The sequence below is a fragment of the Erigeron canadensis genome, chromosome 8, assembly GCF_010389155.1.
Source record: "Erigeron canadensis isolate Cc75 chromosome 8, C_canadensis_v1, whole genome shotgun sequence".
Classification (NCBI taxonomy): domain Eukaryota; kingdom Viridiplantae; phylum Streptophyta; class Magnoliopsida; order Asterales; family Asteraceae; genus Erigeron; species Erigeron canadensis.
Window position 1 is genome coordinate 19,112,663 of NC_057768.1, and position 71,855 is coordinate 19,184,517.

Sequence of the window (71,855 nt, forward strand, 5' to 3'; positions counted from 1 at the left end):
CCATCTCTAATAAGGTTTGTTTTAGCAGCCCAAATTTTTTGAACTTCAGTTTTTTTTCATATTATTACCGATCGGATTACACGATTAGTCCAAACATACATTTTTTGTGAACAGACATTTTTTAGTGAAATTTTATGAGTTTAAAAATTTATACAGTACTAATTTCCCTTCCCCTTTCCCCTAAATTACGGCTTAATTTTTCTTCAATTACGGCTACATTTCTTCTTCAAATAACAAAACAATGGATCACCCTGTAAATGAAGATGTTAATCCAGCTCACTGAATGGGAACGACGATCATCGGCGTGACTTACAACAATGGCAGTACAAGTAAAAAAAAACCCAAATCATTTTCTATACGGAGTCTTAAATTATATCATGCGTAATACGTGGATAAAAATAAAATAAAAAAATATTAATGTTTCATTATATAGCAAATGTAATAAAATGTGTTGAAAAACAATAATGATAAATTTGTTTACATATAGTTGAAATAAACGTATGCCCAAGCGATGTAACGACGATGATGGTAGCGGTGGCTGTGTGGCGACGGCGGCGGTGCTGTGATGATGAATGCAAAATTAATTGATGTAAAATGAGTTATATGGTTATTTAGGGGTTGGAGGATCGATGTATATTATTTTATCAAGAGTATTATAGGTATATTAGATTGATACGTAAATTAGTGAATAAAGAAAAAAGAGTAATATGGTCATTTCAAAATTTGAATTGCTAAAAGAGGATGGGGTAGTTAAATATATAAGAGTAAAAATGAGTTTAAATATATGTAGAAAAAAAATGATATGATGTAGATATAAAACAAATAAGAAAATAAAAAGAGATTTAAGTGAATTCTCCACATACCTAATCTTCATATGTAATAAACATAGGGATTTCAAGTTTAATACATCATTATGAATATATGAAAGAATTAAGAGATCGTAAAATTTTAAAGCTTGTAATTATATTTACTAATCTATTAATAGCTTTATTTGCATTTAAGAGTTTCCATAAAGCAAAAAAAATTAATAATAATTAATAATTTATTTAAATTCATATCTATACAACTATATAAAGCAAATTGTCTTCCCTTTTCTGAAATGATCATATTACCCTTCTTATTTATTCACTAATTTAAACATATTTACCTATATACCTATAATACCCTTAATAAAATAAACTACAACATACATTCTCCAATCTTTAAATAACCATATTAACCCTTACCGCCGCACATTATCGCCACAATTGTCGCAGCCATATCTTTGTATTTACCACCATCACCGTTGCATCACACGGACACCCCGTCTCATAAAACAACATAATGGTTAGCACATACATAATTTAACCTTTACTTGATTATATGACACTTCTTATACGGATGTAAACCGGAGCCATATATCATCTAACTCGTCTAATCTCCAATAATACTCACCTCGGGTTCAACAACGATTCTCATAAGTCCTTAGTACCTAGAAATCATTATATACATATTACGACAAACTATAGGCAACATATATAACATCACATACAAGATTAACAAGCTCTTATTAATTACCCCTCTTATCTCACTTAACCTTGCTATATCGATACTACTTTGTTAATAATGCATCTCCAAGATTAACAAGCCTTTTTACCAATATCAATATTAATACTAGTTGATAACTATTTAAGCTGATAAAATCATAAGTTAACTTTCTTTTATCTACCAATGGGTTAAAACCCCAGTGGCATTCTGAAATCCTGTAATAATGATTGGATCCTGGGAAATCAGGGTTCAAGTCTGAGCATACGAGGTTTTACCTCCAATTTAACGTTGTGTCTTCTGTAGCGGTTAAATTGGTGGGTTTTCCCTCCCCTGTGGTCCCTGACTACGTGGATCAGTCGCTAGTGACTACCTGCCCATATGGATGTAACGGCTAGCCGTCCCGTGACACAAACGTTAAAAAAAAAAACTTTCTTTTATCTAGAAATCCATCTTTTACATAATCAAATTCATAATTTCATATACCTCAAAATCACCCCTCTACAAAAAAAAAAAAAAACAAAAAAAACAAAAACAAAAAAATCTTTCTTTTCCCATTTTATTTCTATACTAAAGATAATGATAATTTAATAATAATAATAATATCACTAAGAGTTCATACATATGTACATTCTATATAATCACTTAAAAATATGATTTATATATATAAGTAAAATACCTTAAATTTTGAGATGTTACATTATTATTAATATAATTAAAAACATTGAATCCAAATGATTGATTTGTTTTTAAAAATAATATTAAAGTATCAACATGTGATCTATTTAAGCTTAGATGGGGACTATCCATGTAAATCTACTTTTGCCCCAATTGATATTAATATATAGTTAAAATAAAAACTTATTATATCGCTCGTCCACCTTTTATGATCATATCAACTATGTTTTATATCCGTTACAATTCGTAGTTATATAAGTTCTTTGTATAAATCAAGTTATATAAACATGATCGAGTTAGTTCGACAATGAAAATATTATTAGTTTGCATGTGTATATCGGTTACGTGGCCACCTATTCAAGAAGCAGCTATTTTAGTATTCGTCATATGCGTAGTAGTTATATAATTCCAAGTGGGGTGAATTGAATATGCATCTTTGAGAAGCATTTGTCTTTACGTATTGATTCCTGGATTATATTATATTATTTTTTTAGTATAATGACGAAAGCTGTGGAATCTCAATGGACACTAGCGTCTCTTTCACTGGATCGCCACTACTAGAATCTCGCCTACGTAATCGTTTTTAGATGAAAATGATATCCTTTTTCTAAATTTATTTTGAAAAATCTTTTCAAAATGATATTTGACATGATTCTAAATATGACGTAGGATGATCGACTCTTTTTATTAGTAAAAATGTATTTATTATTTATAGGATTAGTTGAACAAAATTGTGAATAAAATTTAGCAAATCAATCAAAGATAGTATAAATGTAAATTCAAATAAAAATTTAACAGTTCATCATTGGAATATTATATCTTGCACAATTATCACAGACTACTATATAACATACATTTGCGGTGGAACCTTTAGTTGCATAGTTTCACCGAATATAACTCGTAACACATGTTTAGTTGACGTACGCTGCGACGATAACTCATTTAATTGGTGTTATTAGTTTTGAACCTTTAGGTACTTTATTTGATACTCAAATCATATATAATGTAAAATCAATTAGTTACAATAAACTAAAACCAATTAAAGAAAACTAAAGACCTAAAGTAATACTATAAGTTTAAAGTCAACATAACAATATATGTAAACTAAATTTCAAATAAAATTTAACGTTATAGCATATTGTAATATAACTGTGTCTTTTACACAACTATCATAGACATCATCACCTTCAACACTTAAAACCATTTGTCCGTCAAAAGTTCTGAAAATAAAAGAGGAGGATGCAAAATTTGCTTTGTCCAATATTTAGTTTGTAATTTTGTATTATTCAATTTACAGTTAATGAATGAATATTCCTGTGGTTTATAAATGCTGACCCACCTGCATCTAGTGTAGGTTCCACCCAATATTTGGTCCGTGTAGAACACTAAGTCATACATTTTCATTTTCGTCCCACAAGGTTTGAACTTTTAACTTAATCGCTTTTTATTTTTCATCCAAAAAATCAACCTACACAATACACTAAAAAACTGAAAATGCCAAATAAATATTTAGAAGTTCAAAATTATGTTTTAAAGTGTTTCATTTAATAAACTAAGTTATGTATAATAACGAGTCGTTATAAGAAAAAGATGATAACTCATTACATTGGTATCCAATTCATCCACGTGTTGATCTTCTATTGGCTTATCAGATAAAATACTTAATCGTGTCATTCTAGTACAAGTGGTCTCTCATTGACTTGTCAGATCTTCTTTTAGCGAATTAGAATATGAACACGCACATGTAAAATAAACCACCAACCTGGAATGCTATGATCGTGCATAGTCGCATCATTTATCCTTGTCTTCATTCCAGGTTGATTTTCATTTTGGTTGTAATAGACACAGTTTGAGTCAATTGTCAAAACTCAGTCTTTTTAAGTGTTCCAAGCTGACTAGTAATCCCAAGCTAACTTCCGCTCCTAGCTTGATCTTATATCTTCATTCCTTAGTTTTGATTTGGATTGAATGCTATTAACATTGTTGATAAAGTTTGAAGAACACTAGCTTGATTCAATAAAATATATACATTAAGCATATGAAGAGTGATCTTCGTCAGATTATGATGCATAAGCTGACTCAGCTTAGAACTCAAGACATGTATTAATTAAAGTTTTGAATTAAAATCAAGAAACAAAAAATCGTTGGCAAGTCCTTTAAATTAAACCTAACATATAATCAGGGTGTAAAAAAAAGAACCTGAAAACAAAAAAATTTAAAAAACTAGACCGAACAACTTGATCTGAGACTGAAAAAACAGAGAACCGAGGAAACCGAAAACCAAAAAGCGGGTGTAAAACAATTTGGTTACAGTTTTAATTTTCATTACTCGCGTTTAACCGAAACAAATTGGATTTTGTTGTATGCCTACACATATGTATACACACATACATATGTATTACAAGAATACGTCATTTACATATATATTTAGCTAATTTATATACTTATTGCCTAAAATTATAACAACTTTACTTACTTTCATTCTAAGTTTATGATTAGCTTCAAACATTTTAATACGTAGTGTATGTTATTGATATAATTTAGTTTTGATGAAATGTTGAAACTTAAAATGTTAAATAAAGGCTATTTGCTTTATAATATAAATATAAGTATAGATTAGTAGGATCATATAATTGACAATTTAATTTAGAAAAAAAAAACCCCTTCTACACCGGGTGATCTGATAGGTATTCAATTGTGTATAGAAACTTATTGATGTAGTTAACAATGACTACTATACATAATAAACATTAATTAATAATGTAAATTGAATATTATAGTAAAAAATTTGAGCCATATATGTTAGTATAATTTTAATAAATAATTAAACCATGAATTTAACTGCAATTAAACGATTTTTTCGAGTAATCTATTTACGGGTAACCAAAATTAATGGTTCAATTTCGGGTAGAAAAAGAGATAACCAAACCCAAAAAAAGTTCGAAATTTCTAGTAACCGAATCGTTTGTGGTCCAAACACCACTAAATCTAAAAGTGGAAAAATAAGGTTTTGGTGATCAAATTGTAAATAAGTTAAAATTTAGGGGTGTGATGAAAAATTGAAGATTGTCATTAAAGCGGCGGAGGTGGTAACTAATGTTGATTGAATAAAATTTACGTGGCTTGCTTTGCTTCTCTGCTTGCAGCCATGTATTTGCTCTCTCTCTTGATTGTCGTTTTGGTATCTCCTTTGTTATCTGCTGCCACTTTTACCCATGGTAAACATTTCCATTTCCATTATTTCCATTATTAACAATCCCTTTTTTTATTGCCAATTTAAATGATTACAAATGATGTTTTTATTTCGATTTCGTAACTATATCTTAGAAAGTAATAAAGTTCATTTTTAGTTGAATTTGTTTTTAATCATCATTGTGTTTAATGTAACCATAGAATGATTTTTGCTATTGTGTGTATCATATATAGATGACTTGTACATAAATCGTAAAAAAATGAAAATTAAGTACATAGGAAAATGAGGTAGTTATCACACTTTCATGCACCAATTCCTTATTTTATTATTATGTTATGTTATAGGTGATTGCAAAAAGTGTTTTTGATAATTTAAAATGGTAGAATAAAAACTTACATTGGGTTGAATCTGATGAAGGTGTAAAGAATGATTTGTTTCCTGAAATCTTGAGAGAAGAAGCAGTTGCAAGACTATATGAGCTCGGAAAGGTATATCACTGCAAACCCGATTTTCTACTTATAATTTCAATCCTCGACTGTTATAGAAAACCAAAGTTGATATATGCGAGTAATTAAATATGATTTACGGTATCGTTGTAAGTAGCTTGGACTAGTGGCGGAAATGAGATAACATATGATTTGAGTTGGTAATTGTTGACGAAATCTTTTTTATTTTGAATAACAGGTGAGTGATGCCGATGGCTATCTTGAGAGGACTTTTTTGAGCCCAGCATCTATTCGGGCAGGGAATCTTATCCGTATATGGATGGAGGATGCTGGTTTGACAACGTGAGATGGGAACTTTTTTATCGGTCTTGACTTGATGTTTTGAGTATCTTTAACTGAAACAGCCACTTTGACTTCCAGGTGGGTTGATGGATTAGGGAATGTGCATGGTCGGATACAACCACCAAATGCTAGCAACACGGCTCTTTTAATCGGTTCTCATTTGGTAAATCACTCACTCTATGATTGTCGTTAACAAGCTTCTAATGTTCTTTCAATAAATTAAATAAAACTACAATTTTTAATCTTTCGTGATGTTTCTTGCACTAAGTAGTTTTTTTCCCCCTATTAATAGGATACTGTTGTTGATGCTGGTATGTTTGATGGTGCGCTTGGTATAGTATCTGCTATATCGGCTTTAAAGGTGTTAAACGTCACAGGAAAGTCAAAGCAATTAAAACATCCAGTTGAAGTAAGCTCAATATTTGCAATATAAACTATAAAGTTCTTGAAAGTGATCAAGTCTATAATGTTTGTCATTCTTACACTAAACATAATACAGGTAATTGCATTTAGTGATGAAGAAGGAGTTAGATTTCAATCCACATTTCTAGGAAGTGCAGCTATTGCTGGTGTGCTACCAGTATCATCATTGCAAATACCTGACAAAAGGTATATGGCTTCCTCATTGTCTTGTATCCGATTAATTAAAATTTGAGTTTCAGTGAAACTTACAGAAATAGTATTCAGTGGTTTGACAGTGCAAAATGTTTTGAAGGACAACTTGATACACACAACTGGAGAAACCCTCAGCCAGCTCAAATATGAACCTGAGTCTGTTTTGGGTTATGTAGAGGTAAAGGAATTCAGTATTACTATTAATAACATGCATGTTGAAACTTTTATTAATCTTCTGATTCTTTATTAATGTTCCACTGGGAACATTTTATATATTCCTTTGTATGTAGCGAGAGGAGGATGTAGATGTAATTATGGATCTGTTTTCAACCATGGCTACTCTAGTAGTGTTTTAAGCTGATAACATAATTAATTTTTGTTTAAATGTGCAGGTTCATATCGAACAGGGACCTGTACTGGAATCTGTAGGCCTTCCTCTTGCTGTGGTAAAAGGCATTGCTGGACAGTCACGGTTAAAGGTATATCTGTCATTAGCATCTTCATCGTTCATACTTGATCGTGCAACTTATCATTGAGCAGCTCAACTCAACTAATATGATTTGACCTAGTTTCATAAAAAATAAGAAATTAATTAATAAATCAGTGTTCCAATATAGCTTTCATAATCATACTTCGTAGTATATAATTATTCAATAATCAACACATTTCAAGAAGCAAAGGACAAAAATGCGGGTTCAAACAACCATCTGACCCGTCCTTTTTTGACCAAAACTTCCCATTATGAAGCCAACTACCACTTTTGGCACCTCTTATATATGTGCATGCCCTTCATATTGCAGGTAGTTGTGAAAGGATCACAAGGACATGCAGGAACAGTTCCCATGTCTATGCGCCAAGACCCAATGGTTGCTGCCGCCGAGTTAATTGTATCTTTAGAAAGCCTATGTAAACGTCCACAGGATTTTATATCAAGTGATGATCCCGATGGTCACTGCAATGCCTTTTCTATTACTTCTCTTGCAGGATCTCTTGTTTGTACTGTTGGTGAGATATCAACTTGGCCCAGTGCAAGTAATGTCATTCCAGGCCAGGTACACAATGCTCCTTGTGTATAAAGTAGAGTATCTGTTATTTCATTATTTACATATTTTAAATGTAAATAATGTTTGCAGGTAACATTTACTGTAGATATTCGTACCACAGATGATGTGGGAAGGGAGGCTATAATTTATGAACTGTCAAAACAGATGTATGCTATATGTGATCGTCGTTCTGTTTCTTGTTTAATGGAGCGCAAGGTGCATATTTCCACTTAGTCTTTCCTGTTATATTAAAGGTTGCAATATGGGTGGGTAAAGTAACGAATCAAAACAGATATGTGTTTGCTATGGTCCAGGTTTGGTTGTTCTAAGATTTTTTTGGGTAAAGGGGGAATTAAAAACATGATTATCCGACCCACTACCATCAAGGTAAGGAAACTTTGTTAAAATATTTGAGGGCAACAAAATTCAAACTTGGGAACTTCGAATCAAGTGCCAAGGGTGTTATAATATTTTAATCATTTAACAATGTGTCAGTTAACTAAGATTACAAAATTACATATTAAAACTCTGAATTTGAATAAACTCCGCACAAATTTGACCTTGTTCATGTGATCTATTAAATTGGAGTATATTTCAGTTAATTTTTATTGTAACTGTTTTGATCTATTAATGATCAAAGATAATCTGAATGACTGAATCTACACATTCTTTGCCTCATTGGTATACAAGTCATAACTGTCACCTCGATATTTTTTCTTAAAAGCACATACAAGTATTAATTTCTTATTATCACATGAATTTTGCTGCAGCATGATGCAAATGCTGTAGAATGTGATGCTGGATTAAATTCACAGCTAAAATCTGCGGCCTATGCTGCTTTAAGGCGCATGACTGGTGAGAATATTGGTGAGGTGCCAGTACTCATGAGTGGTGCAGGACATGATGCTATGGCCATGTCTCATTTGACGAAGGTTCGTTCTTCTATCTTATGTCTCTTGTTTGAATCACCATGCTCATGACTCCACTTACTGTCGGCTGTCCGGCTAATAGAGTCGTTAAATTGTATGCGTAGAAAGGATACTTTTGGCAATTTCAAATGATTCATGAAAGAATGTGTCGAAATATAATACTGTATATTATATCTCATAAGAGTTGAATCGAAATTTATTTAAAAGTGAAAGGGGAAGTGGGTGGAAAGTCTCTGATATGCTTTCCACAATTTCTGATTATCATTTTAACTTATATAATTTATACTAATATATTTACCACATCTGTTTTTCAGAGATATATTTTTTAAATAAAAATGGCAATGAAGGGCATGCGGGTCAACCCAATGTGACCCAGCCCGGTATAGGCTGTACTATACAATTCTCTGTTTTGACACATTACCTGAACGCCAAAAATGTCCACGTTGACACTTCTTAGAAAGGGATACATTGCAACCAATTTCTAGTTTTTGATTCATGCTTTCAAAGGGAACATTTTAGATAACATTTTGCAACATTTTAGGGTCAACACTGTCATTTAATTACATTTTCAAGGATAAAATTCCCTTTATTACTGTTTCTTTCACATTATCACTAAGGCTAATTTGAACTTTACCTACTTGTCGTGAAACTCTGAAAGTGTGACCCTAAGGTGTTAATTTTCAAGGTATGAAACTCCAATCTGGAAAATTTAATGAGTAGTAATATTTGTTTGGGTAACGAAAAACATCTGAACTCACTGGCCTCGTTTTGTTGGACAGGTTGGTATGCTATTTGTTCGTTGTCGTGGAGGAATTAGTCATTCCCCTGAAGAGCATGTATTAGAAGATGATATTTGGGCAGCTGGTTTGGCGATGCATACATTCATTGAGACTAACTTGTAGGTACTGAATCATTCCCCCTGTATGTAATTTCTCCCCATGTCAAAGTTAGGCATCAGTAAGCTAATGTCTTCAGTGTATATATGGAATATTTCATAAGGAAATACAGCAACGATTAGTTTTGTTGCTCTATTTATACATTCTTATTCCTATCGCAGCACTGTTTCTTTCATATGAGCTTTGTATAGTTTTGTCCAAAGTTTGCTGCCAGTGACCAAGTTTAACTGTAACTAGGGGCAGTAAATTAGTAAAGCCACTTTTCCCGACTCGTGAAAATCCCGTCTCAAGTCGAACCTTAATGACTTCGAGCTGAGTTTAAGCACAATTTTGTATAGCTCGTTTATTATATGAAGTTTTTTTGAAGTATTTAAATTTCAGTGATGTGGTAACTACAACATCATATACAAATACAAGGATATGTATTTCGATGTGTTCTTGGATCTCATTTTAGTGCAACCTAAGGATAATTTGGTTGTGTTGTAGATGTGATTTTGAAGCGCCTTAGTCTACTGGTTAAAAATTGTTTGGTAAGTACATGACAGTAATTTTAAGAAGCCCAAGATATATTTTTGTATGAAATCCAACTGATTTTTAGTTTTCTATGATTTTACTACAACATATTTGAGCTTTTAGAGATGATTATTCTACTCCAGAATGACTTGTCTAATTTTCTTGGATCGACTAGAAAAAGAAAATATATGAAAAAGGGAAACATTTGTAAGGATCGATGGCAACAAGCCAAAAAACACACAGTGCAGCGTTAATGTGTATAAAGTAAGAAAATGGTTGCATAAGTTAAAGGTATAGTTACTTTAGAAAAGTTTGTCTTGGTAAAATCAATATTGATATGTTTCTAATAATGGCAACTGTCAAATATAATTTGCGTCCCACCAATCAAAAGAGAAGTTTTTGCCATGACCATAATTAAAGGCTCCTACCATGAGCAACAAGGATTGACCTCATAGGTAAAACCTGGGTACCTCATCACTTATAAATCTTTATGACAATATATGATATGTTACAATGAATAATCGATCTTCTTGGGTTGCTGTAATATTCTTTATGCAGTATCTGACTGTTTTCAGCAATATGCATAGAAGTGAAAGTATTAATACTAGACTTCAAACATGAAAATAAAACTTGGGGAAGTTTTTACTCAATTGACCCAATATCCGTGTCAACATTTGAAAAGAACACCACATAGAAGGCATCACAAATGTAGCTTATTATGACAGGTTAAGCCGTTTTTATGTAAGCATAACTCTAATTAGGCGTAGGTCAACAATACTACCAAATTCTCAAAGCATGGTGAGAATGAGGGAGCGAGAATTTGGCTGTAGCAACGATGCCGTGAGAACGGCCCATTGACAAGGGCCTTTAGAAGCTTACATGTGAATCTGAATTAAGGAATTACGAAATATGAAGTTTCAACATTTTGGTCTTATAGCAGCGCCTTTAATGAGTAAACCTTTCTTCCAACCGCCGTCTTCGTATTCATACAAGAAAAACTCGACACATCCTTCCTTTTTTGCATCTACGGTAAACTCCCCTACTGGTATCTCAAACCACTTGCATCTCGGTTTTTCCATCAAGTTTTCTTTGTGTTCTTGTTTATTTCCGTCCGGTAGGGTGAGTTTGATATTGACTGGAACGTGCCACCCGTAAGCAGGGTCTTTCAGCATCGCCACAAATACAACCTCATACTTGATTCCTGGTGTTAGTTTGGCCGTCTCAATTTTCCCACAAACTTCTAACCAGCAAACATTTAACAATTCCGCAACATCTACCACTTCACTGTATATATAACAGAGTAAAAGTTTGTGTTGATCAAATAAGAAAAAGGAACGCGCCATAAAAAAGAGAAACAGGATGAAAGTCGCCCAAAGTGTATAAGGTTGGAGAAAAAGTTGTTTTGGCCAGCGGTTCAACCCAACCCAGCCATATTCAGCTCATGTAAAAGATAATGCAACTCGGTCTGTACAAATAGTCAAATATGATCTATTTTCAGCCTCAAATGGTTTTGTTTTTGTTACAACAGCCAGTTTTTGTGCTAAAGTAGATATCATAGTTGTTTTGATCAATATTGTTTATTGATTCTTGCCACCTTGTTTCTTTAATGCACTGCCAGTGCCAATAACGAGGGTCTTCTCCCCAGGTGATAAAGAGGTCCCTCGCAAACACCATGAAACAGTTTGCGTGCGACGCCTTGTCAACCCAGTACTTCTGCTTCAACAAAAAAATAAGATTAATGTATGTTAGGATTGACAAGAACAGACAAAAAAAATAACCGTGTAAAAGTAAATTACAACAGCACAATACTCATCAAGCTCATAATCTCTCCTAAAATGTATTTAACACATTGACTATTCATAGAACCCAAGAAAAGAAAGCGAAGTATTACTGGGTCAATATGTTATGATCCCACATAGGCCAAGTATGAGCCTGGTTGGTGGTTTATAAACGTAGGTGTCTCATGCTTCTTGAAGATAGCTTTTGAAAGTGAGTTCACACCTATGCGGTCAGCCAATTATCGGGTGGGTTTGTATCACAATACAGACTGATCTCATTTTTACCTGTTACCCAACCTATCTTTTTGTTCCACATTCTCTATTCGCTTGATCTAGCAATTTAGCTACACCAATGTTAATTAACATTATGAATTCTTTAGTACATCCTTGGAAGAAGTCTATCACCAACAAAAACGAATAATTTCAAACAGAAAATGGACAACACATGAAAACGGCAGAAACTAAGATAGAGATCAGAGCTACCTTTTTCTTTTTGTTCAAGAAGACACCAGCATAGAGCTGGTCAATTGAGGACTTATACACCGAAGAATCTGCATCCTTTAGAATGGCTTCATAGTCATGAGGTAAGTTGTTCAACCGCGAACTTGTAGTTATAGCCGTTGTGTTTGCACTCTGTTGTTGTGTATCTGCTTCTTGTGATAATCCGGATCCCATGTTTTATTGAATTACGAGTACCACTAAATGCTAAATTACTCTATAGAAACCCATATTTATAGAGCATAAAGTTTCTTTTTGTCACAATCATGTTGGCAAAAATTTGTATTCTAATCCTCAAGGAATTGGATACCATGGGTCACTGTCCCCTAAGGAATTGGAATCTCATGCTTGGCAACCATACTTTACAGCTAAACTTACAATATACAATCTTATAGGCATAACCTATATATCGATGGAGTAAGGTTGGCCGTTCTTGGTTGAAGAGGAATGTACCCCATAAGAGAAGCATATTTTGTGCATTGTTCTCTTTGTAATAAAGATGTTCAAAATGACATCGTGCTTGGATTGGGAGTGGTCATAGCGTAACCCTTCTTATTCTATAAGAGCGGTTGGTTAGATCCTGTCGGTTTTTAATGACCAGCCAGTTTGTTTCTTTCATAAATTGGTGAATGATTTTGTGTTCAACTAACTGAAATTGGAAAGATGAGAAATGGAACCGAAACAACCAATTAAGTCATTAGCTACATTGTGTGGTAGCAACGCTTGTGTTAGCAGCTTCCATCTACTTAATATGGAAGGAAAGGAACGCGAGGCTTTTTAAGCAACAGTAAAGATCGAGAGATAACATTTTGGTCACAAGAAAAGATTATCCATTCGCTTTTTGGTCACGTTGACCCATGTTTCCGCGTCACAATATGACTTGTAAAATTGGTCAACGACTCAACATGACCAACAAGTGAACACTTTGACTTTTCAAAGGAGGTTTCAAGTTCATATTTCGGAAAACCTCAATTCTTAAATGGTCAAGTATTTATACCAGACATAAACATAAACATAAACATGGGAAAACATTTGGACTACGCATAACCTTTATCTTCTCATGGCACCTAGCTGGAATCATAGCATTCAAAAATGATTTGCTTCTTTAAAAACAAAAATGATTGTCTTTAATGGAGTTCCTAGCTCAAAAGACTTCCATAAATGCTAAGATTAGTCTTATGTGACAAGATTAGAAACAATGCCTTCAAGATAAAGTTAGTAAAGTAAAAGTCCAAGATGTTGGTACTTGTTTAATTCCACTCCATGGAAATGACATCTTTTTGGCAACAAAACAGGCTTGAACCACTAGCCCAAAGTTCGAATTTGGCTCATAGTTGGCTTATAGGGAACAAACCAGCACTATTTAATCCTATTCTAGGTTCCAATAACCAAACAGGTTACGCATAACAGATATCCAGGTGACCCACAAACCAAGACTTTGTGGGCTCGGTCTCCTAATGCAACAAATCTGTAATAAAAGTGTGAATATTTGCCTTGCCCTTTTTAAGTTTTTTATTCGACGTTCCAATATTTTCAAATGTGTGGTTCCTTTTCGGTACTTGTTGGATCAGTTCTGTACAGGTGTATGTAACGCATACTTGTGTGTGCATAGGATAATGGGAAGTGGCGTGTGCAAATAACTTGGCACAATGTTTTAACTAAATAGAAAATTCAACTTAGAATAGTACATATTTTCTGGGCAAAAGAAAGAAATCTATCAGCTGATCAGCCTGTTGTAGTGGCTCCAGGGTTGACTGCAGACTCTATATCTTCAGCAGTCACTGGTTTATGCAACTGTATATAAAGATCTTGTGTAAGTATGACATACCATACAGATTAACCAGAGTTGATACAATGGCATATTCAAATATGTAAAGCTAGAAGAACCTGAAACAAGATCCTAAATTAAAAACTTAGAAGTCGAGTTTTTGTAAAAGGTCTTCGTTTGTCTGATTTGAATTTTAATATTCAGCTTTTGTAAATTGATAAGATGAATGGAACTCCAAAGGTATATTTGAGAGATTCTTCATGAAAAGGATGAGTGAGTAATGATGATGTCAATTTGTAAAAAAGATATAATGATTTAGATGAATGTTTAAAGATAAAGCGACCATATGACCAATAACTATGGGAAGGATGCAAACAATGAAAAAATCCTTTTATATAATCAGAAATCAAATAAGAACTTACTGCTTTGGCAACATCAAACCAATGAAACGCACGCAAGAAAGGATCTTCTTTTGATGGAAGATCATCATGATTCCATAATGTAATATTTTGAAACTTTGCTTTCATCTTCCAAGCATTAGTATCACAAGTTTTTCTCTTTGCAGACGTGTTCTTTCCTATGACAAATCCTGCGTTATTTTAGACGACTTTGGGTCAAAACTCAAAACAAACTTGCTAGTTCGGCTGTCTTCTACATAATGATGATAAACAATATAAAATCAGTGTTTGGCAATGACAGCTACTTGAGCATGCTTCATCTACAACATTGTATCTAAACACATGTGTTGCATGGGAAGCTTAACAGAAGCAAACTGCATAGATTCTAAGCACAACTTACTTTGGTTTAATCATCTTTCGTATCTCGTTTGAAGATTATTACACCTCTTTATTGGCAAAGGCGGAAAATGATTTTGATTGTTACTTTATGTTATCATCCATGAACAGTCATTCCAATTCAAATTTGTCTTCAACAATGTTAGAAATATCACCAGTGACAACTTATATAATACCCCTCCTTCCAAAAGACATATTTAACCCTATGTCTAAGGAAATCTATAATCACGTAATTCACTTACTTGAGAATAGTCCTAACTCCTAAATTTCCAAAAATTAGCTACCTTTAGCTAACCTAAATAATACCAAAGGGGCTACCACTGAAACATCAAAAACTATGTTTCCTTAAAAGTTTAAGGAGCTCCATACCATGGGCATGTTTTAGGCAAAAGCAGTTGGAGGTGGTGCTTAGTTTTAAGTAGCTTAGGGTACGTTTAGTTTAAAAAAACTCCCTTGTTTTCCATTTTCATTTTCCAAGAAAACATGGAAAACAGGAAACGCGTTCAAATTGTAATTTTTTAGAAAAGTTTTCCTAGAAAATGAAAATTCCCTTTTCCAACTTTTGCACTAAAATTAGAAAACTCTGTTTTTCAGTTTTTGTTTTCACTTTTCTATTTTCTAAACCTTTTATAAACCTAAAATTAGAAAACAAGTGAATTTGAACATGTTTTCTAGTTTTCTAAAATGGAAAAATGAAAACCCCATCTTTTATTTTGAACGCGTTTTCAAAATTTTCAAGGGTTTTTTAGAAATGAAAACCTTTTCATTTTCTAGAAAACTAAAAATGGAAAACTTAAAAACATTTTCTCCAACTAAACGCGCCCTTACAATTTGGGGTCTCTTTCTTTTTCTGAAGAGATTTTATGTAGAGCCTAAAAGAGAAAGAGAGAGAGAAAGAGAAAGCTCGGAAAATGTTTTCAAAACACACCCATATGGCGGGGAGCCATATAAATTGTGTATTTACTTATGATAAGCATATTGGTCATATTAATAGTAAGTAAGTAACACGAAATACCGTCTTTCACGGGTTAAGGGTCCTAATACCGTCTATGATGGTGTATAGGGAGGTTAACATATACACAGTTTTGCTCGTAGACAGTGACTCCTGCCTAAGGTGAAAAGGTTCTATCTAAGGTAGAAGAATATTACAGTATAATGGGTAAGTAAGTACCGGAATAACCGTTATGTAGGGACATGGTAGTGCCTTGTAATTTCCTTCCTCTGAAATAAGCCTCCATTACATCTAACCCATCCACCTCGATACCTTTTTTTTTTCCACCCAAATATAAATATAAATATTATTAGTAAAGTATAAAACTGTAATTTACCACCAATCAATTATTTTCCAATTAAAAAAAATGGGGAACGAAAAAGGGAAAGGAAATACCAATGGATTTAGGTTTAAAGTAATGAGAAACAGGGGAAGGTCCATTATACTTGATGCAGCAAGGCACCTGATGTATCTCCTCCTCTTTTCTCTCATCCCCGGTTGTCCCCAGTAGTAGGTGGATCAGTTGATCATCGCTTTCCTTTCCTCCACCACCCTCCATTTCCTTTTTCTCTCTCTCTCTTTTTTTTTTTTAATAATAGAATAGAATACAATTTGGCGGCCTTTCCACTAAAATCACCTCCGTCGCGCCTTTCTTTCTTTTCTAATTACCTTTTTCCCGCCCTAAAAATCCTATCACTTAAACATCCCCTCTTCCTCACCACACCACGTCACCTATTCATTACACATCTCTTTTCCTTTTCTTCTTTTCCTTCTTTAAATTTTTTCTTTTTTAAAGTGAATTTCGCTGGGAATTTCGTGGCAGTGGGATGTTTAACATGTGTTGTTCTAACCAGATTCGCACTAGAGATTTCCCTCGAATTAGAAATGTCTTTCTCAAATACCCGATGAGGGAAAACCCCTACTAATCCGCTCGCTAATCAACCCGGATTCAACACAAGTCGCTTAATTAAAAACTTAAACCCAAAACTTATATAGAAATATATATGTAATTTGTTGTCGATGCATTATAACTTGACATGGAGATAACAAGATACTTGTATGATGAACATTAATATATAAAACCGATTAAGATAATAAAAAAGTAAAAAAATAATTACCATAAATCAATACTAGATATACAATTAAAAATATAAAATAGGATACAATCGATCATTTTTCACATTAATTAAAAAATATAAAGTTAGAAAAGTAATATGAATAAAAAGAGATGATATATGGCCTAATATAAGATACAGTTTTTAAAAGAAAAGAAAATTATTATGACATCATATTTATGTAGAAAATAATTTTATAAAAATATTATCATGTCACATAAGAAAAAAACTTATAAGAACAATTTTGTTTTATATATACAAAAGAAAAGATATTTTAATGTTTCCAATTAAATAAAACATAGAAACAAAACAATACACATTTTTATTAAAAAATTTATTAATAAAATAAAACATTACATTAATAAAAAAAACATTCATTAAAAAAATTACATTAATTAAAAACATTACGTTAATTTTTAAAAAACATTACATTGGAAAAAAAATACATTAATAAAAAAAATACTAGAAAAACTTTACATCATATAATTAAAGGAAACATTACATACAATTAAAAGACATTAGGTTAATAAATAAAATTTATACTAACGTTGACAGTAGTTTGCCTCTTTGTTGACTTAATTTTGACGATTTGTTTACTTTTTTTTTTGAGTAATTGGTTGTCTCTTCATCGTCATTATTATCTATAAATCTTTATAAAACATATTTAATTTTTATTTTTGGTAATTAACCATTTTTTTCAGTATTCTCATAATACCCCTTAAATATATATTTTTTTCATATTAAAATCCCCATATTTAAACATAAAACCCTTATATACCCTCATTTCTCTCATTCCCTCTAATCATAACAGATTTTCATTGACCTTCTATGTTTAATCATCCTCCTCTGTCGCCCTCTTTCTCCACCGCCTCCCTCGATCTCCACCACCGCCCTTCATCTCCACCGCCGTCACAACGCGCGGTCACTATTCTCGTGTGTGTCGCCCTCTAGCTAGAAGTATTTTTAATTGAACTTAAGGTATCTGAATTGGAGATTTATGTATACAATGTAGATTTAAACGTGTGTGTTTTTGCCAACTCCACAATAGGTATTTTGAATTACTCAAACAATATCATGGCATCAAAGTAATACTCCGTATTATTATATAGAAAAACATGGAAAAGCATATATACAAAATGAGATGGGTATATGCGCAATGCAGCGGCGGTGGCGGCAACGGATGGTGCTAGTGGCGGTGGTGGTAACGATGTGGTTATTAATCTAAAAGTAATTTATGTAAATGGCAATGTAGTTATTTTATGGTTAAGGGATGTATCTTTTGTAAATAATTTTATTAAGAATATTATAGAGATATTAGGTGGAAATATTTAAAGTAATTAATAAAGAAGATAGATAGTTTTAATAAATATGAGTGTAAAATATTTTAGGGATATATTTGGTAGGTTTAGTGTGTGAGTTAAGAATGTGTTGAAAATTAAGGGTATTTTAGGTATTGTAAAGTTAGGGAGTTGAAAAGGGAGAGGGTAGTTTGTTTATTAATAGAGTAAATTACACTTTTCGTTCCTGAAGTTGACACATTTTTCACTTTTCGTCCCTGAAGTAAAAAAATTACAATTTTGACCTTAAAGTTGGCAGATTTTTTCAATCATCGTCCCTCGCCAAACGTCGTCAAGTTTTAGCCGTTAAGTCGGACACGTGCAAAACACGTGAGGGACTGAAACTGCAAAAAATGACAAGTTCAAGGACGAAAACTTAAATTTTCTTTTCTGTTGTCATCATCTTTATCTTCTCCGGCTGACTTTCGTCGCAAAATTCGCCGAAAAACTTAAAATGCCGATATCTCACTCGTTTCTTCGAATTAGACCACGAAACCACCACCAAACTTCTCAAAATTAATTTCGCACGAATCCTAACCAAAAAAAAAAAATCTTAAAATGCCGATATTTCATGAAATGTAAATGAAAAACATCGTAAATGAAATTGTAACCAAAATCCAGTTGACCAAAAAAATCAACAAACTAGCATGGAACTTGTACGAACAGACAACTTTGAGTGCGAATAACTTATAACCGAAACGAGATCCAATGAATCGGTTGTCACACCCGAATTCTTTGTACCTCAATCTACTAATCTAACTATTGTAACAATTTAATGACCTTAACAATTGACCAGTAAACTATATCAAAAACCTTACGATGAAATTAACATCTAACTAAATTGCCAAAGATGAAAGGTAACGAATCGCTATGAAACTTAACACAATACTAGATGAATCAATAGTAAACTTGTAACAACTTTCAGATGGAGATTTCTACGTCAGGATTTCACAAACAACAGATTTAAAGTTTCTATACAAAATATAGAACAAGAGCTATAATCAACCAAATGACGAACTGTAAATTGCTTTGAACTTCTATTACATAAACTAAGAATCATGTGATAATGATCGGAATTTTTGATCTGAAATATTTGAGTTGCAGGGGCTTGTCAGGCCTCCTGGTCCTTTCGTCCCTCTTTTCTCCCTCTTTATATATATTTTTAATTTTTCGATCTTATGTCTTTGTCTCATTGACAAAAACCGAACCCACATGAAGGTCTCTCCCCATTTTGTACTTTTATTTTTGGTGCAGAGCTTATAGAATAATAAATCAGGCACACCATTGGTGTCTTAGTGAGGAGCACGTACACCTAATCCAACATGGACTTATTTGCGAAAACAGAAATATTGCATTCTTGGAACAAGCTAAATCGTACAGAAATATTGCTCAAAATCCATGTTATGGGTATTTTGAGTTTTCCGGCAAGTGTTGAATCTGAAATATTTTGGTTAGAATTCGTGCGAAAATTAATTTTGAGAAGTTTGGTGGTGGTTTCGTGGTCTAATTCGAAGAAACGAGTGAGATATCGGCATTTTAATATAGTATAGATATAGATATAGATAAAATGTTAGAAAGAATACTTGTGAACTCGTCTTCAGTGTTTCTCCAAGAAGAAATCTTACTTTTTGTGACACGCTAAATTCACGTCGTGTCACGGATATGTTACGGTCATGACACACAATTGCGAACGGTCTTAGTTACCAGTCTAGTAATTTCACCATTTCCTTTGTTTTCTAAAGTGATATTTATATAATATCCAAATAGTATAATTTTTAGAGCACCTTAAAAATGGAAAAGGGATTATCTAGTACTGTTTTTTACGAGTTTTAGGTCTCAAAACTTTGACGGTGTATAAAATGTAGATAATTTTTATTAATAGCACCTTATACATGCCAATAAATTTGTGTTAAATAAATCAAGAGTTATGGTAAATATAACACTTCTCCTTTTTAAATTTTTCTTTTTTTTTTTCTTTTTTGATTTTCTAAAACTTTGGAAAAACCTTTTGCTTAAAATCTAAGGATTCTTGATCTATATATCAAATAAATTACTTAGACTCAATGTTATCAACTCTTTTCAAAAACTTTTTTTTGTCTTTATAAATAGTTTATGATATTAAATTTAAAAAGTAAATTCTTGATAAAAGTTAATGTGAGAGTTTAGAAAAAAAATGTTTGACCAATTTTGAAAAAAGAAAGACTTAAATGCAAAAATCGTATTTGTGGTTTATCAGTTTTGTAGTTCTCATTTTGGCTAAAATATCTCTATGGTTTGCACTTCGTCCATACTTCTGTTAAATTTCCCCATGTGCAAGTCACGTGAGGGACATTTTTTTCATTTCACTCCATTTTTCCCCATTTCTTTAAAATCGTCCATGTGGTTTATTGTTTTCGTAAATTTCATCCATGTAGTTAATTTTTTTTTAAATTCAGACATTTTATCAAACACATTGTCTGCATATAACCCAAAAAACACTAGACCCGACCCAGGCCCTCCCGAACCCCCCAATTCGGGTCAAGGCTTCCATTTTATTGCATTGTCGGGTTTCGGCTTGAGCCAGGTCGGGTCGGATTTTGACACATGATGAACAAATATCTCTTAAATCCGAGAATCGAACCTAACCCACCCAAACCCGAACCAAACCCTCTCGCCCGATAATGTAACTGGCCACTTCACGAGTTTGATTTTGTTTACACTGCCGGGTTTCAGGTTTGCATGGGTCGGGACAAGTTTTAATACATATAAAGTTGTATATGTTGTTATCACAACATATACAACTTTATATGTATATAAATAAAAGATTATGCAGACAATGTGTTTGATTAAATGTCTGAATTTTTTATAAAAAAAAAAGAAAAATAAATTAACAAGGATGAAAATTGCGAAAACAACAAACCACAAGAATGATTTTAAAGAAGTGGAGAAAGAAGTGGAGAAAAATAACGAAAATTCCCCTCACATGACTTGCACATGAGGGGACTTAACAGAACTAGGGACTAAATGCAAACTACATGGATGATTTTAGCCAAAAAATTAACAGAGGGATGAAAATTACAAATCTGACAAACCACATGGCCGATTTTTCCACCTAACCAAAAAAGAACTGATGAGGTAATTTGTGGTATACCGATTCTAAGCTTTCTACAGATATTCTCACACTAACCAATCCTTATCATTTCTTCACCTTTTATTTGCCATCTTTATTTTACTATACATGTCAATGTATTTTTTCTTTAAATCATCCATATACAATTAGACATTTTTGTTTTATTTTTTTCCTAACAGTTTTTTTTTTTTTTTTTTTTTTTTTGCAACTTTCATCAATTTTGGAAGTTTGAAAATATTGAAAACAAGGTTGTATCATACAACCTATAAAATAGGGATGTGCACGGTTTGGTCTAAACCGGCTAAACCGTTTAAACCGAAGTAATTGGACGGATTGGTCGGTTTAAAATAACAAACTTAAACCGTTGGTTTGCCTTTTTAATAAACCGCTCTTATGGTTTGTTTCGTGGTTTTAGACTTTTATCAAACCGGTTTAACCAAACCGGACCATTTAATTATATCAATGTTATGTTTATATTATATATATATTCAATAATATTATAAATTATAAATAACAAATTATTAGTTGGTATAAAGTTGAACATATTCAAATTGTAGATTTAAAATTTTTAAAGATACAGTCCCTAAATCATCAAGCTAATTAATATTACATGATTTATATTTTTCAAATACTTTGTGTTTTTGTAGGTATAAGTGAAACTTTTGCAATTTAGTATTAATAAAAGCTTTTATATATGAACGTCAAAAGTATGATAACCGTTTAACCGGACCAAACCAAACCAAACCGGTTAATTGGTTTTGGCTGGTTTGGTTTGGCATAACAATTTGGACGGATTGGTTTGAAAAGATTTTAAACCGTTTACATTGGTTTGGTTGAGATTTTTAGCAAAAACCGACCAAACCGGACCAGGCACATCTCTACTATAAAATACGAGTATTATATAACACTTCTAACTTCTATAATATAAAAAGTTGAGTTAAGTAATTTTTTCGTCCCCGTGGTTTATCGTTTTATCACTTTTCGTCATTGCCGTTAACTTTTGGCTAAAAATCATCCCCGTGGTTTGCATTTCGTCTCTGCCGTTATAACTTTGTCGTTAACCCTCTCACATGCAAGTCACGTGAGGGACATTTTTGTCTTTTCACCCATTTAAGTGCAAAAATCGTCCCTGTGGTTTATCGTTTTCGCATTTTTCATCCTCGACGTTAACAAACAAAAATTATCGGTAAAAATTTAATCCAAACAAAACAAAAACCTATTATACCTATATTTGAGGATCTAGTCAAATTTCAAACACGTACGTACAATGTTTTAAATACAAGTATATACCGGTCGGTGTTACCAATAATACTGGTATCGGGGGTACTAAGGTACAACTATTTATGGTATTTTCGATATTTTTTGGTATTACCGTTCCGGTATTTTCATTTTTTATTTTTTGAATTTTTTTAAAAATTATTTGTATAATATTTTAATTTTTTTTTTGCAATTTGGTATTATTTTTGAGTGCACAGTAATTATATTTTGATTATTTACGTTAAATTATACTCCCTCCGTCCTTATTTAGTTGTTATGTTGACTAACTTTGACCGTAAATAACTTTGTTTGTGTAATGTAACACTTGATATAAAACATATGAATATATTGGGTTTTTAATGTACTTTTCGTTCATATAAGTTTCATCGACTACTATATAGTACAAACAAAGTTATTTACGGTCAAAGTTAGTCAACATAACAACTAAAATGAGACGGAAGAAGTAGTAAGTTTTATAACATTTTTATAAAATAAAATAAATTAAATTAGCGGTATCAGCCGGTATTAAATTAGATCTTCATATATATAGGTTTTTGATTTGAGTTTATTTTGGTTTTTGATTAAAATCTTGTTTGGAGGTTTGTTAAAAGACAAGGATGGAAAATGCAAAAATAACAAATCATAAGGACGAATTTTGCACTTAATTATAGGCACGTGAGGGGTTAACGGATCCAAAAACGAAATGCAAACCACGGGAATGATTTTAGCCAAAAGTTAACGCCAAGAATGAAAGTGATAAAACGATTAACCACAGGACGAAAAAAGTACTTAACTCCAAAAAGTTATATATAAAATCTATAAATTATTATATAATACTCCTATAGTTCTATATACCAAAAATATTAAAAGTTATATATAAAATATTAATATTTATTACGATTCGAGTCACATTTCGAGTCGCGAGTAAAAAAAAAAAAAAAAAAATTCTAATGTGAGTCGACAACTATGGTTTATGGATAAAAAATGTCAAAATATCTAAAATCACCCAAAACATATATTTTAATGCGTTCCTTGTATTCAGGCCTTCAGAGTGATGTTTAAAAATCAAAGGCAACAACTCAAGACAAAGCTAAGCATTATTTACAGTAGCATATATTTAAGAAAGACAACATGTCAGCAACACATGATACAGCTGACAGAGCTGGTAAGCACTACTTGTAGGAGCATATATTTAAGATGTGAGTAACACATGATACAATATTTAAACAATCAAGAATCAACACATCTCGCCCACCTATTGCATGCTTTTATGAAGCATTTGTCGAACCATACGCAGCATCCGCTGATGAGGTATCCATATCGTTTAAACCCAGCTCCTCATTTTGTTCCCATGATCTCTCATACTCCTCAACTGAAATTATCATACAAAATAGCACAGCAACCAGACCAGTTAAGATAAACATCAAAAGATAATCTATATAATAAGACATTTTAAGACTCAAAATCGTATACTTCTGTTTCAAAACAAACTCATTTTTCCAATATCTAAGAGTTAATTCATCTGAATCTACATGATCATATCAGAGCCACAAAGATAGAAACTATCTGTGTTTACACAAATCATCGATGGCTGCATACGAACTTACAAGTTAACTGATTGTCATCTTTAATATCATCAGTCGCTGGTGCAATAAAAGAGTTTGCTAGAGCATCATCTAAAATCAGTGTCCAAGGCTCTTCAATACTCAGAAGCTGCAAGACATCAACAATCATAGCTTAACAGAAGATGAATTACTATGTTAGATTTTCCTAGGTAGATCATGAGGGTCGCATGTCACCTTCCAAGTTCCTAGGTTGTTGCACATGGGTGTACAGTAAAAAAAGGGTAATGGAGGGAACCCTAGCGGCCTAGCCCCGGTACCACAGTTGGATACCATCGACTCACCCCGTATGAGCCATATGATGCCGGTACAATACCTCCATAGCAATATGGTTTTCAGCAATATCGCCTATTTTCTCAATGATATATACATACACACCAGGCTACAACCCTTTTACACAGATAAGAATGTGGAAAACCAAGGTCCATACACTTTAATTTTAAACAGCATCTCTTGAACCTCAAAATTTTACATGAAAACAATCAAAAAGCTATACAGTAATAGTATTTGAGCAAGAGAATATTACCATATCCGAACTTCCAATTTTACTTTCCAAAAGCACTAATTACATTTGATGTAGATATCATCAATGTATATAGTTCACTTGTTTTTGGCGTCTCATTCTGCTCATTTCAAAATGGATTAATTGCAGAACTCACTTTGGGTAACCAACATTTCATCATGTCATCCCAATCCCAAACCCATCCATATGATTCAGATATATCACATATGAGATTTGATTGATATAAAAGTAAATTTTTAGCACAATGTCAGTATAAAAAAATCAAACAGTTACAATCACAGAGATGCAAGTCAAGATCTACTTATTGGAAGAGCAGAAAGAACACTTCAAAGGCACAGCCCCATATGGCAGGTCGGGTATATTTACACCTAGAATTCCTACGCGATCCTTGAAAGTGAGATCTCCAAAAGAAAAAAATATACACACAGAAATAATATTTATTGGTCATACCTTTGTGAGTCTGACTCTGAAGTCCAGCCATCTGCTTCTTCTATCCTCATCTAGACTATCTCCTAAAGTGAACCCATGCACTCTCTCGAGACCTGCAATGAACAAAACATACTTAGACAAAGATTGATACCACGATCTAATATTTATAATATGACAAAAGGATTTCTTCAAACCCAGAAGAAAGAAACAAAACGTTGACAGGATAAAGCTTTTCGTTATTGCGTTAGAGTAAATGCACTTCGTAATTCCATCTTTCACGTGCAATGGATTGGCCATGCAATAATTCAGTAAGATAACATCAATCATTCAATAGCCATGTGAACACGAATCGTTCAGGAATGTTATGATATGCGTCCTTCCATGGACATGTCAATCTTCTAAAGTCTATATAAGATATATGTTGTCTGTATATGGAGTTGTATTTTTGGTGCACCATACCAATTCCTCTATATTCCGAAAAGTCTAGCACTAACTCATGGCATGGCATGGCAAGTGTCATCGAAATAAGGCCAACACCTGAATGTTAAACAGCATCAACACGATAGAAGATACAAAGGCATGAAATGAACTCACTTTCGCTTATTTTGGTGATCAAACCCTCCACAGTTGTTACTTGACCGCCCAATGTGCCACCTGCGAGCTCCAAATCAATATCTGGGATTTTTACACTAGCAGTGTCCGACTGATACACACCAAAGTAGTTTATTAGGGAGAGTACAGAACATGTAAACGAGATATGTAACCATTCAAAAAAAAAAAAAAAAAAATTAAGAGACATGTAAGCATTCAAAAAACAATTTATATGATCAAAAAGAGATATTCTTATCATAGGGGAGAGCGTGATTCGAGTGGTTAAAAGAACTTAATGGAAATTAGTATTCAAAAAATAATCATCTATTGTAATTTGTATTTAAGGGAACTTTCTTAAATCATCTATTGTAACTTGTATTGAAGGGAACTTCCTTGATGTCTATAATTACTATCAAAGTTACCTTTAAACGAAAACACAATCCAATGAACTGTATTTCTATATTAATTCATAGAAACAAATGCAGGAAGAATGAAAAAGAGGTTATATACTAATATACCACATAATCCCATCATTTATATACCCGTTTCCAGGTTATTTGCTAATTGCAATAAGAAGAAAATTGGTCCGTTTAGTGTACAGACGTTAAAATTGTTGCTATGATCTAGCTGTAAGATGTAATCACGAAAAGAGCATTTCAGTAACAATATTTCAACTGGCAAATGCTAAAATTGACTAAAAAACAATAGATGTAACGTGAAGCCTTCCAGTTTAAAGATCAATAAATATCATTGAAGTTCATTTCCAGATTAAAGTCAAACATCTGCATAAAAAATATCTAGGATGAAGACGGTATTTCCTACATCATGAATGAAAGAAAACTCAGCTACTAGGAGGAAACACTATGAAATCCGACCCACGCGCATATATAAACAAATTAAATGCGATAGATTGTTTTTTACATATACCGGAAGATGGAATGAAATCAGCATATGAAACTACCATCACTTGCAACAGACCCAAAGGAAGGATCAGAAAGTCCAAAAATCAACTACTATAATACAAGAAAAGACGTACCTTTATCACATCACGGCTTAAATCTTCAACATTTTTGACCAAAAGTGTCACTTTCTTTCCTTTTGCAGATATGGCACCACCTGCTTTTAACTGCAAGCAACCAAGTAGTGACCAATCTTAAAGAACATGGGAAACTTGGCCAAAAAACTAACATCAATGGAACCACAACAAACCTCAGAATTTCTATACCCACAAGCATCACAAGAAGATGCCATCACAATGACTTCTTGGAAGTACGGGATATCTGTCAACAGTTAAGGTAAACAGAGCTTACAGAGAAACATGCGCATCTAACAAACGGCGACTAATGAAGAATCAATTCTGATTACGGGTGACTTTGTGGCGTTTTTCGTATTTATAAGTAGTTGAAGTAGGAAGACCACAAATTTTTATAACTTCCAAAATCAACTTAAACAAGTCCACTCTTAAGGTCAAATATTAGACGCCTTTGCCTCTGCATCGTAGTAAGCTGCCAGGACCAAGTACTAATAAAGAAAAGTAAAGTGGTTCATGCTTAACATCACAATACCTTTGTTAGCAAACATCGCAAATTAGGAAGAACAAATTAACCAACTCCACTTAGGTGGGTTGGCCAGGGGTATCTTCTAAATCCACTATGTGGGCCCCGGAGGTGAGTTTTCCCCAAGGTCTCGGGTTCGAGTCTTGGGTTTCTCATCTCAAAGGTATTTTCCATGAGGAGGGGTTGGAGGTCCAGCGATTTGTTGGTTAAAATTGCCTCCAGCACGTCTGAATCGAAACTAACTTTACAAAAAAAAAAGGAAGAACAAATTCATCCAACGGAAAGAGCTGGAAGCCTAAAAAGTAACCAATTATGGTCAAATTCTGATTTTCGGTAACCAACTTTCCTTGCCACATTGTAACCAATATAATTTTAAAGTTTTTGGATCAAAGGTAATTGGTACAGGATCTTTAACCAAGTCAGAGTTTTCACTTTTCAAAAGATGGGGATGGCTTGTTAGCAACTCTGACGATGTCAACTTTAAATTTAACAGGCACTTGTCACCTGCATACCAGTTAACATGGGTAATCAGCGTTTTCGAACTCTGATGGTTTCTTCTAGCCTACAACTGAATACTGCAAGAGCGCAAGATGAAGGAAAGAACAGAGGATACTGGTCACAAACATCCGAGTCTCACACCTAACAGCACAAGCACCACATGTTGATGGAAAAGTCATCACCTGCTCAGAGATGTTAGACACAGATGATACAAACTTTTTCGGGTTTAAGCAATAGATTAACTTTATACTCTGTTTTGTCCCAATGTAGATAGTGGATTCCAAAAAGTCCAACGTAGCTAACAAACCTTCAAGTTTTGTTGCAATGTAGGTAAGGTACCCAAAAAATACCAATGTATACAACGTGCTATCAAACTTTGTTCAAATATCAACAAGAAATGCTTATATAGACTACCCATGTGGACTGACCATATAATGATACGCCTTCATAAAATTGTTTTTCTCTAGTAATCAATGGATATTTTCATTACCTATTGGAACAACCTATTGGAGCAGAAAGTATATAGCTTTAATCAAATAAATGACAGACTTGTCTCATGTATAAGATTTATAATACCTCTTCAGGTGCACTATAGCGAAACAGTGCTTCAGTAAACTCTGTACTGCTACCCTGAGCAATAGCACGTCGGGCAGCGACAGCTCCAACAGATCCATGAGGTTCAGATGCTTGATTGTTGAATGATGCATCATTTCCATGTTCTCTTTGTGATTGGTCAACAAGATATCCGAGTGAGGCTTGTTGCTCAAGAGTTCGCTCATAGAAGTCAATAGTTAGTGATGGATCTGGGGACGGAGCATACCTAACACGAATCATAGTCTTTAACAATACTAATAATATGCAGCACATGCTCTGTGACTGATACATGTACAGGTAAAACTTACGGGTTCTCTATAAAGCTGTTGCCAGCAGGATCATCTAGTATAAAAGTAAAAGAGGAATTTCCAGTTGCACATGCTTGCAGTTTTGGTATGAACTCGTCTATAGCCTGAGCTGTCTGAGGATCAACTTTCTGAAAAGGTCCAAAACCGAAGAAAATTATGCCATGAGAACAGTTGACAAGGAAATATTATGAAACAGGATGACAATCATAAAACATTAACCTTTCTTTCTTCTTGAAGTGCCTGTAATGCCTCCACAGCCCGGACCAGGATTCCCTCCACCTAAAACATGTACGTTATATGCCACTCGATGTCAACAAAATTGAGTTTTCTCGGCCTATGCTTTTGTAACAGAAAACGTCACAAGTAGTCCTTTTTTTAAACTAAATTATGACAACCTACATTCTATGTTGTATTAAGAAACTCGGCCTATGTTTTTGTAACAGAAAATGCCACAAGTAGTCCTTTTCTTTAACTAAATTATGACAACTTACATTCTATGTTATATTATGAAACTTATTGAATTATGAATATCTAGAGATATTTAATGCTTAGAAGCTAAATTTAATAATGAACACAAAATTTAATATAAAAAGAAAATCAATATCATGTGATTACCGTTGATAAAGATCCACGTTGCGACTCTGGAGGAATCTCAAAATCCAATTGCGGAATCTACATATACAAACAGACTGATCAGATTTCAACAAGCTTATGAAAAGATAAACTTAGCATATGCTCAGTGATACACTTCACTTTCTCCACTTAAAAAAAGCCCTATAATTGAGTACATGATGAAGAAAATAGGCTTTGTATCAAAAAGAATATGCATGCACATTTGGCAGGTACACTTGTTTCACAAACGACTCAGGTTAGTGGTAAATGATGCATAATAACTAAGGGATCTGTTAACCGACTACATGTTTCATCTATCATTGCTTCCTAAATTTGGAAAACAGTATCGAGTAATGAATGCTAAATAGATGGATTATGATAAGTAGTGGTCACACGAGAGAAGAAAGTTACATACCTTAATTGTTGCGGTTTCTGATTTCACTACTTGTCGATCGAGCATCTGCAATCATAAACCCATTTAGTCAACTAAATTATCATAAAACAGATATACCGACACTACAGACTTAAAACTGACTGGCTACACAACCACCTTTTGATCACCCGAAGAGTATTCCATCCGATAGCAAGAACCACGGGGCTGTATCTCACCGGCAAACTGCACCTCATTATTCCTAAATAAGAGAGCCTCTATCAATTATATATAACACGTAACGTTTAAACGAAAATCTATAAGCAGCGGTACCGAGAATATCATAAATATCAACACACACACACACCTCTCACCACAATGTGGACACTCAAAGGCTGACAACAAAATCTGCAAAGGTGAAATAAAAAGATCACTTAAATACTTAATAATTAACTACCTAATCCAACAAGAAATATTATAATTACCAGAATTAAATAAAAGTTAGCAGAAAAATTTACCGCATACCTTTCTAAAATGTGGAATCAAAGTTAACAGAAAGCTGGTTATCCCCTGTGAGTCACACAACGCAAAATGTCAATAAATAGTAAAATAGATGAATTAAAAACCAATTACTGTTTTTTTCTTGTATAAGTGATTTTTTTACATTTTCACCGCACCGCATGCAGAGGCTTTCAACCTGGTAAACAGGGGAGTCTCCATCTGTAGAAACACCTTCAACAACCGATTTCACATCCATTGTCACTATTAATTCAGGATTAATAAGTTACCGAAGAACAATATATATTTTTTATTTTTCACAGGAAAGCAATATGTTGTGTTCTGTTTTGGCGAATTCTTTTTTTTTTTTTTTTTTTTCCGTCCGCGTTTCTGGAGTATGTATTGTGTAGATGTCTAGTCTAGTCTAGTCTAGAACAAACAAGAAAGTTGCATAACTAAATACTGAGGGGCTAGTTGGGATTGATTTTTTAACATGTCTTTTGTTAGAGTAAATTACATTTTTCGTCTTTGAAGTTGACACGTTTTTCACTTTTCGTCCTTTAAGTGAAAAAATTACAATTTTGACGTTAAAGTTGGCAGATTTTTTCAATCATCGTCCCTCGCCAAACGTCGTTAAGTTTCAACTGTTAAGTCGGACACGTGCAACACACGTGAGGGACTGAAACTGCAAAAACTGACAAGTTCAGAGACGAAAACTGAAATTTACTTTTCTGTTGTCATCATCTTCATCTTCTTCGGCTAACTTTCGTCGGAAAATTCGCCGGAAAACTTAAAATGCCGATATCTCACTCGTTTCTTCGAATTAGACCACGAAACCACCACCAAACTTCTAAAAATTAATTTTCGCACAAATCCTAACCAAAAGATTTCAGATTCAACACTTGCCGGAAAACTCAAAATACCCATAACATGGATTTTGAGCAATATTTTCTGTACGATTTAGCTTGTTCCAAGAATGCAATATTTCTATTTTCGCAAATAAGTCCATGTTAGATTAGGTGTACGTACTCCTCACTAAGACACCAATGGTGTGCCTCATATATTATTCCATAAGCTCTGCACCAAAAAGAAAAGTACAAAATGGGGAGAGACCTTCACGTGGGTTCGGTTTTTGTCAATGAGACAAAGACATAAGATCGAAAAATTAAAAATATATATAAGGAGGAAGCAAAGAGGGACGAAAGGACCAGGAGGTCTGACAAGCCCCTGCAACTCAAATATTTCAGATCAAAAATTCTGATCATCGTCACCTGATTCTTAGTTTATGTAATAGAAATTCAAAGCAATTTATAGTTCGTTATTTGGTTGATTATAGCTCTTGTTCTATATTTTGTATAGAAACTTTAAATCCGTTGTTCGTGAAATCCTTACGTTGAAATCTCATTCTGAAAGTTGTTACAAGTTTACTATTGATTCATCTAGTATTGTGTCAAGTTTCATAGTGATTCGTTACCTTTCATTTTTGGCGATTTAGTTAGATGTTAGTTTCATCGTAAGGTTTTCGATATAGTTTAGTGGTCAATCGTTAAGGTTACTAAGTTGTTACAATAGTTAGATTAGTATATTGAGGTACAAAGAATTCGGGTGTGACAACCGATTCATTGGATCTCGTTACGGTTATAGGATTCGTGCGGAAATTAATTTTGAGAAGTTTGGTGGTGGTTTCGTGGTCTAATTCGAAGAAACGAGTGAGATATCGGCATTTTAAGTTTTCTGGTGAATTTTCCGACGAAAGTCAGCCGGAGAAGAAGAAGATGATGACAACAGAAAAGTAAATTTTAGTTTTCGTCCTTGAACTTGTCATTTTTTGCAGTTTCCGTCCCTCACATGTGTTGCACGAGTCCGACTTAACGGCTGAAACTTAACGACATTTGGCGAGGGACGATGATTGAAAAAATCTGCCAACTTTAAGGTCAAAATTGCAATTTTTTCACTTAAGGGATGAAAAGTAAAAAATGTGCCAACTTCAGGGACGAAAAATGTAATTTACTCTTTTTATTATTGTGTTTTCAAACCAAAAACAGTCTAGAAAAAAAAAGTACAAAATTCGTGGTCACAAATTTCAGGTTACATTTTTTTTTTACAAGTGAATTTTACCTCAGACGCGTATAATGTGTGCTAATTGCACAACGAAAGGGTCCCGTACTAAGCGGATCTTAAATAGCCCTTCTCACCATACAACCTCCTTCAATAGAAAATACCGTCGAGGAGAACCTAACAAAGCTCGAACTCGAGACCTTGGAGTAAACTCCCCCGAGGCCCCGCATAGCAGGTTTAGTGAAACACCCTTGGCCACTGGGTTCTCCTGGCCACTGAGGTTTCATTCCTGACTTTATGAAATTACAAATTTTAATTTTGACTTTCATGTTTTGTCAACACGGTTGGTCCAAACCACTAACAACCATTAAAAACTATTTTTGCAAATACCGTCCATATGTTCTTAGTTTTAAGGGGATGTCCAATATAATGGTGGGAAGCTGGCCAAGATCCATCACCGCAACCAACACCCTAGCTTCCCCACCACCAAATTTGACATCTCCCAAAAACTACGGACACACGGACAAACTTTGTAATTCATTTTTTAATGGTCGTTGAATGTTTGGACCAAAAGTGTTGACGAAACATGAAATTTAGCAATGAAATATGTAATTTCATGAAGTTATGCATAAAACCTGAAATTTGCAACCAAACCCAGGGACGAAATTTGTAATTTTCGAAAATCTATTTTGAGTGTTTGGTAAATAAAAATTAATAAAAAGTGAATTTTTACGTTTTAGATGTGAGAAAACGTGATAATTCAAAAGTAGGTTCCATTTTACCACACCAAAACGTGGCTCTCCCGCAATTTATTTTACCTTACATAACCTACCGTCTCCTCACACTTTCACATCACCTAAATTCATTCACCAAGTTCTCATCCCCTAATTCGTACAACACCTCCTAGTATCCGGTTCATCTACAAAGGTAATGAATCAATAACTATTTTATATATCCTTTGAATTGATTTATTTATTATTAACTAACAATGACAAAATTTGGGGATTATCTTTTACTCCGTCATCCTGATTAGGTTGTTATATAATCTCTGTATATTCGAAAATATATTAATTATTGTTTTCTGTTCGAGTGATACAAAATCCCAAATCATATTTGATTTTACTACTTTTATCATGTTTATGTAATTACTTTTCTATGGAGCATTCCGAATATCAAACCTTACTTTTTCGTTGTTTTCTTTATCAAACATCAAAGAGTTTTAGGATTTATTTTGTATTATTAATATTTTAAATTTAGATTTCAATTTTTTAGGAAAGTAATTGGTTCTATACTCTTTGTAATCATTATACGGTGCTAATACATTTGAAAGTAGATGAAAGTAGATGTCTACGTGTAGGGATGAGATAAAAGCTACATTTATCTTATGTTTTATGTTTATTTATATGATGATCAAAAGAACTACAAATTCATTGTTTTAGAGCGACGATAGAAAAAAGTTTAGGAAAGGATCCGCAAATTCATGCCTATATGTTTATCTTATGAATTTTTAGATTTCAATTATTTTCTATAGGCCTCTCTAAATTAATATTTTGGTATAGGTAGCTCATTGGTATAATCCACCAGTTTTAACGAGATAGTATTATACTTGTTGTATTATGTACGGGTCTTCTACAAAAGTTCAAATCTTTTTTATGTTATTTGTCAAATTGGATTGTGTATATTATTGTTATCCAGGGATGGACATGAACCAAAATGCCACAATTGCTCGAAAAACTAGAAACCAAATGCCACAGTTGCTCGAAAAACTATTTAGGATTCAAGCACTCGTATAATATTTGCTAAGTTGTGTCTCGAGGAAGTCAAAAATGATAGTAGACCTGAGAGCCAATTTAATAAAGTTGGGTGGATGAACATAGAAAATAACCTAAAAAGAGAACAGGAAAAGTTTTCACTAAAATGCAACTTAAAAACTATTGGGATTTATTGAAGAGAGATTGGAAGATATACGATCGTTTAATGTGGATTGCATCCGGGCTTGAATGAGATCGTGTGAAGAAAACGATTAAAAGCAACAAAACTAAATAATCTAACACAATTGCCTTTTGTTTTTTAATTTTAAAACAAGTTTTTTTTAAGCTTAATTTAAGAATAAAAAAGAAAAAGTAATAGTAATTTTATTTTAAAAACTGACGAGCATAGTACCCGCGCAATGCGGCGGCGGTGGTGGGGAAGACGGTCTAGTGGTGTTGGTGATGGTACTATTGGTGGTGGGGGCGGTGTCAAGTGGTTTAGGTTGATGTAATTGTGATAGTGGAAAACTTTTAGAAGATAAGAGCTTAAAGTGTTAATTATTAAAATAAAGGTTTAAAGTGTAAATTATAATTTATTAAGGGCAAAACATAAAAAGTCAATGACAATTCTGGTAATTCAAAGGTAGAATATTACCTAAAATAAAAATAGACATTTACTGTATAAGGGAGTAAAGATAAAGATCACCGCGTTTCATGGCGTAAGTGAAACTTTAGAATATAAGTGCAATCTTAATATCATCAAATGTACGAATAAAACTAATGAGTAATAAATTAGCCAATTGAAAATGAGATTGAAAAAGTATTTTTTGTCCTAAGTTTGGTTAAAAAGCTAACAATGTATAACACAAAAGCAAAAATTTTATACTTACAAATTAATATTTTTAATTACTAAAGAACTTGATTGAAATGCACACGTCTTAAGACTTAAGAACATTTTTAACAGTTTTGTTTTAACTAGAGTGAAGGCCCGTGCGTTGCACGGTCGGACTTTACGGGTTGTTTTGTACGTGTGTAAAATTGTCTTATTTTGAGGTTTTTTATTGTTCAGTTCGAGTTTAATGTCGGTGTGAGTGTTGATGAGCTGAGGTTGCTGGAATAGAATGAAGGTGATGAAATGTACATATCCAAAAACATGAGTGATGATGATCTCTTATATATTATGGTGTTGTATAGTTGGATGCAAGAAGAAAAGAAGACAGGGGCGTGCCAAGTAACATATGAGCAAACTTATATATATAAATATGTGATATAAACAAAAGATGACTTTCACTTATCCATCGACTACCCTTGTTGCAGGCACATCGATTACAATGAGTTTGTTACAAACTTACAATCATGCAAAAAGGAAGTGCCACAATTGGAAGGAGACAACACAAAAATACTCTCCAATAACTGGCAAGAACGACCGAGAAGGGAGGTTCCCTTGATCTGATCAACCACCAAGGTTATGAATCACCTCAAGTTTACAATTCTTGGCAAAGGTTCAAGGTATGCTATTCACCGGTAAGGTAGCTTGGAGAATCACTAGAGAACAGGCCCATGTACTTGACACGGTCTGGTCCAGCTGTTTAATTACAGCCTTCCACATTGAGATGCATCCATTACCTGGAATCTAAAAAATACCCGATGGAGCTACGTTTGCGAGACTGGTTCACCGAGCGAGAGGTTGATCATGGTGGTGCATTAAGGAACCTCCATTGCAGTCCTGAATGTTCTCAATCGGGAATATCGTCATTGTCAATAATTAATGTAGATGAAGAGCTTGACAAAGATTACTTGCACCACAATCTCATAGCTAGTTTGATAATGTTATTTTCAGAATTGCAAAAACTTGTGCAATAAGGAAGAGATCACTTTACCAAGATATTGTTTCTCAGTCATGGATGTACGAACCAAAATGTTGTTCCTTTTTAGCCACCATGAGGTTGCTCAACTCTTTCTACAATGTAACTCACATTTGCTGGCCATTTTACCAACATAAGGTGTATGATATGTGCAACATATCGGACTAATAGCCAACAAAAAAGTATAAAAGACAGTTACATAGATACGCACCTTCATTAGCGAGACTCAGATTTCCTTGTAGGCTTCCCAACCGTCGTCGCATACCCAATGGCATCTGCATATAGGAGATTAAAATAAGCAAACGTTCAACTCAACAATTCAAAGTTTAGTTTCTAATATTTGATAATTCTCCAACCAATATAGATACGTTACGGGTCACATAACACCAAAAATGCCCAAACTAAGCACCCCCGATCATATGTTTCATGTTTTGCCATGCAACATAATTATTTCTTTATATTTTAAATGCCAAACAAAAACAGCCCATCTAGACCCCTTAACATTTATGTAAATAAGACTCAAGATTTAGCTCATATATGTAAAATGCACACATGTTGTTTGTTGGATCACTAAATGAAGTAGCTCCAATTTTAAGTGCGTGTTTTAGGCCTATTTATCATTACTCTTTTGCTTCCACCAAGGTTTAAAATCACCAACTAACCTGATCGAGATCCATAGTGATATCCCATCCCTTATCTCCTGTATCATGCCTTATTCTTCTTGCAAGGAAAACAAAAGCATTTGCACTGAAAATCATAATCGTAAATATTACTAAATGGGCGAACAAATTTATTTATATCAAAGTAGCACATATATAAATAATATGAGTCGTTCTATGTTTTAGGTATTCACAACAAAGGAAGAGCCATAGAGATAAATTGGCCAAGTAAAAAAGATAATATAATTAAGCATTGAGCTCAATCTAATGTAAGGACTGTACTACCTGTATCAACAATCATCTTCATGTTCATCAAATCACATATATGGGGATCATGAAATATGAGTATGCCTTCCAAAAATATGATATCTGAAAGATTCACCTCTCATGAGTCTTATACCCAATTAATATATCTAATATTGTTAATTAGATAATATTTCTCCACAAACAGTCGGAGATGATAATTATTCTACACATATCAATATTTCTTGTTGCATCACTAAAAAGAAAGACACAAAGAACGATGGGTGTAGGATTGCCATAGGAACAAAAAAAATACTTCTCAGTTGGTTTCATTTGCTTTCGCCACACCTATAACACACATGTAGCCACACACACCAAAAAATTGGCACTTAATCATATTTTATTTCTTGGTAACAAAGCAGGCAACACGGTTATAATCCCCACCCACTTTAAATCCTTTAAAGTATCCCCAAAAAATAGAAAAATCCCTACAAATTTGACAAACTATTAAAGAACCCAAAGAACATGAATAGCTTTTAATAAAAAATCACGGTAGCAATAAATCAAAATCATAGTAGATGATTACCTTGTTCACATACAACCGTCCCTTTGAGACATAATATCAAACACCCGGCAACCGCCTGTCCCGCAAAAAATAAACACAAAATCAGATAAAAAAGAATAAAAAAGCAAAAGAGATTCTACATATATATTTACAGAAATTTGGCCCAAAAAAATCAAAAGAAATAAACTGCAATATGAGAAAAAAAGAAGAAGCATGTTGAAATGAAGAAACTTTAAAAGAATCCGTGTGAATGAAGATGGAATACTGAATAGTGGGTGTTAATTAAAAATCAAGACTTTCCCATTGGTAACGGATTTTGTTTTGAGCTGCCGACCTTATGACTTCCGCCATTGATTGATGACCATAATAATTATCCCCTAATTGATCATAATGCATTCACTCTGGTAGAACCAATTACTAATGTAATTAGTAAACGAATGTAATTAAACATTTAATTAATCCCATTTAGTACCCTAATGAATGAAGTGCTAAAAAAAACAACTTTCATTTAACTTTAGTATATAGAAGTTATTAATAAACCCTATTAAGTACCCTAATAATCCCATTAAGTACACATAAATGAAAGACTAAAAATCGCCAAGAATGCGTCAGTTTTTCCACTTGCTTGATAGAACTTTTAGATATATATAGATATAAAAGTAAAAGATTTAAGAAAGATGAACTACCTATACAATCCACCTACATTATTTTTGAACATGTGAGATCCACAAGCAACATTGAGATAAGCCTGTGCTACATTAACTCCCTGACAAATCCAAATTCATGCTTTGTTATATTATAAATGTTTTTCTCATATCTTTATTCCTTATTAAAGAAAATTCTTACTCTACACCTTTTCAACTTTTATAGTCAATAAAATATCTAGAATCCCTTACTCTTATAACTTATAGACGTATGTTCGCGCGACGGACTTGTGATGGTGGTAACGACAACGGTGTAGTGGTAGCGGCGGCGGGTGGTGATGGCCTTGGAATCGGTGGAGGCGACAAATAGTGGTAGCGACAGCGGTGGTGGTGTTATTAATAATATAAAGGTAATTTATGTAAAAAGGGGTAGTATAGTTATTTTAAATGTTGAGAAGAAGAGTGACAATAATGACTAAATGATTAGATCATTCCCAACATGTTGTTTTTAGGATATTCTCTAACCGTTTTCTCAAGTATAGCATTGACTTGACATTTTTCTCAATATGTTTTTAAAGAAAAAGATGAAATATTTTCTCATTAGAAAACGTGAGAAGACAGAGTTTTTTTATTCGTTAAAAACTATTTTCTTTTTTCTATTGTTTTGTGTTGTATATCACGTGAACTTTTGAATGAAACAATAAAATATTTAAAAGATTAGTAATAAAAAGGTATAATTGATATTGATATTTTTTATAAGAGAAATGATAATTCATCCTACATTTTATGCCTAATTATCATCCTACGTTTATGAAAAATGACATGTGTCAATAATTTTTAATTTTTCAATAATTAAAATTTCAACTAATTTTCTATTCCTAATTTTGCATTTTAGATATAAAAACTACTGTTAATTAACATGAATATAAATATCTTTACAAATTTTGTTCTAGTATATTGTCAATGCCAATGATCGTAATGAAAGGCTAAAAATTAGAAAGCCCTAAAAATACATCTTGCTTTTCTATTGCAGACAAAGAGGCGTTTCTAACTTCTTTTGTGAATCATAGGTATGTACTATGTATTATATATATATATAGAATTAAGCTAATAAAATAAATTACATGTCTAATTTCTGTTATTATTGGGAAACATATACTTTAGAGATGGAGATGTAACTGTGAATTTCTAGGTAGCATCAAGTTGTATTTAGATTGGCAATTACATGATGTTTGATTGGAATTCATTTCATTTGTATAGTACAGTAACATGTAAACAATACTACATAATAAAGAGAGAAAACCACAAGAATAAAAATAAGTGATTGTAACATGTGAAGAAGAAAGAGTAAGACATGCATGCACAAGGAGAACTAAGACTAGCATCGAAAATTGACCAAATGTACCAAAGAGTACTATGCCAACCGTTTTAGTCTATATTAAACATGATCCATTGCCTTTTCCAGTGTATTTGCTAATAACTTATATCTTGTTTTAGGATGGATGATGAGATTGTTCAAGAGGGTACAAGTCTAAATTCTTAAGAGGTTGGACCAACTATTCAACAAACTCCTGATAATATAATACAGGAACTACCACAAGTTGGTATGAATTGTGATTCTGAAGATGAGCTACGTACACGCGTTTTTAGAAAGTATGCCTACCAAACTGGATTTGAAGTTTGGATTTCCGGTACAAGAAGAGAGGGCAATACCAAATACTATGCACTTGGGTGTTCTAAAGGAGGTACATATGTTTGTAGGAACGAATCTAATACGAGAAGATTGTCGAGCAAAACATATTTTAAGGCCAAAGTTAGCATAATTGTCTATAGGGATGGTGCACTATATCTCGTTTTTTTTAGAACATAATCATATTTTAAGTCCAAAAAAATCACGATTTCATAGATCTCATAAGAAACTAGATTCATACTCGAAGAGAAGCCTTGAGTTAAATGACTATGTTGGTATTCCATTGAGCAAGAATTTTATTAGTATGAACCTCAAGGGTATGAAAATTTAGCATTTGATGAGAGAGATTGTAGAAATTACATTGCAAAAGCAAGACAACTAAGACTTGGGACTGGGTTGCCGAAGCACTTCATGATTATTTTGTTCGTATGCAAAGACGAAGTCCAAACTTTTTCTACGTGATTGACATGGACGATGAATGACGTTTGCGCAATGTCTTTTGGGCAGATGCAAGGTCTAGGGTTGCTTATGAGTCATTTGGAAATGTGGTGTCTTTTGATAGCACATACTTGACTAACAAATATGATATGCCTTTTGCTCCCTTTGTAGGAGTAAATCACCATGGACAATCTATTTTATTCGGTTGTGGTTTATTATCTGGTTAGAATGCATGGATGGACGTTCACCCAAAGCAATTATAACAGAATGTCAGTTAATGAAAGTGGCAGTGGCACAAGTATTCCCTGAAGCTCATCATCGACTTTGCCTTTGGCATATTACGAAGAAGATCCTAGAAAAACTAAATGGGCATAGTCAATATAAAGCTATTAAGAGAACTTTAAAAATCCTCGTGTACGAGTATATAAAGCATCAAGAGTTTGAAGATGGATGGTCCAAAATGATTGAAGAATACAATCTGGAAAAAAAAGAATGGTTAGGTTCCTTGTTTGATGATAGAAGGCATTGGGTTCCTGTATATGTAAAATTAATATTTTGGGCAGAGATGTCTACCACTCAAAGAAGTGAAAATATAAATGCTTTTTTCGATGGATATGTTAATTCGAAAACGACTTTGTGTCAGTTTGTTGAGCAATATGATAATGTGTTGAAAAACAAGATGGAGAAAGAAACTAAGGCTGATTTTGCATCCCTAAATTCTTCACACAAATTCTTAACAAGGTTGTGTTTTGAAAAACAATTTCATGATTGCTACACCAATTAAGTTATCAAATTGTTTCAGAACAAGTTGCAAGGTATGCTCTGTTGCAATTATTCATTGTTCAAAGAAGATGGTACAATATATATATATATATATATATATCATGTTACAGATGTCGTGGACAAGAAATATGAGAAGTTCAAGAGGAAAGTTGTATATGACGTAACTTATAATGAGGTCGGATGTGATATCCATTGCTCATGTCATTTGTTTTAGTTTCGGGGAATCGTTTGTAGGCATACGATGAAAATACTCATCGAGAAAGACACCAAAGAACTGCCTTCTTGTTATATTGTATCTCGATGGAGGAAAGATTTGAAGCATCGACACTATTTTGTGACAAATTGTTATGAAGATTCGAGAAACGGGGAACAAGCTAAACAATTTAATCGCTTGTGTTCTGACTTTTATGAAGCGGCTCATATTGCTAATTCTCGAGAAAAATATGAATATTTAATCAAATGTATACAAATGGCGAAAGAGAAGCTGAATGATGATATGAGTTGGATTATTACTAGTAACAAAGGTGTAATATGTGAAGAAATCCAATGTGTTTCAAACTCAACAACAAAGTTGTTATCTCTCTTGAAAGTACGTGGTAAAGGTCGTCCACTAATGAAAAGAAAAGAATCCAAAATAGAGAAGGTTGTGAAAAAAAGGAAGACGAAAAATGTACAATCACATTCTTTTCCCTTATTATCTTTAATGGCTATTTCTTTGATTTAGTTTCTACTTGACTAACTTATATGTGCTTTAGGTGTGTACCGGAAAGAATGATACATTACAAGATCATAGGAGTTTATCTTTGCTAAGCGTAAGAGTCGAATCGGTAATAAATTTGTTAGACCTAAAAATGGTGTTAAAATGTAATATTTTATAGATGGAAGGGGCATTAGTGAAATCTTAGATTTATGGTATAAATACCCCCTTCCACACCTAATTTGTAAGACTTTTACCATTTCTTAATTAAAAACACACACATTCTACACATTTTCTCTCTAATCTTCATCCCTAACCTCCATACACACTCAAACACCTTTTCACACACAAACTCCATAAATTGCACAAATAGAGCTTAAATTTGTATATAACATTTGGTATCAGATTAAAATAACTACACGTTAATGATCCAGAGCTCAATTTGTTGCAATTTCTATCAATTTTTCATCAATATTCGAATTTTTATCCAAAACCGTTTTCTTCACTGTTCATCATTTGATCATCTCACAAATCACATGAAATCACAATTATTTGTTCACCAATAGATTCCTGATAGTTAAAAACATAATCCTCTCAAATTTCACGTTCTAATTCAATCCGAATTGCGAGTTTGAATTTTGAGATTTTTTGCTCAAAATTTGGGTTTTGAATCTGTTATGTTTTGAGGTGAATTGTGTTAATCGGATTGTTGCTAAGGTGAAAACAAACAGTTTGCAAGTGGTTTCATGTTCTAATTCCCAGAAAATCAAAAGTTATTGAAGTTTTAAGGTTCATCAATGGAGTTTTATGTTGAAACTGAACTGTTGGAGGAGATGAAGTGAAATTAAAACGATCTAATTTAGATCATTTCAGTTCTACATACTTCATATTTACTTCAGTGATTGTAGATTGTAAAACGATTCAATTTAGATCGTTTTGACAAGTGTGGTTGTGTTGAGAAGAATTGATTGTGGCTAACTGATCCTTTGGATTGGTTTTGGTCAATACAATTTCTTGAAAATTCTGATAAGAAACCAAAACGATCTCTTTTAGATCGTTTCAGTTTTTGTGATTCCAAACGATTTCTTTTTAGATCGTTTCAGCTCTTTGATTCCAAAACAATCTAAATTAGATCGTTTCACCTACAAGTTTCCAAAACGATCTCCTTTTAGATCGTTCTACCTTTCATTCCTTTTAGATCGTTTCATTTCCAATCCTAAAACGATCTTCATTTAGATCGTTTCAACCATGATCATTCCAATTCAGAAAATCAAAAAAAAAAAAAAAAAGAGTATTTTGGCGGGAAAAATATTTTTTGCTCCTATGATCATAATATCCAAAGTTTACATGAAATCCAAAGTTTCGTGAGAACATTTTTCGGTGCGAAAAATCTGGAGGGAAAACCTGAAATTCAAAAATTCCCAAATTTCATTCTTCATTTCAATTTCAAACACAAATACCTTTCATTTCATTTCACCCTTTTCTAAACAAAATGTCATATCCAAGGTTTTTAAATTCAGTCAAAAATGATTTCGTCTTCAATTTGTGGTTAACTTCCTCACCCGAGACACCTACTTTATCCGAAGTAAAACTTCATAAAGATGGACTGTGTTCATGTTGTTCGTCGAAACCTTATCCAAGTCCCTGTCAAGTGATGAAGATATTGATTCATTCGACTGCAACTAAAAATGTCAAGTTTCAAGAGGAAATAGTCACATTACAAGCTAAGAATGTTAAACTTCAAGAGGAAGTGATTGCTTTTCAAACAAAGAATGATCAACTTCAAGCTGAGATGACTCAACTGCAAGATGAGAATAGAAGCCTACAAGATACGAATACCGATCTTGAATCTTGCAGCATTGGTCATCTAAATGATTTTGTGAATTTAACAACGAAACATTCAAAGCTTGTTAAGAGTTATAAGTTGAAGACAAATGAGATGCAATCTCAAATTTCTACATTGACAAATGAGTTGCAAAGTTCACTTCAAAGGCTTGATGAACATATTGTGGAAAGTCAAATGAAAGAAGTTGTCTTGATACAAACCATTTCAAATCTTCAACATGAGTTGCTAGATAAGACAACTATTTTATTAAGCAAGGAGAGAGAAGTCTTCAAAGACTTTAACAAAGTTGAGATGGATGATACTGAAAGTGATAATGAATCAGTGTATCATGATACAAGTCCAGTATTTCCAACTGAACTTGATGATCCAAAGAAAGTTTGCACTGAGTCAATCCCAAAGATCAAAGTTTCATCACCTGCTGAACGTAAAGCTTCTCAATTTACTAACTATGCCTTATTCAAGGATAGAAAGTATTCTTTGAAGCCTACTATTGATGGAACACAGTCTCTCATTCCATTCTTATCATTTGAAGACAACTCTCAATTCATTTCCCAAGCAAAAGCTCAGTTGACAAAGACTAAGCCAAAGTCAGTTTATAAGCCCAAGTCAACTGAGTCAAGGACATTCAAATATTCACTTTGGGAGTTATTTGATCTTGCACCAAAACCATTTGCAGTGCAAAAAGTGAATGTCTTTGCTTCTCCACTGCTCCCACGGAAAATTCACTTTTCCTCAACGCCAAGTTTTTATCCTCCTTGGAGTGCAGATTCTATTCGTCGAATCGATGACACGTACATTTGGAATGTTAAGACAAAAACCGTTGGGCCTACACTAAAATGGGTCCCAAAGGTTGTTTGTAAGTGATTCGATGAATATGGCTTATACACATGTCAGTGTATAACCCAGGCTAAAGATGTTGTTTATTGGACTACTACTTCATAATGGTTGATTCCCCAGTTTCGACTTCAAAGAAACATGATGAACATGTAGCCACACATTCATCATGAGGGGAAGAAAGAGAACAATGATGTGTACAAGTGTGTGTGCTTTATTAAAATTTGATGGGGAGAAACAAGAAAGTTCATCATTTGAGAGGAAGTAAGAAGATATGTTAATAAGGATGATCCCAAATTGATTCTTTGAAGAAAACTATCTCTAACGTGGTGGGTACGCCGCGGGTACACCCTATACATAAGCGTTGGTGGTACGCAAATATGATTGTTTGATCGAGGGGAAGTTTGTGATGAAGAAGAATGTTTGTCTAAATGCTTCAAGAGAGAGATTTATTAATCAAGGGGAAGTGTGACAAAGTTAAGATTGTCAAGAAGATGCTTTCATGTTCAAATCTAAAAGAGCCAAGATCAAGCTTCTGCAAAGTGTTTTAAAAGCTCAAGAGCCAAATCCATTTTCCGCAGTGCATTTACTCTGAAAAGATTAGTTTGATGGAAGATCTTGAAGACAGTGAGAAAGCTTCAAAGACCTTCATCAACAAATTCGTATTTAAAGACGTTGAATTACATTTCAACACCAAGGGGAAGAATGTTAGACCTAAAAATGGAGTTAAAATGTAATATTTTAGAGATGGAAGGGGCATTAGTGAAATCTTAGATTTATGGTATAAATACCCCCTTCCACACCTAATTTGTAAGACTTTTACCATTTCTTAATTAAAAACACACACATTCCACACATTTTCTCTCTAATCTTCATCCCTAACCTCCATACACACTCAAACACCTTTTCACACACAAACTCCATAAATTACACAAATAGAGCTTAAATTTGTATATAACAAAATTCGATTAAAGCAATATGAGAATTTGTTTTGAATACTAAAGCCCATATTCTTATAGGTTTGAATGGTTAACCGGGTACAAGCTCAGGTAATAAACATGGAACAACTTTCTTAAATGATAATATGTTTCCGTCTACGTACAGCTTCGATCTTAATCATTGAGCAAACATGTGAAATTTGTATTACGGTTATGATTTAGAATATCTACGCGACTACGCGTTGAAAAGTATTATTAAGGTACTTGGTAGAGCAACTTTTAATGGTTTTGGTTATATGTATATATGTAGGGCCTTTCTTTCCGATGTCTCGATAAAAAAAAAGTATATGGAACAAAGTTCATGGGGCAATGTTTTTATGATATCTCGACCACAAAAGCAAGTATATGGAACAAAGTACATGGAACGAAGTTCATGGTCCAATGGATTATAATTTTCGAGTAGTATTAACCATTATTGCACTTTTGATTATTTGTTATATCTCTACGAATTGATCAAGGAGACTCAATCAAAATACATTGTCAATTACAATGGTTTGAATGAAAGGATATTATTTTCAATTTTTTTATTATTGATATTTTAATCCATTAAGCATTCAATAATATTAAGGTGTAATGTATAACAAAATTCATAATTTTTAGTGAAAAACAAGAAATAAGTCATTAACAAGTATAAAGAAAAAGCGATGGGTTGTGTTAACTGTTGGCATAGTGAAAATAATGTGATTAAGGGCAAATTAGGAATAGAAAATTAGTTGGAAAATTAATTATTGAAAGAGAAATGATAAATTGACCTAAATAGATCAACCTAATAACAAGCCTAATTGTAACATAATGACATCTGTCACAACTTTTAAATCCCAAAATTCCCTTTAACAAAATTCCTATTATACCCTTTTTCATTTTATCTGTTTGGTTTAAAGTTTTATGACTTCATATCCATATCTCTGACTTATGATTATGTCTTCTATTTAATTATTGTGATTAAAATAATAATAATATGAATAGAAATAATATATATATATATATATATTTGTTAAGTTTGTGGGAAATCTTTTGGAAAGGATGAGCAATAATTCTGTCCCCGTTTCACATTTAATCAATCAATAGGTTAATAATAGCTTTTTGATCTAATGCTATTGTTCTTGAGTGATATATATCATTCCGATGAGTAATATGAGTAGAAAATAAATTGTATAAGAGCATTTATAGCAGATGAACTTTTAATAATTAAGATTTCGATGGAGATTATAATAAAAGAAGATTGCTGTTAAAGTGGACTTTAGAAGAAAATTGGAAATGGAAATGGGAAGCTTAATTGGTATTGTACCAGATCTAGAAAAGGAGAATAGGAATTCGAGCTTTAACAAGGGCATAACAAGAAATTAGTGTAAAGGAATATTTAAGTATTAAAAGTTGGACATGTATCGTTATACTACAATTAGGAAAAGTTGATTTATTTAGGTCAATTTATCATTTCTCTTATTAAAAATTTATAAATTAACACATGTCGTTTCCATAAAAGTAGGATGATAGTTAGGCATATAATATAGATGAATTATCATTTCTCTTTTTATAAATATGAACTTAAAAAAAATGATCTTCTTTTAGAACAACAAATTTCATAAAAAAAAAACTAGCGAGAAGATAGATGTATTAATGCTTACAACCAGGATTTAAAATGTAAAAGAAAAACTACACCAATATTTCCAAGTTAAATGTTTCTATCTTGATCTGTAAGTCTCAACTCAAGAGATGGTACCACTTAAGACACCTCTATGTCGATGGTGAGATTACTTTGCATTATACACACTGCTTTGAAGACGACCAGTTGCAGTGTGTGTATACTAGGTTATTGGTTAGATTACTTATTAAGGTGACAAGTGTAAATAAATAAAATACAATGCAATAAGTAAATACTTGTAAAGTAAATTCGTGAGACGATATGTAATTTTTTCAAGTGTAATTTATTTATTATCTTTAAATAAATTACAAAGTTGTTACGGAACCAAGATAATACACTAATGTAAATATCTTAACAACCTATGAAATACAATCAATCTAAACTTGGAATTTCTCTTAACAATAGAAACATTTAAAGTTGTGAAATGTTCCTTTTTGCGATTGAGAGAATATTGTACAAGTTTACCAAGAATATGCAAATGTCAAATATGCAAAGTTGTTTCTTGGTTGTGCAAAGAACTCTATTTATAGGCAAATGTTAACATTGGGATGTCAACTTTGTCGTACAAATATGGTTGAGAGCATTTCAGGAATTGCATTTAATTCCTTGAACATGCTTGATAAAGTAAGACATAAAGTCACTTTATTCAACCTGCTTTATGCACTTTTGTACTTTAATCATAGACTATTGATATTGTCCGAATAATAGTACATAAAGCAAAAAGGTCTTCCTCGTAATCACTGTAAAACTTTGTAAGTACTTTACACCGATGATCTCCGGTTCTTGGTCTGGACAGATTGTCCATTTGGCTTTGCTGCAATGGTCATTATCTTTCTTCCATTTGTTGTCTTCGACTTCAACTGGAATGTGTTCAGGTTTATGATCAGATATAAACTAGAGAGAAGCTCTAGTGGCATTAGTTGTACATTGTCCACTGAACTTCTGTTATTTCATGGACAAATCTTCTGGTCTCCAGATTCAACTGAAGACGCTCCAGTTTTCACCAAAAGTGGACCTAACATGAGCGGTTTGAGATCCAAAGATACGCCTGAGTTTTAATTTCCAACTTGAGTTTGCTCAGTTGAAAAGGCCTGTTGTTGAATAATAGCTCATTTCTCTGTTTCCATATACACCAACAACAAGTAAGCATAATCGCCTAAATTAGTTTGCGTTTATTTGCTGAAAAATTGCATGTAGAGTGATATCTGAGCAAATATGAATTGGAAAACGCATATATCACAGGTATATTGCACCGGGCAGAAATGAAGTTCCATATCGGTTGAGTCAGTTCACATCCAGTAAGAAGATGATCCAAATCCTCCATGTTAATCTGACATAAGGGACACATCATTGATTCAATATTGATGCCTCTGTTCGAAAACGCTATTCTGGTAGGTAATTTGTTCATGTTTTCTCTCCAGCTGAAAATGTTGAGTTTGGAGGGCAACTAATTGTTCCAATCGGCACTGCTTTGAGGTACACCGTATGTGATACCTTGTAGAATACTCTTCATATATTTAACTAAGAATACACCAGAGGGGTTACCCATCCATCTTCATCTATCTTGACCATCATGAGGAATCACTGTTTGTAACAAACCAAAACATAGTCTTAATTGTTGAAGCTCCACTTGAGACGGGGGAGGATGAGCCCATCTCCAGTTCCACGTCACGTTTAAATCCTTCAAATAAAAACAGTTACAGACAAGAATTAACTTACAAGACTCGAGGTTGTAGATTTCAGGGAAGAGCTCCTTTAGCGGTTTATCAGAGATCCGTGTATCAATCCAGAACCTAATAGAATTGCCGACCAACGAGCCTTTTATCATATTTGTCAAGTTACCATTGGAATATGCTAAGTAATTTTCAAGTCTTGCAATCGAATTCGATACTCCCGAGATATGTTTCTTATTCAGTAATATGGGCGACGACCTATTAGAACTATGGATGGCACAAATTAAACTTTTCCACAATTGGTTCTCCTCAGTTTTGTATCGCCACCATCATTTTGAAAGTAAAGCAATGTTGAACCCTCTAAGAGATGATAAACCGAGTCCGTCGTCCTTTTTGGGTTTAGTTACTTGCTCCCACGAAGCCCAACATATCTTCTTCAAATCAGCATCCCCCGCCCCTAAGAATTTTATGCGTTTGGCTTCAAGAGTGTCAATGACTTTTTGTGGTGCTTTGTAGAGCGAAAAATAGTAGGTTGGAAGGGCTTCCATTACTAATTTTAGGAGAGTCAATCGCCGCTCGATAGAAAGTGTATTTCTTTTCGATAGGGATAGTCTCTTATCAAACACCTCAATTATAGGAGTCCAGCTTTCAGCCCTGTTCATATTTGCTCCGATCTTTAGACCTAAGTAAGTGAATGGGAGGGACCCGACCTCACAACCTAAGTAGGATGAATTATCATTTATCTTTTCAGAGAGTTTCATTACATACCCCTGAGGTATGTCATATTATTAAGTTTTGCCCCTCTCATTTTTTCGTATTATTACATACCCTTATGGTGATTTTTTGTATCATTACTTACCCCTCCACGTAACGTCCGTTTATTGCCATCCGTTAACCCCCTCACGTGCGTTACACATGAGGGTACTTTAGTTTTTTACCTTTAAATACCCACTTTTTCTTCTTGCTTTTCTTTCTAGATCTAACACATAAACTAAACACACACACACACACACTCAAATTCCACAATATTTCAGATCTACATCTATTCAACTACACACATTCATACATAAAATCCCAGATCTACATCTATTTCTCTATATATTCAACTACACACACATCTATTTCTCTATATTTTCTCCTGCTAGTATACATCGATACAAAATCAATCCAACAAGTTCAAATACTCCTTTCTCTCTCCTCCCACTCTCTCACTCTCTCTGGTCATTTCCCCAGGGTTTTTTATTGCATGTTGACGGCTCCTCACCTACCACCGGACTACAACATTTCCTGCGAACAAGACCTCCGCCGAAACCATACCACCACCTGATGTGAAATTTCTGAGCACAGCGGAATGTAAACAGTTAACTTCAACGTAAACAAAAATTAGCACAGCGGAAATTAGTATTTTTGATAAGAAAAGGAGAGGGTTCTTTTCATTTCATAATAAATCTAATAACTGCCTTCCAATGATAAATATTGCCCCTATTTATAGCCACAAGCTATTGCCTAGGAATCATTGAAATATATATCAAAAATAATAAAACTGTAGCACATGGGAAAAGGACAATCAGTCAATGGGAGGGGAGACACGTGTTGTACCCTGCCTCAGGAAATATTCCTTTTATCTGATATGGTCCCCACAAACCGTTAGACAACGTTATTCTCTTGCACACATCCTTATCCAAGACCTTCTAGAACTTGTGACGTGACAGCTTTTATTGAATAATATAACTTCTTGACTCAATGAAATTCTACTGGGGGTTGTTGCTGGTGGGCACTGACGGGAGTCACTCGCTGATGCTATCCACTGATGAGTTCCGCTGATTCTAGAGGGATTTGCCACTGGAGCAAAGTAACAATTGGAGGTTGCTCATCAGTGAGGACTTGTCCATAATGGGCTATGGCTGGCAAGATGAGCATTGCTTGCTCTGGAGACATCTTCAGTCCACTGCTCCTGTCAGTTGATGGTCGCTGCTTGACAGTTCAGCAACTCTCTCCAATTCGCTGGAGCTGGTCAGCAAGTGGGACTATTTTCACATCATTCTCCCCCTCTAAAATGGGACTTGTCCTCGAGATATTCATCTTCAAGGTAAGGCGTCAAATCTCCAACATTAAAAGTGCTTAAAACGGACATGCTTCCTGGTAGCTCAACCTTGTAAGCTTTGTCACCCAATCTTTCCAGTATTCTGAATGGTCCCTCAGCTCTTGGTATTAGTTTGTTCTTTCTTTTGGAAGGAAATCTTTCTTTTCTGAGGTGCACCCAAACAAGATCGCCAGGTGCAATACTGGGCTGCTGACGATGCTTGTTAGCTCTGGCCTTGTATTCTTCATTTGCCTTTTCAAATCTTGCCTTCACTTGCTGGTGTATTTTTTTGATTTCCTTAGCTTTCTCTTCAGCATCAACACTTGCTCTCAGCTCAATTGAAAAAGGAACTAAATCAATGGGAGTTAAAGGATTGATACCATAACAAACTTCAAATAGAGTCTTGCTGGTTGAGTGGTTGGGGGCTCTATTAAAAGCGAATTCAGCATGAGCAAGTTTTAGATCCCAATCTTTTAGCGTCTTTAATAACATCCAAGTCCTATTGGTAACTTCAGTCTGGCCATCAGTTTGGGGTGATGAGAAGTGATGATGTGCAAAATCGAGCTTTAAAATTATAAAACTAGAATTACCTAAAAACTCACTATTATGCACTCACGGGCAGTGGACCCGATCGTTTGTAATATAGTTAAGAGATAAGTCCGTGTTCGTTCACAGGGATTGGATATGACTAGTTGCTTTATGAAATGGTTTGGAAAACAGGTGTTTCTTCGAAAATCCTCTTTGACAAATAAATTAAAATTGATTTGCAAGACAAATAGCATAAAATTAAAAAGAACTTCAGATAATAATATTAAAAGTCATCCACCTTGACTTCACTCGACTTCAAATGTGATTGCATTTAATTAAGACCAAATTCATTTGAGTTTAAAGATAGTCGTGACGAGAATAAGGTGCTCACGTGGTACCACCAACCACGAACAAATTACCGAATCACCTAAGTGCTAGTTAAATTACCCAAGCCGGTACCACCAAAGCAAAGACAACTTTTCCAACAATTAGTTTTATTCACTATCTAATTATCAATTGCATCCATGTGACAATAACGTGGTACCACCAACCGATATGAATGACGTTGACAAAATTACTCTTTTCTTAAAATGATATTCACTATCATACCATGAACTAGTTATAATTACTCATAGACAAGTAACAGTTTTAAAATCACACATACATTCAACTAGTACCACCAACGAAGAAATATATGCAACCAATATCATATTTAATTATTAAAAAGAATTAAATCATCAAGATCACGGAACAACGATAATTAAATAAACTCTTTTGAATTAAAAATAGAGCAATCACATCATTCGTCTTGTTACATCAAGGTGGATGATTAAACGTTTAGCCACTCATGATCAATTCAAAATAATAATTAAAATAGAAGAGAAACATGATGTACCAATCGTTTGAGAAATTGAAATTGCAAGACAATTAAAATAGATACGATCTAGATGGGTGCTCGTGAATCTTCAATGAATCCGCATAGAAAAACTTGTTTGGAGATTGAAGAACCCTTGTAGAACGGCTCCTAGAAAGATTTTTGGTAAAAAAAAAAATTCGGTTTAGGGTTTTGTTTGGTATTTATACCCCTTCAAATCTGATGCAGAAAAACGTCCCAGGCTTCCAGATCCTGTGCATCCACTGCGGCGCAGTGGGATTGTGCCTTCCCTCAGTGCGGCGTAGTGAGGTGTTGTTGACTTTGACTTTCAGGGATTGCGATGTAGTGGCTACAGAATCCTCCACTGTGGCGCACCAAGAATCCTCGGCCACCTATTTCCTATTGACGATTGTGGCGCAATTCTTTTCTTGCCATCCCCACTGCGACGCAGTGGGGTTAAATCAATTTATATTCGTGGAATTGGGCTGCGGCGTAGTGGGCATAGCATCCCTCCACTGCGGCGCAGTCATCACTTGTGTAGAACAAACTTCTTTCGATCTCAAATACTTGCCGAGCTTCGCAATCTCTTCCACTTGAATCAACTCTCGATAATAAAGATCATCTTCTAGGCCAATAAGTCTTCCGTGTAGATGCAGATTCGTTGTGACAATCGCAACATAGATTTGATTATCGTTTATGTTTAGGAAATATGTTTGTAATCATTTTAATAAGAACTTGTGTTGATTTATAATCATTACGTCTGAACTTCAATAGTATATCTGTTTGTGTTATATATTGTTTTGCATGTACTAGAACTTAGAATCAAGGTTTATAAGTGTCATAGAATACTTAAACAATGATTGGATGTTATGTACGAGTCAAACGAAGTGAAATAAAGAATCAAAGGGTCGAACCTCGTGCTGACGTTATCAGCATATAAGACTGGCCTCGTGCTGACGTTAGCACGAGGCAGATTGAATTGATTATTGTTTCGGGCCTAATCCTTCGATTAAGGCCTAAGCCTACACGATCCAATACATAAATAGTGTAAAAACAAGACCTAATCTACGGAATTAGGTTAATCGTGAGTATTATTTGGTAAAACTACGAATTAAAGGTTAATTGTTCCTTCGTGTGATATACTACACGAACCACAAGCCTTGTGCATCTCCTTGGGTTGTTTAGTTGCTCATTAATCGACGGAAGGCAATAGCAATCTAGTTATCTCAAGAGGATTCCGCACTCTTGACATAACGAATCACGTCTTATTACGATCCACGCAACAATAGGGTACCTTACATTCCGAAAACATGCCAAATGAACGCGTAACCTGTTTAGATCCTAAAAACACTAACAAACACCATAAATGCGCCAAATGCATACGAAAACGACTTAAAACACATAAGAAATAGGCCAATAATGATGTGGGCGATGGGTATAAATTGGTCACATCAAGTGCTAAACAGAAGCTTAGTTCCCATCAATCTCCACAAAGTTTTCCAGAAATAACTTAGAAACTTTGTATCTCTATCAGAAACAATGGTCTTGGGAATTCCATGAAGACGAACAATTTCTTTGAAGAATAAAGTTGCTACTGCTGAGGCATCATTAGTAGTATTACAAGGAATGAAATGGGCCATTTTCGAGAATCTGTCAACCACCACCATGATAGAATCTTTTCCTTGCTGAGTTCTAGGTAAAGCAACAATGAAATGCATGCTGAGGTCTTCCCAAGACTGACTTGGAACTGGAAGAGGAGTATATAAGCCTTTGTGAAAAGTAGCCTTAGCCTGATGACATGTTGAGCATCTACTGATAATACTTTGGACGTCCTTCAGCAGGCATGGCCAATAGAAATACTCGCTGAGGATATCAACAGTCTTAGTAATACCAAAATGACCAGCGAGTCCTCCTCCATGTGCCACTCTTATCAACAAGTCTCAAATTGAACCTTTAGTATTACACAACTTTCCATTTTTAAACAAAAATCCATCTTGCACTAAATATGATTCTTTAGAGGGGCCAGTGTCAGCGAAATGACCAACAAAATCTGTATCAACAACATACAGTTCTTTGATAAAAGAAAAACCAAGAACCCTTGCTTCTAAAATGGAAAGCAATAAATATCTTCTCGAGAGGGCATCAGCAACAACATTTATAACTCCTGCCTCATGCTTCGAAACAAAAGAGTAAGACTGTAAAAGTTTAACCCATTTAGTATGCCCGGGGTTAAGCTTATGCTGGCCATTAATAAACTTCAGCGCCTCATGATCAGAAAACAAAACAAACTGCTTAGGTTTTAGGTAATGAGACCAGTGATTAATTGCACGAACGATAGCATAGATTTCTTTATCATAAGTACTATACTTCAGTTTTCACACTCCAGTTCGAACAATACATCAAAATTAGGCAAAGAGAGCACTGGAGCTGAAGTAAGCTTATCCTTCAGTGATTCAAAGGCAATTTGGGCTGGTTTAGGCCAGTTAAACACACCCCTTTTCAAACAATCAGTGATAGGAGCCACAACAGTTGAATTTTTTTTGATAAATCTTCTATAAAAAGATGCCAACCCATGAAAGCTTCTTACTTCGGTAATTGTAGTAGGGATTGGTCAAGATTTGATAGCTTCTACCTTTGAAGGATCCATGGAAATTCCTTCTTTTGACACTACATAACCAAGGAATACCACAATATCCACCATGAAGTCACATTTTTCCAACTTGCCATAGAGCTTATGCTTTCTCAGCAAGTCAAACACACTTTTCAGGTGGCTGACATGTTCAGCTTTACTTTTCGAGTATACCAATATGTCATCAAAATAAACAACTATGAACTGGCCAATGAGTGGTCTGAGGACTTCATTCATCAGTCGCATAAAGGTGCTGGGTGCATTGGATAACCCAAATGGCATGACCAACCATTCAAAAAGGCCTCCCTTTATCTTGAATGTTGTCTTCCATTCATCTCCATCCTTCATTCGGATCTGGGGATAGCCATTTCTCAGATCAACCTTTGAAAACACACAGGAACCATGTAATTCATCAAGCATGTCATCCAACCTGGGAATAGGATATCGATATTTGATAATGATATTATTGATGGCTCTGCTATCAACACACATACGCATTGAGCCATCTTTCTTTGGAACCAAGAGAGCTGGTACAGAACATAGGCTCATACTTGCTCTCACATAACCTTTAGCAACCAATTCATCAACTTGTCTTTGTAATTCTTTGGCTTCAGTGGGTGAACATCTATATGCAGCCTTGTTAGGAAGGATTGAACATGGAATTAGGTCAATCTGGTGTTCTATACCCCTGATAGGAGATAAGCCAGAAGGCATTTCTTCAGGAAAATCGTCAGCATATTCTTTCAGCAAGGGCTTGACTAAACTGGAAATGTCAACGAGTTCCTTCTCTTCAGCAAATTCAACCATCAGCAGCATCATTACTGAGGCACCATCAGCGAGTTCCTTCTCAACTTCGGTTTGAGTCATGAATAAAGCTTTGTCTCGCTGATCTGTTACCTTGGTATTTGAGTGCTCATCGGGTTTCAAAGAAGTTAGGGTGATCTTTTTTCCATTTACAAATAATGAATAGGAATTTAAATGATCACTGTGGAATACATGTTTGTCAAACAACCATGGCCTTCCCAACAACAAATGACAAGCATCCATAGGGACAACATCACAAACAATCTCATCCTGATATATAAGACCAATAGAAAATGGAATAGTAACTTGTCGAGTAACCTTTACCTCCGTTCCCTCACTGAGCCATTGAAGCTTGTAAGGACGGGGATGCTTCAATGCAGGTAATCCCAACTTATCAACCATGTAAGTTGAAGCAGCATTAGCACAACTGCCGCCATCAATGATAAGACTGCATACCTTTTCTTTTATGGTACATCTGGAGTGGAAGATATTCTCTTGCTGAGCCTTGTCAGTAGTCCTTCACCAGCGTGCATCGTTCCTCTAACTACCAACATCTCACCAATATTAGCACCTATATATGTTTCTTCAGCACCATCGTCATCATCGTATACTAGCTCTTCTTCCTAAGTTTCAGCTTCTGGTAAACTTTCTATCTCCCTGATAATCAATGCTTGCTGATTGGGACACTAGGCTTGGAAATGACCATACCTATGGCACTTGAAACATTTCTTCCTTGCTGGTTCTTTTGGGCTGCCAACATCTTTATCTTTTCCCTTTAAGGGTTTGTAACCAGTGTCAGCGACCTTGGGAGTTGCTGCCTTTATAGTGAAAGGAGTCTTAGTAAAAGGCTTGTGCTGGCCTTTTTTCTTAGTTTGCTTCTCTACCTAAAGGGCCATCTTACAAGCACCTTCGTAAGTCCAGATCGACTGTAACTCGACCTTCCCAACAATCAATGGATTAAGTCCACCAATGAATCTGGCTATAGTGTGTTCTTCAGCCTCTTTCACACCAGTACGAATTTTCAGTTGCTCAAACTCTCTGATATATGCAGTGACTTCCTTCATGCCTTGCTTCAGGCTGTTCATCTCAATGTATAGCTCTTGCTTATACGCTTGAGGGACAAATCTCTTCATCATACACTCTTTCAGCTTGGACCATGTTTGAATCTTTTTCTCCCCTGCTCTCTCCCTTTCTTGCTTCATATTCTTATACCAAAGAGAGGCATATTTCTTCAATTTCATTACAGCAATCTTATATCCTTTTTTCTCGTCGTACCCCTTAATTTCAATAATTCTGTCCATGGTTTGAACCCATTCAAAATATTCTTCTAGGTCAGTCGTACCAACAAATTCTGGTTAGTCAACCTTAATATCACTTAAATCGTCTTTAGGCCTCTTAACCCTTCTTCCAGTAACATTCGTTTGGACAGATGATTCATCTGTTCCTTCAGAATCATAAGGAGAATCTTGGGGTTGAGATCCTAATTCACTTGGAACATCATGATCTCTATTCACTCTTACACCTTCCTCAAACAAATTCAAGACTCTACCCATGTGTTGTTAGAGAGCCTCGATCTGTCTATCATGTCTCTCATTAAGAGCTCCTTCTAAATTCATGTTCCTTTTAAAGCCCATTTTTAAACAAAACAGAGTATAGGATGAACAAAAATAAAATAGACTTGGAACAAATACTCGATTCAACATGAACAACAAAGGAGTTTTATGAAACCCAATAAACCAAACAAGACCCACGGATAAAAAGATTAAGAAACCTTTTTGGAAACCTGTCTCTGATACCAAATTGATGTGAAATTTCCGAGCACAGCGGAATGTAAACAGTTAACTTCAACGTAAACAAAAACTAGCACAGCGGAAATTAGTATTTTTGTAAAGATTTTCTGATTTATAAGACAAACAACCGAACAAGACAATAAATGCAAAGATAGATAAGAATCTAATACTTGATTCGTAAAGGAAACGAGCCACCAGAATCAAATAATAGAAACACTCCAACCCACCACTATAATATACAAAGGACAACCACCAAGATTATAATTAAAGGATTTGAAGATTTAAAGATCTCACCCCTAAAATTGTTAAAGGATTAACCACCACAATTAAAGGTAAAGGGATCACTCCAAACACCAAAATAAATAATGATTTATAAAGGTAAAATGAAGATTTGATAAGAAAAGGAAAGGGTTCTTTTCATTTCATTAAATAAATCTAATAATTGTCTTCCAATGATAATTATTGCCCCTATTTATAGCCACAAGCTATTGCTTAGGAATCATCGAAATATATATCAAAAATAATAAAACTGTAGCACATGGGAAAAGGACAATCAGTCAATGGGAGGGGAGACAAGTGTTGTACCCTGCCTCAGGAAATATTCCTTTTATCTGATATGGTCCTCACAAACCATTAGAAAACGTTATTCTCTTACACACATCCTTATCCAAGACCTTCTAGAACTTGTGACGTGATAGCTTTTATTGAATAAAATAACTTCTTGACTCAATGAAATTCTACTGGGGTTGTTGCTGGTGGGCACTGACGGGTGTCACTCGCTGATGCTATCCACTGATGAGTTCCGCTGATCCTGGAGGGACTTGCCACTAGAGCAAAGTAACAATTGGAGGTTGCTCATCAGTGAGGACTTGTCCATAATGGGCTATGGCTGGCAAGATGAGCATAGCTTGCTCTGGAGACATCTTCAGTCCACTACTCCTGTCAGTTGATGGTCGCTGCTTGACAGTTCAGCAACTTTCTCCAATTCGCTAGAGCTGGTCAGTTCAGCGAGTGGGACTATTTTCACATCACCACCCTATCACACATTCCCATCTCTCTTTTCCCTCTCTTGCTGCAGACTGGTAGATTCGTTTGTTTTTGTCCTCTCTTTGGTTCGATTTTGGTTTCTGGTGGTGGTTTTCCGAAGTTGTAACAGTCACAAAGAGGATCGGTGGTGGTGGTTTCCGGTGGTGTAACAGTTACAAAGAAGATTGGTGGTGGTGGTTTCCGATGGTGGTGACGAAAAGCATCATTGATGGGTTGAAGTCTTTGTGACTGTGAGTATGTAACTACCCCTTTAATGAGTGAAAATGACAATCAAAAACAACTAAATTGCATGATGGTAGAAGTAATTAGTTGCTTGTGAAGGTGAAATGGCCTGAGAAAAGGTGTGATTGATTTTTAGAGGGTGGTGTATGTGTGGTAGGTTAGGTGTGATGTTTGAGGGTTAAACATTGGGTAAAAAGAATCTGTATATGGATAGTCTATTTAATTCAAGGGTATGATATCTATTTAGTTATTTTCCAGTATATGGATAAAAAAAAGTGTAAATATCGTCACCCGTGAAAGAAAGGGGATGGTGTTTTACATGCAAATGACTAAAATACCGTCATGTGGTATGCACGTGTGGGGGTTAACGGAGGGTAACAAACGCCTGTTAAGGGGAGGGATATGTAATAAAGCAAAAAGTCACCATAGTGGTATGTAGTGATACAGAAAAACGAGAGGGGCGAAACTTAATAATATGATATATCCCAGGGGTATGTAATGATATTTTCTCCTCTTTTTATAACTAGTTAATCAACCCGGGTTCAACCCGGGCATATTAATTAAAATTTTAAAATATATTAAAATATATATATATATCTCCCAATAAATATAAACCAGCCACCTAAAATCAAATTATAATTAAGTTAGAACCCTTGGATGAAAAAGGAGCCTATCTTCTGTCCGTTAGATTAACTTTTATACATTTACACGCTGAATGTCGACATTCCTTAGCCAATTAATTCCACCTTCAATATTCAATTAATCAATTTCAAGATAACTATTAATAAATAATAATTTACTGATTATTAAATATCATCTTGAAGAAACTTACGTTCCCGAACTTCAATTCATCCATCTTTGTAAGAAGTTTACCTACTTTTTATCAAAACAATATGAAATCTATTAGCCCTAGAAACACTAATTGATCCTATCCATCAATATTTAGAACAAATAACTTAAATCGAATTAAGGGAATTCTTCATATCCTTCAGTATTATATGGTGCTCCATTCTCCTGAAAAATTCATGGTATTTTCTTCTGGCAAACTCAGGTAAGTTTTCTTGAATTTTTCCATCAATCTACACAATATAAGCACACATATGTTCAATAATATTGTTGGTTTCAATTTAATTTTTTTTTTTGTCAATCATTATTTTCAATTCAAGAGTTTTGTCCCCTTTTTTTAATATATTTTTTGGTCAAAGCTATATATCTTGATTCATTTGATACATATCTTATATGATTTATCAATTGATTTTCTCTATTTTTATTTTATTTATTGTTTATATTGAACATTTATTCTTGGTTAATATAAGTAATTAGTAATGGGGAAGATTTTTTTTGTGTAATATATATTTAGAAAAAATATGGACTTTTTTTTTTACTTACAAATTCTAGCCGGGTTTTGTTTTCTTGCTTACCTTTTTCTGTTATAAAATTGTAAGTAATTTAGGTAATTAGTAATGACGAAGATTTTTCCAGTGTATTATACATGAAGAAAAAAATATGGACTTCTTTTTGACTTTCAAAGTACAACCTTTTTATTAAATCTTCAAAATTTTTGCAATATATTGGTAATTAATAAACCATATTTTATCATCTTATTGATCCCTATATATTTGAACGAATTTGTTAATCGATTCACAACTACTTCCGTTTGCTTTCTTTTATACTAAAATTTTCTTCTCTGCTTCATACTCTCTTTTAACTAATGGCTGACCAAATCATCTATGATAATGTAGCTAATGTTGATGCTACCAAAGAATCCTGAAACATTAGGGTTAAGGTTTTGTTGAGATGGAAACAGAACTACAAAAACAATCCTAATGTCGTCTCGAGCATAGAAATGATATTGATGGATCAGCAGGTATTTATATTGTCTCTATAATATATTTTTTGATTTATGTTACTGTTGGTCATAGTATTGTTATTTTGTGTTTATATTACTGTTAGTTATATTACTAATCATATTAATAAATTATTGTTTGTGAAATTCATTGTATATATGTTTTCGGTATATTCATATGTGAATGAATTTTTAGGGTGCTAAGATACAGGCCTCGATAAAAAAGAAGCTAATCTCCGATTTTAAAAATGTCATGGAAGAAGGAACAGTAAGAGTCATAAGTGATTTTGCAGTGGGTTCCAATTCTAGAAGCTATATGTTGGTCAATCATCCGTTCAAGCTTAACTTTTATAAGACAACAAAGGTCAAAGTTTCGGATGATTTTGCTGAGATCATCAATCCATATGTCTTTCCAAGCTTCGGTGATTTGCTTATGAGAAATCTGGATATGCGTGTTGCTTTTGGTATTTTGTTTATTTTTATCGATTTGAATTTACTCATAATATTGTTTTTATATCATTTAATCATGCGATCTTTGGTGTAGATATCGTTGGTTTGGTAGTTTCTATTGATCCTATGCATGTCACTCAGGAGGATGGGAGGGAAAAGCAAAAATGATGCTACGGCTTCAAGACCTAACGTATTTCTCAATTAAACTTTAATTGTATATATGTGTTATATATATATACACATATATTTGTATGCATATCCATATATTAATTAGCTAATATAATGTGTAGTGGTCAGAAAATTTCATGTGCTTTATGGGACTCTTATGCTGTGAAGATGAACAAACACATATCAGAAAATAATTCTGATTCACCTGTTGTCGTCTTTCTACAGATGGCCAAGTTGAAAGAGTGGGGTGGTATGTCTTACAAACTATTGTCTATATATATAACCTTATATATATGGCTATGCATTTTACTATTAATTCAATCTTAGAACAATTTACTTTATACGGAATTAATTTCATTGCTAATTTACAACATTTTGTATTTTTAGGAATGCCTCAAGTCAGTAACCGTTTGTTTGGCACCAGACTACATATCAATGATGCCGTCGGTCCTATTGTAAGCTTTCAAGAAAGGTATTTTAATATAGTCCTAAAATTCTTATATTAGTAGTTCACTATAGTCTATAATAGGACGCTAACATCGCTTCCTTTAACATCACCTTAGGTTGAAGGATATGGATATGGCTGGTGAATCTTCCAACAGGACAACACAGCTTACTGCCACCACTGTTGTGGCAAAACCTGCTGATTACTACCTTCAATACCAAATTGCTACCATTGATGAGATTCCTGACCATAACAAGGTTAGCTAAGCCTTATCTATTCATCTTAAATGAAGTTTAAACTGTAATAATTAAGAAAGTTTTAGGCTCATATTTTTGGTTTGCACTCCTGTTTGGTTTTAATGTATTTAAGTTTAAATGTGTGTGGATTAGGAAATTGGTTTAACTATCGTTGGAACTATTATCAATATTCAAGTTGAAGAAGGTTGGTATTACTGGGCATGTCGTCCTTGTGACAAGATTGTTACACGAAATGATGTAGCTGTTGATGGTCATCCTTTTAATTGTGGAAAATGTGGTGATGTTTCAGATGTATTTGGAAAGTAAGTATCATGTATAGCTTCAAGCATGTCATTTATTAAATATACTCATTTCATTAAACGGACATAACTAATTGCATTCATTTGGTATGTTATATATAGGGTGAGAGTCATCATCCGAGTGCAAGATTCAACTGGCTCATCATCGTTTGTTTTATTTGGTCGTCTTATTCAGAAACTGATCAACCGTAGCGAAGCGTGGCTAATGGATAAGATAGCCAAGGTTTCGTATTATTATTTTTTATATTATATTTATATACTGAATTTTTAGAATCTGTTTAGATATATCGTAGTCTAACTAATATTCTGACATTGTGCAACAATTTAGGATCAAGGCAAACAAATTGTGCCCGAGGAGATTAACATGCTGCTCAACAGGAGGTTTGTGTTCAAAATTCAGATCTGAATGATCAATTTGGAAAACGAGTATCCAAACTACACTGTTCATAAATGTACCGATGATGGAAGTGTGATTGATGATATTTCCAAACGCGCCCATGCAAATGAAGAAGGGCATGTTAATGATGATGGAACTCCGATTAACAAGGATAGTAAGGTGAATTTGATGTGACATTATTCTTTTTTTTTTGCATGGCTGTAACTATCTTACACTGTAATATGCATGTTTTGGTTTGACAGCTAAAGCATGTTGATATAACTGGTGACAACATGCGGGTCATTGATCTAGATGCTTCCACACCTGCAACAAATGCTGGAAAGCGCCCAATCGTTATGGTTGAAGAATCTGGTGAATATGATTGCTCCTCCTCCAAGGCTATAGCCCCTCTTGAAAGTCTCAAGATACCCAAGATAGAGAAGCTCGATTAGTCAGCTCTGTCCATTGTTTTTTTTCCCTGGTTTAATAATCATGTCACAATTAGATGGCATAGTATTTTCTATGCTATGGATGTTTGCTTTTTGGATTGCTAGACAATTTCTATTCGTTTTATGTTTTGTTATTTGAAACTTTATATATCTATAACACGATGGTTTTCCGTGTTAATGAATAAAATTTCCTTTTCTAATCAATGTATTTTGTGGATTTCATCATTGTTGCTATATCAGATTTTATATTATATTTAGCACCTGACTTCAAAATGTGTTGCGAAATAGCCTTCTGTGACTTATTTTTGCCAATAACCCAACTGATTTAAAGATATACTATATCGTTTTTTGAAATTATTTTAGGTTTTGGATTTCTACTCATTATATATTGCAGTTGCAGTTGGAGTTGCAGATTTAGTGAAACTTGAAGGAAGTATATCTGGTCTCTTTTAAATTACAATCCTTACTAAAGAGATCACCAGTTTACACCTATTACCCAACCCACCCAAAATACCATCTCTAATAAAGTGCACCCAAGATTGTCAAAATGATTAGCAACCTGACTTTCATTGGTAAGTAGTTCCTTTTACAATGTTTTAATATGAAAATTCGGTTATTATATACGCTAAAGGTTGCAAAACTATGTTGTAGTAGAGCACCAATGATGTTGAAAGACGAGAATTTGCAGTGGAGATGGCAAATTTATTGTAGCTTGTATGTGGTGAGTTCCTTTTTTCCATCTATCACCATCATTTTTTTCACACATTTTCATGCCACACATTAATATTTGACAGAAAGATTATTGTTAGGAAACTATACAACTTATAACTCTTAATAATAATCAAAACATGTTACACTCACATGCAACTTGGTCATTTACCCCCTCATTGGATTGACCGTCCATTTTACATTATTCATAGTTATTATAGCAAAATCAATTAATGTCAAATAATTGTTTTAACAAATCTTAAATTAAATGATTATATATTTTGTTTTCCATCTATATTGGAGCCATTCAAAAAAAAAAGTATGCTATACTTGGAAACAAATCTGCTATATATTTCTTATATCTGCTAGCTATTCAATGAATCTTTTTCTTAAAGCACGTATATGTTCCCTCCATTTTCTAAATTTTCAATATATTCATAATTCGTAATTCCCGCCTTGGGCTATCTTATTAATAGTATGTATTCATTACAGAGATTGTATTTCCTTTCCTACTGTATTAGACAATATATATATTCGTGTTACGATAGTCACCACACTCTACAATATTTATTTATATGCAGCAGAAATAAATAAATTGAAGTATGGATGTCGCTGAGTCTTCATCTAAAAGAACAAAACCAAAGGTTCAGGCCAACGTGAGGTTTCCTGGTAATGATTTCCGAAGCAACACAACCCCGCAACCTGATCATATTTCTTGCAATTCATCAGACCGTGCCACACCGTCAAAAAACACTCCTCTACCAGTAAATTGTAATGTCATTCCTTCACTCCGAGAAGTTGTTCATACTCCAAGAAATATGTCCAGAATTAATTACACGCGGACACTGTTTTCTGACATCACTAACGGTACGTACACATACCCGATTCAGCACATATAAGGTTCATATTTCAATAACTTCATTCATAACGCTATCATTATTTTACTTTAGTTCCATCCGCTACTCTGCATTCTGGAACAAAAATTCGACCAACCCAATCGTTAAATCAACCAGTTGTGATTAAAGGTAAACTGGATGATCCATGTTGGTACTTTTCCATTAAATTACATAACTATTTTCGTATGCACATCGTGCCAAGTACCAAGTTAACACTATTCTGAAATTATATTTGCAGGAAACAATTTTATGATACCCTCTAATTGTAGAGTAATTCGAAATAACAACCATATTGCCTCACAGTCAGAAACACCCAATTCAGAAAATAATGCTATGACTAGTGCGATTACTCCAACACGCTCTTCGCTGTCTCATATCACTAACAAAGGTAATGTAATATATTATGTAATCGTTCAATCAACCAATCATCTGAGTTACAGTCGTTTCCTCTATATCCACCTACCATCTTCACACATTTATATATAATTTTCTTTTGCAGAAAACAATTTTATGATCTCCTCAAATTGTAGAGTATTTCGCTCTAACAAACAATCAGCTTCCACGTCATACGTGCCCAAGATCCTACATAATACTATGACTGCTTCAATAATTCCATCATGCTCTCCGCTGTCTCATATCACCAAAAACGGACCTGCACTTCCGTCGACAACATCTACTCCTACAAACGATTCCATGGCTACTGTTCAGCCACATAAGAGACTTCAACCACCATATCCAAAACGCAAGAAATTTAATACAAAAGATATTCTTTTGTTTGACTTATCCAGTGCTTCAACGTCACTAGCTACAAATATCCAGAATAACCCTTCTTCACACCGAAGTATGTCTCCCGTATCTTTTAAACTTTATCTCTACTTCCTATTAAAAGTTATGTGTTGATGTTACTTTTCCTGAACCATTTTCAGTTCCTACATATGGCACTGCGAACTTTGTCTCAACATCTTCTTATGTTACCCCTTCCACTTCTACAAACCCAGTTGCAAAGGAAACTAAAAAACGTGGTAGGCCACGTTCTGATAAACAAACTACTCAAGTTCCTGAACAAGCAATGATGCAACAATCCATGCAGGAATTTCAAGTGGTAATGTGTTTATGTACCAACTTTATATACCATATAATATATTTCTTCCGATCAATGATACTTTTCTACACCGGTATATACTTGCTACAGATGGTACTACTAACTTTACATCGACATCTTCTCATGCTTCCCCTTCAACTTCAACAAACCCAATTGCCAAGGAAACTAAAAAACGTGGTAGGCCTGCACATTCTGATAAACAAACTACTCAAGCTTCTATCCTGACGACTTCAAACACTCAGCCCGATGGAACAAGCAACGCTGCAGGTAGATTTGCATCACTTTCAAGTGGTAATGTGTTTATGTACCAGCTTTAGATAACAAATACAATATTTCTTCCAATTAATGTTAGTATGTTACTTTCCTAAATCGTTCCTAATTACTACAGATGGTACTCCTAACTTTACCTCCACATCTTCTCATGCTACCCCTTCAACTTCTACAAACCCAATTGCAAAGGAACCTAAAAAACATGGAAGGCCACGTTCTGATAAACAAACTACTCAAGGTTCTATCCTGACGACTTGCAACGCTCAACTTGAGGGAACAAGCAACTATGCAAGTAGATTTGCAACATTTCCAACTGGTAATGTGTTTATGTACCAACTTTAGATAATATATAAAATATTTCTTCCAATTCATGTAACTTTTCTACATTTGTGGCGAATTACTACAGATAGTACTATCAACTTTACCTCGGCATATTCTCATGCAACCCCTTCAACTTCTACAAACCCAATAGTCAAGGGAACCAAAAAACGTGGAAGACCACGTTCTGATAAGAAAACTATTCAAATTTCTATCCCGACGACTTCTAACACTCAGCCTGATGGAACAAGCAATGATCTAAATAGATTTAAAGGAATCTCAACTGGTAATTTGTTTACTTCAAAACTAATTTCTCCCAATTATACACACAGTTTATTTTAAATCAATTACAGTCCCTTTTCAACCAAACACATGTTGAGTATTATATGTCATCTATTTTTTCTTTGTAGCCTATGTAGATGTAGGTGATGCCACCAAAGTTTGCTCGCTATGTAATGCTAAGGTTTGGCTTGGAGAAGCAATAAGGAACAATAAGGACTTAAAAAAAACATACTATTCCATCTGTTGTTACAATGGAAAAGTTGAATTGCCAAATCTACATCAGCCGCCCAACTTGCTCATTGACCTATACGCAAGCAATGGTGAAAAAAGTAAACACTTTTTACAAAACATATGACAATACAATATGATGTTTGCATTTACTTCTATGGGAGGTAAGATCGATCACAAAATTAATTCCGGAGGTGGTCCTTATGTGTATCGAATGCATGGCCAGAATTACCATCTTGCAGGCACTTTACTACCCGAGGATGGTAATTCACCAACCTTTGCACAACTGTACATATTTGATACTGATAATGAGGTTGAGCATAGATTCAATGCGCACAAGTATGTCCACAGCCTAATACATATGTAGAGTTACTGTTTTTTTTTCTACTACGCAATTGTTTAATCCATTTTTAATATATTTTAATTTATCTTTATGTAGTTCCAGCAAAAAAATGCGCCTCGCTGATAACTCATTACCGAATCCTTCATCTATTGAGTTCTTGGTTGTGCAAGACTTGAAGGATTTACTGGATTTTGTAAATCCTTTGGTTAAGCAATTCAGGAATGCACGTGATAGATTTGGCTACAATCCCGCAGATCGAATTAAGATTGTATTGAGGGGAACAAGAGAAAAGGATGGTAGGGAGTATAATCTTCCTACAACAAGTGAGGTAGCTGTCCTCATTGTAGGTGACATTGACGGATCCGATGAACCAAGAGATATTGTTTTGGAAACACAGAGCCGACAGCTGCAACGTATTAGTGAGTTGCATCCTCAGTATCTTGCCCTTCAATATCCTTTGTTATTCCCTTATGCAGAGGATGGTTACAGAGTTGATATTCTGCATCGTGGTGTTGAGGATCCAGAAACTAATGGAAGAATAAGGCTGACTATGCGTGAATTTGCAGCTTATCGTATACAACAACGAACGAATGAAGTTTCATTGATATTAAGATCAGGAAAACTCTTCCAACAATTTTTGGTTGACATTTATACCATGGTTGAAAATGAACGACTTAATTTTGTAAGACATAACCAACAGGTTATGCGTGTTGCACCTCTAAATAACTTGACTTCTAGGTACATGCAAAAGAGTTATTTAGATGCAATGACTCTTTGTAAGTTCTTTGGTTACCCGGATCTATTTTTAACCTTTACATGCAATCCTAAATGGCCCGAGGTCCTCCGATTCGTTGAGGCTGAAAATCTTAGGCCGGAAGACAGACCAAATATTTTGACTCGTGTGTTCAAATTGAAGCTTGATTATCTGATTAGTAGATTGAAGGAAGAAAACATATTGGGTGAAGTTGATGGAGGTATGATTATTAAAGTTTGTATCATATGTATTCTTATATATTCATGTTTTATTAAAAGAAAAAGATGTATTAACCCACTTAACTACTTATATGTAACAGTTATATATACAATAGAGTTTCAGAAAAGAGGACTCCCACATGCTCATATATGTCTATTTTTGAAAAAAGGTTCTAAACTTCCAACTCCAGGAAGACATAGACCGTGTAATATGTTCTGAAATACCTGACAAGGAACTGGAACCACAATTGTACCAAATCGTTAGTGACAACATGGTACAAGGACCTTGTGGACCTGACCGTGAATTCATGCCATGCATGACAAAAGGAAAATGTACTAAACGGTTTCCTAAGGATTTCACTGATCATACCTATATTGATGAAGACGGTTATGCTGTTTACCGTAGACGCAACAACGGAAATCGTGTAGTTAAAAGTGGCATTCCTTAGACAACAGGTTTAGAAAATCTTCATACTTATTATTACTTTTTTTCCGTTCTTTTATACCTGTTCTTAATTTTTAAAGTCAGTGTTTTGCTTTAAATAACATAGTTTCTTAATTTTCAGGTCTGTTGTTCCATATAATAAGGTCCTTATGAGCGAATACCAAGCACACATGAATCTAGAGTGGTGTAACCAACTTGGGGCGATCAAGTACCTTTTCAAGTATATTAACAAAGGACCAGACCGGATCCAGGCCGCATTTGTTCAACCCGGAAAGGAAAAAGGTAAGAAGAAAACTGATGAGGACCGTGATGAAATTGGTGAGTATTACAACTGTCGATATCTTTCGGCATGTGAGGCTGCATGGAGGCTTTTTGGGTATGAAATTCATTATAGAACACCTTCTGTTGAAGTATTGTCGTTTCATCTCGAGAACGAACAACCGGTTGTATATCGAGCAAATCAAAAACTTGGTAAAGTTGTATCCAAACCTACTGTTGCCACTTCTCAGTTTTTGCAATGGATGGAATGTAATAAGCATGATGAGGTAGCAAGAAGTCTAACTTATGTCAAATTCCCGATGAAATTTGCGTGGATCAAGTCTCATCGAGTTTGGTCAAAAAGAATAAGTTCACCGCCAGCCCTTGGTAGACTAAATTACGTATCTCCCAAATCTGGTCAACTATATTACCTACGAATTTTGCTGAACAAAGTGAAGGGTCCTATGTGTTTTGAGGATATTAGGAGGGTTAATGGTGTCGTACAAGAGACTTACAAAGATGCCTGCTATGCTCTTGGGCTATTAGATGACGATAAAGAGTATATTGCTTCAATCAAGGAAACGCATCAATGGGCGACTGCTTCTTTCTGTAGGTCACTATTTGTCATGTTGGTGACATCAGATACTTTGTGCAGACCTGATCATGTCTTCAAAGAAGCATATCAATATCTTTCGGACGATGTCGTTCACGTTCGGCAACAAGAAATGGGAGTTACAGGTAAATCTATGTTTATGAGTTTATTTCCTATGTATCTATAATCTGTATATATAGCACATAATGATTATCTAGACTGAAGCTTAAAGCGGAGCACTTTTAGCGATTTATTCTATCTTTTTATTTACAGGACTGAAGCTTAAACCGGAGGCAATTTTCAATCTCACGTTGGCATACATAGAGAAATTTTTATTGTCTTCGGGAATGAGTTTGAACAATATACCGAACATGCCACTTCCTGATCACACATATATATCAGAGTCATGCAATATGTTAATCCAAGACGAGCTCAATTATGATCCACCTACTATTGAAGTTGAGCACAGAGAGTTGTATGGCAATTTAACAGAAGAACAAACACATGTTTATGACACCATTATGGATGCTGTTACCAAGGGAAAAGGTGGTGTTTTTTTTCCTATATGGTTATGGAGGTACCGGAAAAACGTATGTTTGGAAGACGTTGTCAGCTGCTATTACATCAAGAGGTGAAATAGTGATCAATGTTGCTTCAAGCGGAATTGCTGCACTTTTACTTCTTGGAGGGAGGACTGCTCATTCGAGGTTTGGAATTCCAATTAACTTGAATGAAGATTCTTTTTGTTATGTGAAGCCAGACAGCGACCTTGCTGCCCTGTTGAATAAAGCAAAACTTATCATTTGGGATGAAGCTCCAATGATGCATCGTCATTGTTTTGAAGCCTTTGATAGGACACTAAGAGACATCATCCAATCGCCATACAGACATAAACCATTTGGAGGTAAGACCGTTGTATTTGGAGGTGATTTTTGTGACAACCGTCATCTGAGCGTCTTTTCAGAGGTACTTTTCCGGTCGTTTTAGTTCGTTTTGTTTAAATGCGTCGTTAGACTTTAAGACTTTATCGATGGACTAAGTGGATTTATGTTTCATTCGGGCCTTAGGAGCACTTAGACTTTAGAAAAATTTTACGTGGACACGAGAACAGGAGGAATACTAGTTGTCTTGTGGAAGTGCCAAAATATATAAAATACTTAAAATTATATCAATTAAAGATTTAATAAACAAATATAGACATGTTTATATCCGTTGGAAAACTATTGAAAAGTTACATTTGAATGTGTCGACGATGTGAATTAACGGGTCTCGAGTATCCTTAATTAGTCGAGTCAAATGAGTTTTTGGTGGAGTCAAAGCTGGGTCAAATCTTGGTCAAAGGTAGGGGAGGAACTAACAAAACCCCAACCTAACCCTAATTTCTTCCATTTCTCACACACACCTCCCTCCCTCTCCTCCCTTTTCTCTCTTGGCCGTCCCTCTCCCTTTCTCGGCCGACCACCCCCACGAACCACCACAAACCACCATCAATTTTCACCTTTTTCTTCATATTCTTAAAGATCTTTGTTAGAATTGCTTAGATCTTTACATTTAAATCGGTAGTTCTTCACAAAAATCATGTTTTTCTTGCATAATACATATATATAATTCGGCCACCTATATATATAAATATATATATATGGATCCGAAAAGTTTTATAAAAAATATGTATAGATCGGGTCTTTTTGTTCTTCCTTCTTTAAAAATCGTTTTTGTATATATATATATGTATATATTTAGATCCGAAAATCTTTCATATATGTATATATAAATCCGGCTTTCATGAAAACATATACCTAAATCTATATATTTTCGATTATATATATATATACATATATAGATCCGAGCCTTTTCACCTATATATATATATATATTTGGTTTGATTTGAGTACATGTATATATAACGAAAACCATTATAGATCCGATATCTATATATGCGAAATCCTTGAATTCAAGATGTTTAAAGCCGAAATCTTATGGATCCGAAAACCTTGACCCGAAAACCCTTCAAATTCGAAATCATAGACCCGAAATCCATCATCTTGGTATGTTATGATTCGTGTTCTTGTACATGTAAGACCGAAATATATTAAAATCGAGGCTATAAGTGATTATTTGGTTGAATTCGGTTAGATTTAACTTAGATCCGGGTTGTAAAAGTGATTTGGATTGTGTATCGTGTTTGGATCTAGACTTGTTCTTGAGTTTTGGTTCGGTCAATGCCGGTCAACGCTAGTCAAACTTGGTCAAACCAGCCAGAAAATATTTTTGTGGTATAAAAGTCGATTTATCTATGAAATTGTGTTTAGATCTAATGTTGGGAGTCATTTTCTTGTTGGTCAAAGTCGGTCAAAGGACATA

At 34.2% G+C, this 71,855-nt stretch overlaps 7 protein-coding genes across 8 annotated transcripts in view; 4 read left to right on the top strand and 3 right to left on the bottom strand.

Annotated features, from left to right (window-relative positions):
- The first annotated feature begins 5,310 nt into the window (after positions 1–5,310).
- LOC122579607 (allantoate deiminase 2) lies at positions 5,311–9,841 on the top strand. The gene is made up of 12 exons (XM_043751807.1): positions 5,311–5,420; positions 5,813–5,883; positions 6,080–6,183; positions 6,262–6,346; positions 6,476–6,592; positions 6,683–6,792; positions 6,871–6,976; positions 7,191–7,277; positions 7,599–7,850; positions 7,932–8,057; positions 8,612–8,773; positions 9,550–9,841. Exons 1-12 carry the CDS (start codon positions 5,351–5,353, stop codon positions 9,670–9,672), a joined length of 1,413 nt encoding a protein of 470 aa, XP_043607742.1. The 5' UTR covers positions 5,311–5,350; the 3' UTR covers positions 9,673–9,841.
- A 956-nt stretch (positions 9,842–10,797) lies between these two features.
- On the bottom strand, positions 10,798–12,644 carry LOC122578969 (lectin-like). Of its 2 annotated transcripts, none has more exons than XM_043751042.1 (3): positions 12,441–12,644; positions 11,774–11,892; positions 10,798–11,463 (listed from the first exon to the last, which is right to left on the bottom strand). In XM_043751042.1, the coding sequence occupies exons 1-3, from the start codon at positions 12,630–12,632 to the stop codon at positions 11,097–11,099; spliced, it is 678 nt and encodes a 225-aa protein (XP_043606977.1). In that variant the 5' UTR covers positions 12,633–12,644; the 3' UTR covers positions 10,798–11,096. The 2 variants fall into 2 exon arrangements, with proteins under 2 accessions (XP_043606977.1, XP_043606976.1); XM_043751041.1 differs by having other exon boundaries at positions 11,774–11,895.
- A 1,305-nt stretch (positions 12,645–13,949) lies between these two features.
- On the bottom strand, positions 13,950–16,659 carry LOC122580122 (uncharacterized protein C12B10.15c). Its single transcript, XM_043752393.1, has 4 exons — positions 16,405–16,659; positions 16,189–16,281; positions 14,646–14,812; positions 13,950–14,249 (listed from the first exon to the last, which is right to left on the bottom strand). The coding sequence occupies exons 1-4, from the start codon at positions 16,565–16,567 to the stop codon at positions 14,181–14,183; spliced, it is 492 nt and encodes a 163-aa protein (XP_043608328.1). The 5' UTR covers positions 16,568–16,659; the 3' UTR covers positions 13,950–14,180.
- A 7,183-nt stretch (positions 16,660–23,842) lies between these two features.
- LOC122578557 (zinc finger protein ZPR1 homolog) lies at positions 23,843–30,799 on the bottom strand. The gene is made up of 16 exons (XM_043750537.1): positions 30,594–30,799; positions 30,455–30,499; positions 30,297–30,337; positions 30,110–30,191; positions 29,975–30,019; positions 29,563–29,619; positions 29,167–29,226; positions 28,948–29,075; positions 28,622–28,865; positions 28,161–28,227; positions 27,201–27,271; positions 27,028–27,117; positions 25,995–26,103; positions 25,422–25,513; positions 24,434–24,539; positions 23,843–24,198 (listed from the first exon to the last, which is right to left on the bottom strand). Exons 1-16 carry the CDS (start codon positions 30,684–30,686, stop codon positions 24,095–24,097), a joined length of 1,434 nt encoding a protein of 477 aa, XP_043606472.1. The 5' UTR covers positions 30,687–30,799; the 3' UTR covers positions 23,843–24,094.
- A 29,837-nt stretch (positions 30,800–60,636) lies between these two features.
- LOC122610372 lies at positions 60,637–61,254 on the top strand. Its single transcript, XM_043783366.1, has 3 exons — positions 60,637–60,657; positions 60,833–61,100; positions 61,181–61,254. The coding sequence occupies exons 1-3, from the start codon at positions 60,637–60,639 to the stop codon at positions 61,252–61,254; spliced, it is 363 nt and encodes a 120-aa protein (XP_043639301.1).
- Positions 61,255–61,368: 114 nt separating this feature from the next.
- On the top strand, positions 61,369–63,083 carry LOC122610373. Its single transcript, XM_043783367.1, has 8 exons — positions 61,369–61,504; positions 61,642–61,726; positions 61,818–61,956; positions 62,089–62,258; positions 62,358–62,478; positions 62,584–62,636; positions 62,724–62,811; positions 62,895–63,083. The coding sequence occupies exons 1-8, from the start codon at positions 61,369–61,371 to the stop codon at positions 63,081–63,083; spliced, it is 981 nt and encodes a 326-aa protein (XP_043639302.1).
- Positions 63,084–68,814: 5,731 nt separating this feature from the next.
- The window catches only part of LOC122610374, a 5,592-nt gene continuing 2,551 nt past the window's right edge, over positions 68,815–71,855 (top strand). Inside the window, exons 1-3 of the mRNA XM_043783368.1 lie at positions 68,815–69,640; positions 69,768–69,974; positions 70,072–70,460. Coding sequence (XP_043639303.1) covers positions 68,815–69,640; positions 69,768–69,974; positions 70,072–70,460 — 1,422 coding nt within the window. The remainder of the gene's footprint in view (positions 69,641–69,767; positions 69,975–70,071; positions 70,461–71,855) is intronic.

What these genes read in the sequence shown, in the direction of transcription:
- LOC122579607 (XM_043751807.1), top strand. Translation starts at nt 5,351, where the DNA reads ATGTATTTGCTCTCTCTCTTGATTGTCGTTTTGGTATCTCCTTTGTTA. An exon ending in TTTTAATCGGTTCTCATTTG is followed by an intron (nt 6,347 to 6,475) that starts GTAAATCACTCA and finishes CCCTATTAATAG; the next exon opens with GATACTGTTGTTGATGCTGG. An exon ending in AATTAAAACATCCAGTTGAA is followed by an intron (nt 6,593 to 6,682) that starts GTAAGCTCAATA and finishes AACATAATACAG; the next exon opens with GTAATTGCATTTAGTGATGA.
- LOC122578969 (XM_043751041.1), bottom strand. Translation starts at nt 12,632, where the DNA reads ATGGGATCCGGATTATCACAAGAAGCAGATACACAACAACAGAGTGCA. An exon ending in TCTTGAACAAAAAGAAAAAG is followed by an intron (nt 11,896 to 12,440) that starts GTAGCTCTGATC and finishes TTTTTGTTGAAG; the next exon opens with CAGAAGTACTGGGTTGACAA. An exon ending in CAGTGCATTAAAGAAACAAG is followed by an intron (nt 11,464 to 11,773) that starts GTGGCAAGAATC and finishes TTATATATACAG; the next exon opens with TGAAGTGGTAGATGTTGCGG.
- LOC122580122 (XM_043752393.1), bottom strand. Translation starts at nt 16,567, where the DNA reads ATGGAGGGTGGTGGAGGAAAGGAAAGCGATGATCAACTGATCCACCTA. An exon ending in CTTTAAACCTAAATCCATTG is followed by an intron (nt 16,282 to 16,404) that starts GTATTTCCTTTC and finishes GAAAAAAAAAAG; the next exon opens with GTATCGAGGTGGATGGGTTA. An exon ending in CCTACATAACGGTTATTCCG is followed by an intron (nt 14,813 to 16,188) that starts GTACTTACTTAC and finishes AAAATAACGCAG; the next exon opens with GATTTGTCATAGGAAAGAAC.
- LOC122578557 (XM_043750537.1), bottom strand. Translation starts at nt 30,686, where the DNA reads ATGGATGTGAAATCGGTTGTTGAAGGTGTTTCTACAGATGGAGACTCC. An exon ending in CACTTCAAGAAGAAAGAAAG is followed by an intron (nt 29,076 to 29,166) that starts GTTAATGTTTTA and finishes GGACCTTTTCAG; the next exon opens with AAAGTTGATCCTCAGACAGC. An exon ending in GTGGGTATAGAAATTCTGAG is followed by an intron (nt 27,118 to 27,200) that starts GTTTGTTGTGGT and finishes GGTTGCTTGCAG; the next exon opens with TTAAAAGCAGGTGGTGCCAT.
- LOC122610372 (XM_043783366.1), top strand. Translation starts at nt 60,637, where the DNA reads ATGATATTGATGGATCAGCAG. An exon ending in TGATATTGATGGATCAGCAG is followed by an intron (nt 60,658 to 60,832) that starts GTATTTATATTG and finishes ATGAATTTTTAG; the next exon opens with GGTGCTAAGATACAGGCCTC. An exon ending in GGATATGCGTGTTGCTTTTG is followed by an intron (nt 61,101 to 61,180) that starts GTATTTTGTTTA and finishes TCTTTGGTGTAG; the next exon opens with ATATCGTTGGTTTGGTAGTT.
- LOC122610373 (XM_043783367.1), top strand. Translation starts at nt 61,369, where the DNA reads ATGTGTAGTGGTCAGAAAATTTCATGTGCTTTATGGGACTCTTATGCT. An exon ending in AACATGCTGCTCAACAGGAG is followed by an intron (nt 62,637 to 62,723) that starts GTTTGTGTTCAA and finishes CGATGATGGAAG; the next exon opens with TGTGATTGATGATATTTCCA. An exon ending in CGATTAACAAGGATAGTAAG is followed by an intron (nt 62,812 to 62,894) that starts GTGAATTTGATG and finishes TTGGTTTGACAG; the next exon opens with CTAAAGCATGTTGATATAAC.